The sequence below is a fragment of the Macaca thibetana genome, chromosome 11 (genome assembly GCF_024542745.1).
Source record: "Macaca thibetana thibetana isolate TM-01 chromosome 11, ASM2454274v1, whole genome shotgun sequence".
NCBI classification, from domain to species: Eukaryota; Metazoa; Chordata; class Mammalia; order Primates; family Cercopithecidae; genus Macaca; species Macaca thibetana.
This window is the reverse complement of record NC_065588.1, coordinates 33,958,825-34,030,913: the sequence shown is the minus strand read 5'-3', so window position 1 is coordinate 34,030,913 and position 72,089 is coordinate 33,958,825.

Sequence of the window (72,089 nt, the reverse complement as noted above, 5' to 3'; positions counted from 1 at the left end):
GAGACCAAACTTTGTTTACTTTATTGCTGTCAGAAATCAATTTATAGCATTTCATTAAAGAAAAAAACTCCATGTGAATCTTTGTTATTGACACATAGTCATTCAATAAAATAGGTGATTGATATATTAACTATAGAAGATTTAAACATTTAAAATTTAAAACTTTGTCTGACAAATTTCTAAGAAAATTGATATAACTGAAAAAATACTCATAAACCAGATGCTTTATCCCTAGTGTTAGAGAAAGCTTCACAAAGATGCTCAGGTTTAAAATTTAAGATAATATAACTTAATTAGGTGTCAGAAAAAAAGAGATGTGGGTAGGAGGGGAGAGCATTCCACTTAGAGATATCAGCACAATAAAGAGTAAAAAGGTATGAAAATGTGAAAGATTTGAAGAAGTGCATTCAAATTTATTTTCAGAAGAAAATTAAAAAGTGGGGAAATAGACAATTTTTAAATCCCCATAGCAGCCAGTCATCTGCTCTAAATATATCACTTTGTTCAAGGACATCAATATTACTCCAGGTTCCAAGATAAGTGAAAAGCATACTAGCTCTTTAAGAGTCACTGTTTTTCAAGAATATTTATCTATTACATATTTTATGATCCATAGTCATGCCCGTTAATCCCCTCTTTCAAGGTAATTCACATTAAACTAGGTAGCCAAAATGAATGTGATTAGGTGAAATATTTTTATACACTCTTTTACAAGTACTTGTAGCCTGAATAAGAAAAACTGAATCTTTCCAAAGATGAGGACTGAGACTACTTCTAAATCAACACTTTATTCTGGTTTTGAACATAAAACTATGCTAATGGAAAGCATTGTTTTCCGGCATGAATTAAGTTATTGTGGTCTATATTTCCTGATGGAGAGAGTAGGTTCCTGGCAAAATTATGTTACATTTGCATTTTGATAGCATACAGTTTTAGGCTGTTCCCTTCAAATTCAGAGAAATACAAATATATTATATTAGAATATTCTCAAGAGAAATATAAGTATTCCATTATATTTTACCAGGCACATTAATGGGACTTCCAATACAATCTATAATTTTTGTAAATCAAACAGCCAAGTAATTAAATATGTTATTTTCCAGAAAGTAGGATACATACATCTATTTCATCTTTGATAAGCTTATTTCATTTCTCTAGCATGTAAATCATTAATCTCTTAGAGTTGTGTTCATTATAAGAGGATTTTTAAATACCAACATGTGAAGCTTATATAAGATGAAGGTAAAATATTTAGATTGTTATCAATATAGTCTTAAGAGTAAAAGGTTTAATAAACAAACATGGATTTACAACACAAACAGCATGGGGATAATTTTTCAAATTACATAATGATATCATTGTTTGAAAACAAAACAAGAACTACAACACCAAAAAGAGTAAGGGTTCCTTTCCAGAGCAAATGCCCTAGTTTAGTAAAAGAAAGATTTCATTGTTAAAATTAGAATTTGTACATAAATTTGTAGAAACATATATATTCTCTACAGTGAAGTTAGTAGATATGTAAAGACATTAATTAGTACCAATAATGACATGTATATTGTACCTTTGATGTTGTCTTAGTTTCCATAAAATCTGTTATTTTGACAGTGTTCATTTAGCATGATTAATAAATCAAAATACTTTAACCTAATAATTGATGGTCATTTTTCATAGAACAACAATAATTAAAATTTGATTTGTTTACTTATGATAAACATGGTGAAATAATTAGCTACGTGAAAAGCATTTATTTTAAATTATTTTAATTTATTTTAAATTATTTAAACTATTTAAACGATACATGAATTAAATTCATGTATCTTTTGATAAACAAAAGATCTACACATTTTATCTCTATTGCTAGTACGTTTATTCCATCACAGAACTTCTTAGTTTGAAAACATAATTTATATACACAGTTTGCCTTTTAAACTGGAAATTCAATCTTTCAACAAGTGTGTATTAAGCCCTAAGAACTAGGGATAAAAGCAGTCAATACAGTAGAAATAACTCCTTTTCTCATGGCCAACCATCTACTATAGTGTTTCCTTTTTTTTTTTTTTTTTTTTTTTTAAAGGTCCAAGTTCTTTTTTTTTATTATACTTTAAGTTCTAGGGTACATGTGCATAATGTGCAGGTTTGTAACATATGTATACTTGTGCCATGTTGGTGTGCTGCACCCATCAACTCGTCAGCACCCATCAACTCGTCATTTACATCAGGTATAACTCCCAATGCAATCTGCCCCCCTCCCCCCTCCCCGTGATAGGCCCCGGTGTGTGATGTTCCCCTTCCCGAATCCAAGTGATCTCATTGTTCAGTTCCCACCTATGAATGAGAACATGCGGTGTTTGGTTTTCTGTTCTTGCGAAAGTTTGCTGAGAATGATGGTTTCCAGCTGCATCCATGTCCCTACAAAGGCACAAACTCATCCTTTTTGATGGCTGCATAGTATTCCATGGTGTATATGTTCCACATTTTCTTAATCCAGTCTGTCACTGATGGACATTTGGGTTGATTCCAAGTCTTTGCTATTGTGAATAGTGCCGCAATAAACATATGTGTGCGTCTGTCTTTATAGCAGCATGATTTATAATCCTTTGGGTATATACCCAGTAATGGGATGGCTGGGTCATATGGTACATCGAGTTCTAGATCCTTGAGGAATTGCCATACTGTTTTTCATAATGGTCGAACTAGTTTACAATCCCACCAACAGTGTAAAAGTGTTCCTATTTCTCCATATCCTCTCCAGCACCTGTTGTTTCCTGACTTTTTAATGATTGCCATTCTAACTGGTGTGAGATGGTATCTCATTGTGGTTTTGATTTGCATTTCTCTGATGGCCAGTGATGATGAGCATTTTTTCATGTGTCTGTTGGCTCTATGAATGTCCTCTTTTGAGAAATGTCTATTCATATCATTTGCCCACTTTTTGATGGGGTTGTTTGTTTTTTTCTTGTAAATTTGTTTGAGTTCTTTGTAGGTTCTGGATATTAGCCCTTTGTCAGATGAGTAGATTGCAAAAATTTTCTCCCATTCTGTAGGTTGTCTGTTCACTCTGATGGTACTTTCTTTTGCTGTGCAGAAGGTCTTTAGTTTAATTAGACCCCTCATTTGTCAATTTTGGCTTTTGTTGCCATTGCTTTTGGTGTTTTACACATGAAGTCCTTGCCCATGCCTATGTCCTGAATTGTATTACCTAGGTTTTCTTCTAGGGTTTTTATGGTATTAGGTCTAACATTTAAGTCTCTAATCCATCTTGAATTAATTTTCGTATAAGGAGTAAGGAAAGGATCCAGTTTCAGTTTCTACTTTTGGCTAGCCAATTATCCCAGCACCATTTATTAAATAGGGAATCCTTTCCCCATTTCTTATTTTTCTCAGGTTTATCAAAGATCAGATGACTGTAGATGTGTGGTATTATTTCTGAGGACTCTGTTCTGTTCCATTGGTCTATATCTCTGTTTTGGTACCAGTACCATGCTGTTTTGGTTACTGTAGCCTTGTAATATAGTTTGAAGTCAGGTAGCGTGATGCCTCCAGTTTTGTTCTTTTGACTTAGGATTGTCTTGGAGATGCGGGCTCTTTTTTGGTTCCATAGGAACTTGAAAGCAGTTTTTTTACAATTCTGTGAAGAAACTCATTGGCAGCTTGATGGGATGGCATTGAATCTATAAATTACCTTGGGCAGTATGGCCATTTTCACGATATTGATTCTTCCTATCCATGAGCATGGTATGTTCTTCCATTTGTTTATGTCCTCTTTGATTTCACTGAGCAGTGGTTTGTAGTTCTCCTTGAAGAGGTCCTTTACATCCCTTGTAAGTTGGATTCCTAGGTATTTTATTCTCTTCGAAGCTATTGTGAATGGAAGTTCATTCATGATTTGGCTCTCTGTTTGTCTGTTACTGGTGTATAAGAATACTTGTGATTTTTGCACATTAATTTTGTATCCTGAGACTTTGCTGAAGTTGCTTATCAGCTTAAGGAGATTTTGGGCTGAGACAATGGGGTTTTCTAAATATACAATTCATGTCATCTGCAAACAGGGACAGTTTGACTTCTTCTTTTCCTAACTGAATACCTTTTATTTCTTTCTCTTGCCTGATTGCCCGAGCCAGAATTTCCAACACTATGTTGAATAGGAGTGGGGAGAGAGGGCATCCCTGTCTTGTGCCAGTTTTCAAAGGGAATTTTTCCAGTTTTTGCCCATTCAGTATGATATTGGCTGTGGGTTTGTCGTAAATAGCTCTTATGATTTTGAGATACGTTCCATCAATACCGAATTTATTGAGAGTTTTTAGCGTGAAGGGCTGTTGAATTTGTCAAAGGCCTTTTCTGCATCTATTGAGATAATCATGTGGTTTTTGTCTTTGGTTCTATTTATATGCTGGATTACGTTTATTGATTTGCGTATGTTGAACCAGCCTTGCATCCCAGAGTTGAAGCCCACTTGATCATGGTGGATAAGCTTTTTGATGTGCTGCTGGATCCAGTTTGCTAGTATTTTATTGAGGATTTTTTCATCGATGTTCATCAGGGATATTGGTCTAAAATTCTCTTTTTTTGTCGTATCTCTGCCAGGCTTTGGTATCAGGATGATGTTGGCCTCATAAAATGAGTTAGGGAGGATTCCCTCTTTTTCTATTGATTGGAATAGTTTCAGAAGGAATGGTACCAGCTCCTCCTTGTACCTCTGGTAGAATTCAGCTGTGAATCCATCTGGTCCTGGACTTTTTTTGGTTGGTAGGCTATTAATTATTGCCTCAATTTCAGAGCCTGCTATTGGTCTATTCAGGGACTCAACTTCTTCCTGGTTTAGTCTTGGAAGAGTGTAAGTGTCCAGGAAATTATCCATTTCTTCTAGATTTTCTAGTTTATTTGCGTAGCGGTGTTTATAGTATTCTCTGATGGTAGTTTGTATTTCTGTGGGGTCGGTGGTGATATCCCCTTTATCATTTTTGATTGCGTCTATTTGATTCTTCTCTCTTTTCTTCTTTATTAGTCTTGCTAGCGGTCTGTCAATTTTGTTGATCTTTTCAAAAAACAAACTCCTGGATTCATTGATTTTTTGGAGGGATTTTTGGTCTCTACCTCCTTCAGTTCTGCTCTGATCTTAGTTATTTCTTGCCTTCTGCTAGCTTTTGAATGTGTTTGCTCTTGCTTCTGTGGTTCTTTAATTGCGATGTTAAGAGTGTCAATTGTAGATCTTTCCAGCTTTCTCTTGTAGGCATTTAGTGCTATAAATTTCCCTCTACACACTGCTTTAAATGTGTCCCAGAGTTTCTGGTATGTTATATCTTTGTTCTCATTGGTTTCAAAGAACATCTTTATTTCTGACTTCATTTCGTTGTGTACCCAGTAGTCATTCAGGAGCAGGTTATTCAGTTTCCATGTATTTGAGCTGTTTTGATTGATTTTCTTAGTCCTGAGTTCTAGTTTGTTTGCACTGTGGTCTGAGAGACAGTTTGTTATAATTTCTGTTCTTGTACATTTGCTGAGGAGTGCTTTACTTCCAATTATGTGGTCAATTTTGGAATAAGTGTGATGTGGTGCTGAGAAGAATGTATATTCTGTTGATTTGGCGTGAAGAGTTCTGTAGATGTCTATTAGGTCTGCTTGCTGCAGAGATGAGTTCAATTCCTGTATATCCTTGTTAACTTTCTGTGTCGTTGATCTGTCTAATGTTGACAGTGGGGTATTGAAGTCTCCCATTATTATTGTATGGGAGTCTAAGTCTCTTTGTAAATCTCTAAGGACTTGCTTTATGAATCTGGGTGCTCCTGTATTGGGTGCATATATATTTAGGATAGTTAGTTCTTCCTGTTGAATTGATCCCTTTACCATTATGTAATGGCCTTCTTTGTCTCTTTTGATCTTTGATGGTTTAAAGTCTGTTTTATCAGAGACTAGTATTGCAACCCCTGCTTTTTTTTGTTCTCCATTTGCTTGGTAAATCTTCCTCCATCCCTTTATTTTGAGCCTATGTATATCTCTGCATGTGAGATGGGTCTCCTGAATACAGCAGACTGATAGGTCTTGACTCATTATCCAGTTTGCCAGTCTGTGTCTTTTAATTGGAGCATTTAGTCCATTTACATTTAAGGTTAATATTGTTATGTGTGAACTTGATCCTGCCATTATGATATTAACTGGTTATTTTGCTCATTAGTTGATGCAGTCTTCCTAGCCTCGATGGTCTTTATATTTTGGCATGTTTTTGCAATGGCTGGTACGGTTGTTTCTTTCCATATTTAGTGCTTCCTTCAGGGTCTCTTGTAAGGCAGGCGTAGTGGTGACAAATTCTCTAAGCATTTGCTTATCTGTAAAGGATTTTATTTCTCTTCACTTATAAAACTTAATTTGTCTGGATATGAAATTCTGGGTTGAAAATTCTTTTCTTTAAGAATGCTGAATATTGGCCCCCACTGTCTTCTGGCTTGGAGAGTTTCTGCCGAGAGATCTGCTGTTAGTCTGATGGGCTTCCCTTTGTGGGTAACCCGACCTTTTCTCTCTGGCTGCCCTTAAGATTTTTTCCTTCATTTCAACTTTGGTGAATCTGGCAATTATGTGTCTTGGATTTGCTCTTCTCGAGGAGTATCTTTGTGGCATTCTCTGTATTTCCTGGATTTGAATGTTGGCCTGCCCTACTAGGTTGGGGAAGTTCTCCTGGATGATATCCTGAAGAGTGTTTTCCAACTTGGTTCCATTTTCCCCCTCACTTTCAGGCACCCCAATCAGATGTAGATTTGGTCTTTTTACATAATCCCATACTTCTTGCAGGCTTTGTTCATTTCTTTTTCTTCTTTTTTCTTTTGGTTTCTCTTCTCGCTTCATTTCATTCCTTTGATCCTCAATTGCTGATACTCTTTCTTCCAGTTGATGGAGTCGGTTACTGAAGCCTGTGCATTTGTCACTTATTCCTCATGTCATGGTTTTCTTCTCTGTCCATTCGTTTATGACCTTCTCTGCTTTAATTATTCTGGTTATCAATTCTTCCACTCTTTTTTCAAGCTTTTTAGTTTCCCTGCGCTGGGTAAGTAATTACTCCTTTAGCTCTGAGAAGTTGATGGACTGAAGCCTTCTTCTCTCATCTCGTCAAAGTCATTCTCTGTCCAGCTTTGATCCGTTGCTGGTGATGAGCTGTGTTCCTTTGGAGGGGGAGGTGTGCTCTGATTTTTTGAATTTCCAGCTTTTCTGCCCTGCTTTTTCTTATCTTTGTGGTTTTATCTGCCTCTGTTCTTTGATGATGGTGACGTTTTGATGGGGTTTTGGTGTGGGTGTCCTTTCTGTTTGTTAGTTTTCCTTCTAACAGTCAGGACCCTCAGCTGTAGGTCTGTTGGAGATTGCCTGAGGTCTACTCCAGACCCTGTTTGCCTGGGTGTCAGCAGCAGAGGCTGCTGAAGATAGAACACTGCTGAACAGCGAGTGTACGTGTCTGATTCTTCCTTTGGAAGCTTCCTCTCAGGGGTGTACTCCACCGTGTGAGGTGTGGGGTGTCGGTCTTCCCCTATTGGAGGATGTCTCCCAGTTAGGCTACTCAGGGGTCAGGGTCCCACTTGAGCAGACAGTCTGTCCCTTCTCAGATCTCAACCTCCGTGTTGGGAGATCTGCCGCTCTCTTCAAAGCTGTCAGACAGAGTTGCTTATGTCTGCAGAGGTTTCTGCTGCTGCTGTTGTTGTTGTTGTTGTTTTTGTTGTTTAGCTGTGCCCTGTTCCCAGAGGTGGAGTCTACAGAGACTTGCAGGCCTCCTTGAGCTGATGTGAGCTCCACCCAGTTCGATCTTCCCAGGGCTTTGTTTACCTACTTAAGCCTCAGCAATGGCGGGCGCCCCTCTACCAGCCTCACTGCTGCCTTGTGGTTAGATCACAGACTGCTGTGCTAGCAATGAGGAAGGCTCTGTGGGTGTGGGATCCTCCCGGCCAGGTGTGGGATATAATCTCCTGGTGTGCCCATTTGCTTAAAGCTCAGTATTGGTGTAGGAGTTACCCGATTTTCCTGGTGTTGTGTGTCTCTGTTCCCCTGGCTAGGAAAAGGGATTCCCTTCCCCCTTGCACTTCCCAGGTGAGGCGATGCCTCCCCCTGCTTCAGTTCTTGCTGGTCGGGCTGCAACAGCTGACCAGCACTGATTGTCCGGCACTCCCCAGTGAGATGAACCCAGTACCTCAGTTGATAATGCAGAAATCACCTGTCTTCTGTGTCACTCGCGCTGGGAGCTGGAGACTGGAGCTGTTCCTATTTGGCCATCTTCTACTATAGTGTTTCCTAAGCAGCAGTTTTTTTAGATGTTGTCTAAAGGTACATAATTCTCCATAAAAATTTTAAAACACAACTTTCCACAATAATTATAATGTATTTTATACTGTCTACTATGATAACCACAGTCACACGCAACTAGGGTAGTTGAACAGAGACTTTAATTTAATTAATTTATTTACTTATTTATTTTGAGACGGAAGTCTTGTTCTGTTGCCCAGGCTGGAGTGCAGTGGCTCAATCTCGGCTCACTGCAACCTCTACCTTCCAGGATCAAGTAATTGTTGTCTCAGCCTCCTAAGTAGCTGGCACTACAGGCCCGTGCCACCATGCCTGGCTAATTTTTTGTATTCTTAGTAGAGAAGGATTTCACCATATTGGCCAGGCTGGTAATTTAATTAAATATTAACTTAAATATTAATTTCATATTTTTATATTAACTTCTCTTTAGTGGCTAGTTGCTATTGTGCTAGAAAATGCAGTGCTAGATGTTCTTAGAGTTGATATTGCAATGTGACCTAAGCACTTGTGTTTGATTTTATGTTTATACCCAGGCTGGTGATGTGTGGGGGCCCAATGATAACATGGCTGACCATCCTGTTCCTAAAGGTTTCCCAATGCATAATTTGAACATTGAAAGATGATGAGAGCTTTTGGGTATCATAAAACTATAGCAAATATGAATGCTGGCCTGGTACAGTGGCTCATGGCTGTAAACCCAGCACTCTGGGATGCCGAGGTGGGCAGATCGCTTGAGCTGAGGATTTTGAGACCAGTTTGGACAACATGGCAAAAACCCATATTTACCAAAAATACAAAAAAAATTACCCAGACATGGTGGTGTGCCTATCTACTCGGGAGGCTGATGTGGGAGGATGACTTGAGCCTGGGAGGTGGAAGTTTCAGTGAGCCAAGATTGCGCCACTGCAGTCCAGCCTGGGTGACAGAGTGAGACCCCATCTCATCTCAAAACACACTTACACACACACACACACACACACACACACACACACACACACAGAGTAGATAAGAATGTCAAACTGGAAAAGTACAATGGCATAGTAGCAAGTATGCAATTTCCATTACAAGCATTGCTTAAGTCTATTAATTTGCCTTGTAAATTTGCTTCATATATTTGTTTAAGAGTTGTTAACAAAAGCTAACTCAGTTTTATCTCAGTTGTACTTACAGTTTTAATTCAGCTGTAGTTATTTAAGTAACAAAATAATTTAAATATTTTATCCATGCTGAAGATAACTTTTTTTCTTGAAAAGTATCATTAGTCACTGAAATTTGAGAAATATTAGTATAGCAAATAAGATGTAGTCACTGTGTTGGCATTGTTCAACTAGCTTTGTGGCCTATTTGACTCTCACAACCACTCTATGGGGCAGATATAACTAAGATCACCAATGTATAGCTTTGGAAAGATTTTAGTACTTCAGCAATCTGCTTGAAGTCCTATAGAACAAATAATGATTCAGGGTTTAAATTCACATCCTTTTTATTCCAGAATAGCATATGCAGTATACTAAGAAGAATAATGGCTCCCCAAGGGTGTCTACCTCCTACTCCCTACAACTGGTGAATGTGTTACCTTAAGTGGCAAAAGATACTTTGCAGATATGGTTAGGTTAAGCATCATGAGATGAGAATATTATCCTGGCCTGTTCAGTAGGTCCAACATAATCACAAGGAATCTTAGAAAATGGAGGAAGGAAGGTCAGAATGAGAGAAGGAGACATGATGATGGAAGCAGAGGTCAGAGTGATTTGAGAAAGGGACCATAGGCCAAGGAAGGCAGGAGGCCTCTAGGAACTGGGAAGGTTAAGGAAATGGATTCTGCTCTAAAGCCTCCAGAAGGAATACAATCCCGCTGACACCTTGATGACATCCTTACAGGGTAGTTTAGGGTCCATTTCATACCCCTTTGTGAGGAGAGATTTTTAGGAGGGTATAGGGAGGGATGTTGTGCTTCATGAAAAACCCCTTTCTTCCAGCATACACTGCAATAAAGGAGCACTCGATTCAATAACATGTAGAATACTCTCCAAGAGGATTTCTGATAAATACATTCTTCTCCCTCATTTAATTTCCAGTGAAGTTTTATGGGCAATTAATTACAGATTGAATATATACACTTTAAAGTGTTTAGTTTATTGACCCCATAATCTGGCTCAAAAATAACTTAGGTTTTTACTAGAAAACAGAAGAAAAAAATGAAATAGACATGTTTGGTCCTGAAAAGAAGCTGCAGAATCCAGGATGTTTGTATAGAGACACACTTTCAGAATTATTCACCAATACTGCCACCCTCCTATGCCAGCACTGAAAATGGTTGCCATTTTTCAGAAATGAATCATCTCTACTTTGCAAAATAATACAAAATTCTAGACTGGAAAGTGAAAGAAGATAAAGGTAAGAGGTGAATTTCTGTCTTTTAAAAATAATGCTTTGTAAGACAAATTTGCTTATTTATGTTTTATTGAGGGCCAGGAGGGCATCTTCATCATATCACATAGAATTAGTTCTGCAAATAGTTTAATTACTATGCTTGTCTCATTATGCTGCTATTTTCTGGTTTTCCAGCATAAGGAGAGAAAAATATTGGCTGCCTTTTCACAGATTCCAGGTTTTAATTTCTCTCTAGGGTATAGTTTGTAAGAATAGAAAATAAATCTGTTACACATTGTAAATATATAGAATCATAAACTAGTTTTACTTAAGTTGAATGTAGTCATATATACCAATAAGATAAATGATACTATTAATTGTATTTATGAAAGACCCAAATTTACAAAGCCAAAGAGTATAAGTTTTTTCATCTTTACATAAAACCCACAAACATTTGTAAAGCAACTATAGATTACCACTTTACAGCTGAAAAATTTTGAGTCTAGAAAGATCAACATGCCTAAAGTCATACAGATGGTAAAGTAGTTGAATCTAGGGCTTGAACCCAATACTTGGCATTTTCTTTTGGTTTTGTGTTGCTTTTTTGATTCATTGGTGAGTGAGTTGGTAAATGAGATAGGTGCTCCTAACGCCTAGGAAGTTAAAATTGTCCATTAGGATTAACAGCTGATTTTATTATAGAAACTTGGATAGGATATTAGGAAAAGTTAAGAAAGGAAGCCACCATTTATTGTGCTGGAACATAGAGGCCATAGATGTAAAATTTTAAACGTGAGTGAAACAATCAATTCATTACCTAGACTTTATCTCCATAATTACAATCTTCTTTATATTTGAGCACTCTTATGTAACTTGTAATTGGGTATTCAATTTTATATTATGGTGATGGGTATATTGTCTAGGTAATGTTTGGTGATAGGTGCTAGGCACTTCTATATTATCTGATTGAATCCTCATAGCAACACTGAGGTATATGTTATTTTACCACTAAAATATGAGACTCACAGGTTGAATGCCCTTCCTGAAGTTATACAACTAGAGAGTGGCAATCTCATAATCATTCTTTCCATCATTCTATTCCCTACTACTAAGTTTGAAGGCAGTTACTAACTGTCTTTCTCCATGACAAATTCCTGCAAATCAAGTAAAAAAAAAAAAAAAAAAGATTCTTTGGAGCGGGCATGTATCATTTCTTTTCCATAAAAGTTGCCCTTCCTAAGTGATAGTTAGTTACATGTGAATGATTTCTTTAAAAGAGAGTGAGCATCTTTGCCTTGTTGCAGTTCTCAAGGGAATGGTTCCAGCCTTTACCCATTCAGTATATTAGTTATGGGTTTGTCATAGATTGCTCTTACTATGTTGTGGTATGTTTCTTTGACGCCTGATCTGTTGAGGGTTTTTATCATGAAATGAAGTTAAATTTTACTGCATCTATTGGGGTGATCATATGGCTTTTGCTTTTCATCCTGTTTATGTGGGGAATCACCTTTATTGATTTTCCTATCTCGAACCCACCTTACACTGCAGGAAGGAAGCCTACTTGATCATGGTGAATTAACTTTTTGATGTGCTGCTATATTCAATTTGCTAGTATTTTATTGAGATTTTTGCATTTATATTCACCAGGGATATTAGCCTGAAGTTTTCTTTCTTTGTTGTGTCTCTGTATAAATTGACCCTTCTCTCTAGCTGCCTTTAAGATTGTTTTCTTTTTCATTGACTCTCCAACATTGGAGAACCTAGAGTTATAAAATAAGTTCTTCCTAGTCTACAAAAAGACTTAGAAAACCACACAATAATAGTGGGGAACTTTAACACCATACTGAAAGCAGTTTTTCTATTAATACTTCCTAGTGTATTATGAAGTTTTTGTAGTGAGTTTTTCAGCTCTAGAAGTTCAGTTAGATTCTTTCTTAAAATCGCTATTTCATCTTTCAACTCTTAGATCATTTTACTGGATTCTTTGGTTTTCTTGGATCAGGTTTCTGCTTTCTCCTAAATCAATGAGCTTCCTTACCATCCAGATTCTGAATTCTATATCTGTCATTTCAGTTGTTTCAGAATGGTTATGAACTATTGCTGGGGAGCTACTATACTTGTTTGGAGATAAGGGGACTGATAGGCTTTGACTGTGTCCCCACCCAAATCTCATCTTGAATTGTAGCTCTTATAATTCCCAGGTATTGTGGGAGGGACCTAGTGGGAGATAATTGAATTGTGGGGGCAGTTTCCTCCACACTATTATCATGATAGTGAATAAGTATCATGAGATCTGATGTTTTTATAAGGGGGAACCCCTTTTGCCTGGTTCTCATTTCTCTCTTTGCTTGCTTCCATGTAAAATGTGCCTTTGTTCTTCCCTTGCCTTCCACCATGAATGTGAGACCTCTCCAGCAACATGGAACTATGAGTCCATTAAACCTCCTTTTCTTTATAAAGTACCCAGTCTTGGGTATGTCTTTATCAGCAGCATGAGAACAGACTAATACATTAAATTGGTACCAGGAGTAGGGTGCACTTCCACAGATATGGAAGTGACTTTGGAACTGGGTAACAGGCAGAGATTGGAACACTTAGAGGCTCAGAAGAAGATAGAAAAATGTGAGAAAGTTTGGAACTTCCTAGAGAGTTGGAGGGCTCAAATGACGGGAAAATTTGGGAAAGTTTGGAACTTCCTAGAAACTTGTTGAATGACTTTCACCAAAATGTTGATAATGATATGGACAATGAAATCCAGGCTAAGATGATCTCAGATGGAGATGAGGAACTTGTAGGGAACTGGAGTAAAGGTGACTCTTGCTATGATTTAGCAAAGAGATTGGTGGCATTATGCCCCTGCCCTAGAGATCTTTGAAAATTTAAACTTGAGGGAGATGATTTAGGGTATCTGGTGGAAGAAATTTCTAAGCAACAAAACATTCAAGAGGTAACTTGGATGCTATTAAAAACATTCAGTTTTAAAAGGAAATCAGAGCCTAAAAGTTCAGAAAATTTGCAGCTTGATGATAGGATAGAAAAGAAAAACCCATTTTCTGAGGAGAAATTCAAGCTAGCTGCAGAAATTTGCATAAGTAATGAGGAGCCAAATATTAATCCCCAAAAATGTCCCCAGGGCATATCAGAGGTCTTCAGGGAAGCCCTGCCCATCACAGTTCCAGAGGTCTAGGAGGAAAAACTGGTTTCATGGGCCAGGCCCAGAGTCACCCTGTTCTCTGAAGTCTAGGGAGTTAGTGCCCTGGATTCCAGTTGCTCCAGCCATTGCTTAAAGGGGCCAAGGTACAGTTTGGGCTGCTGCTTCAGAGGGTGCAAGCCCCAAGCCTTGGCAGCTTCCACATGGTGCTGAGCCTGCAGGTGCATGGAAGTCAGGAATTGAGGTTTGGGAACTTCTGCCTGAATTTCAGAGGATGTATGGAAATGCCTGGATGTGCAGACAGAAGTTTGCTGCACGGACAGGGCCCTCATGAAGAACCTCTGTTAGGGCAGTGTGGAAGAGTGGGGTCAGAGCCCCAACACAGAGTCCCTACTGGGACACCACCTAGTGGAGCTGTGGGAAGTGGGCCACTGTTCTCCGGACCCCAGAATGGTAGATCCACCGACTACTTGTATCATGTACCTGGAAAAGACACAGACACTCAACGCCAGGCTGTGAAAGCAGTCAGGAGGTAGGCTGTACCCTGCAAAGCCACAGGGCAGAGCTGCCCAGACCATGGGAACCCACCTTTTGCATCAGCATGACTTGGATGTGAGACATGGAGTAAAGGAGATCATTTTGGAGCTTTAAGATTTGACTGCCCTGCTGGATTTCAGACTTCCCTGGGGCTGGTAGCCCCTTTGTTTTGGTCAATTTATCCCATTTGAAACAACTCTAATTACTCAATGCCTATACCCCCATTGTATTTAGGAAGTAACTAACTTGGTTTTTATTTTACAGTCTCATAGGTGAAAGGGACTTGTCTCAGAAGAGACTTTGGACTGTGAACTTTTGAGTTAATGCTGAAATGAGTTAAGACTTTGGGAGACCATTGGAAAGGCATGATTGGTTTTGAAATGTAAGGACATGATATTTGAGAGGGGCCAGAGGCAGTATGATATGGTTTGGCTGTGTCCCCACCCAAATCTCATCCTGAATTGTAGCTCCCATAATTCCTATGTGTTGTGGGAGGGACTTGGTGGGAGATAACTGGATCATGGGGGCAGTTTTCTCCATACTGTTCTTGTGGTAGTGAATAAGTCTCAGAAGATCTGATGGTTTTATAAGGGAAAAACCCCTTTTGCTTGATTCTCATTTCTCTCTTTGCCTGCTGCAGTGAAAGACATGCCTTTGTTCTTCCCTCACCTTCTGCCATTATTGTGAGGCCTTTCCATCCACGTGGAACTGTGAGTCCATTAAACCTCCTTTTCTTTATAAAGTACCCAGTCTTGGGTATGTCTTTATCAGCAGCATGAGTACAGACTAATACAGGGGCTCTGGCTTTTTGGACTGACAGAATTCTTGTGTTAATTATTTCTCACTGGGGAGAGTTGGTATTCTTTTAACTGTGGTCTAAGTATAGTCCGTTGGCTTTGCTTCTCGATGCTTTCAGAGGGTCAGTGCTCTGTATAAGATTTTTATGTGTGAGTGAATTAGTGTGCTTGGTTTCACCGGTGTCTATATAATCAGAATAAATTTTTGGTGTTGTAGTTTGAACTGTAAGCCAATAGATGACACTTAGGAGTAATTACCCATAGCTAGATCAATGCCCAGCCTGTGGGTTCTTTTGTACTTCCTCATATTAGCAAGCATCCTTGACAGTGGGATGGTAGGGGAGAGAGAGAGCCCCCTCACCAGGTTTGCTTCTGGGCCTGGGGGAGCCCCCTCCAGATAGCTGGTGCTGCTCCTGCATTCTTTTGTCAGATGTTCTGAGCTATGGTGGCAACTTGGGCAGAGACTGTGGCACGGAGATAAGCCACACTCTCTTTGGATCAGCCTTATGGAGGGAGGCATGCACTGCGCCCACCCTACCCGGAAGCCCATGCATCTTGTTTCTCTCATTGCTCTGAGGGATAGGTCTTCTCCCCTGCTTAAGTATCAGTCACAGATCTTGGTTCTGTACTCCTGAGTTGTGCACTGCAGCCTGGGGGCAGTGGGACATCTTGGGGTTCAGGTTCCAGTTCCAACTCTCCTGGGGGATCTTATATGCTCCTGGGTCACCAGAAAGGCACTCAGGTGCAGCAACATACTCAGGCTGTGCTGTGGGGGCTGCACTGTGCACCCACTCCTGTACCGCTCCTGCAGGATGACTAGGCATAGACCCTGGGAGGGACCAGCAGGCATGAAGCCTTGTAGAGCAGATATGCCTCAGTCTCATAGGGAAGCTAGCCCCACTGTCTCCTGGCTTGGAGATCAGCTGGAACTCTGCCTCCTGGAGGAAAATGGGGATCTCTGAGGAATTGGGGTCTATGGCCATTGTCTGCTGGACTTGCCTGGCACACAAAAGCTCCCAGGTCTCTTGCTGTCCAAAGGGCTGTCTCTGCCTGTTCCCCAGGGAGATCCCCTGCCAGCTCACACATCCATGGGAGATGCAGGGTCCTCTGTAACTAGGACCTTAGAGGTCTGCTGCAAGCATAATGCATCCCTCAGTTCCCTCACTCACCCCTTTCCCAGGAGCCATTTGGGGCCAGGAACTAACCCTGACATGTGGACACCCCATACAGGGTTCTCACCTTCCTCCCTCTTCAACCTAGTCTTCAGCATTGCCTCTCCATCCACTCTTAGTGTTTCTCTCCAAATATCTGCCCAAATTATGAAGTTTTACTCAATAATTTGGTCTCTCTTAGTGGGAGTGGTGCTTCCTGACTGCATCTAGTTGGCCATCCTGTGCCCTATCCCCTAACGTGAATGATGTTTTTTCCTGTGATACAAATTGGTAATAACAGAACATTTTAAGGGAGCACTGCTAAAGTTTCAGGAAAACCTTTGCAACAGTGGGAAAATGAAGGACATATGGTGACTCTGGTAGAGATAACCCCAGGGCCAGCCAGTGAACAAGGAAGCCATTACAAACAAGGCAATGGGTGCCAGTTATGCTGACAAATACTACTGACATAGTATTTGGAGTTGGAAAACAAAGTTTTGTTACTGAGAAAGGTACACATTACAGCATAACACTCTTATTATAGCATTAAAGAAGGTTGAGGAGCAGTATACTTAAAAGCACTGTGCCAAAAAAGAATGTTCCAGACTCTTTGGGTTGCATCTCATTTTGACTCCTCTAAAGTAGTGCACATGGATTTTTTTTCTGTGAATTGCTTGAAAGTAAAGGCAGCAGTCACATGAAGTGAAGTATAACTTGTCTGTTTTGTTCTTTCAAGTATTCTAACATATATATCAGTTTCTGGCACACAGTAGGCTCTCAATAAGTATTTGCTGAATGAATGAATCAATCAATCAATGACTCAATAGATCACTGCATGTAAGCGGTCTTCAGTAATCACACACTTAGCAGTGCACTTATTTGACACATAAAGGTAGCATCTACTTTTAGTACAAATGGAAAAGACTTCAGAAACAATTTGGTCTAACCTCCTCATTTTGTAAATGAAAATGAGGTCCTAAGAAAAGACACGGTTTAACCAAGGTTACACAGAAGCTGGAAATCTAGGCAAAAACAGAGAAAAGGATTATCAGCTACCAATTCAGGTTTTGTCCTCCTCCTCCCTTCCTTTTGTATCTAAAATGTAACCAAGCAACATCTATAATTTGATCAAAGGAGACATCTAGAAAAGAAGCAGCAACTGATTGTTGTATAAATATTTAAAACTTAAGCCAACCTTGGGTTGTCCATTTTTCTTCTAAAGCTTCGGCTCAATGACTGCTACTGTCCCTTCTGTCTCTGTGCTTATTCATTTAAATGCCACATCAATGTATGGGGATGGGCTTTGATTACACATATATGTGTTTATCCTTTCCTCTTTGTAACAGAGTGGAATGATGTAGATTGTCTTGATTTTTGAAACAAAATTGGGATTTACAGAAGGTAAAATGTATAATTTAAGATTACACTTGCACAGTACAAGACTTACTGCTAGAGACCGAAAGCTCACTTCTTTCTCTCAGAGGTAGCCAGATGCTGTTGAGCAGAGTTTTGGGCTGTGCATATTCCTGTATGGTATTTAGCATGTTTGATCTAATTTGTATGAAACTAGTGTACTGAGTAGAAGGGGTGACTACCTCCCCAGAACACAGAATACCAATGAGTTTATTTGTTATGTCACTCCATATACATTCAGGCTGATTTTCAAGTTTTATTAGATCATACACTTTTAGAGAACGTATCAAAAGGTAGTTAAGAAGGTGGGTTTTGGACTTAGACAAGCCTGGACTTGAACCATATCTCTAACACATCTTCAGCATACCTATGTAAAATGAGGAAAATAATATGAACAAGCAAATAATAGTAAATAAACAAGTGTTTATTACTTTTAAATAAAGTAATGCCCACCAAGTGCTTAGCATAATACCTCTTCCATATGCTGCCTTGTGTTTGAATTATTAGTGTTCAAACTTTCTATTTGATAAGTGAAAAAATTGGAAAATCAGGGAGTCACCTCATGTACATGACTAGAGACTGTAGGACTCGGAACTAGTTTTCTAGTTCCATAGATTTCAGCCCGTTGTGCCTTATCATTGTTCCAAGTTGCTTCAACTTAAGGTGGGTGAAGAACAGGTGGAAGTGTATTGTCAAAGTCTTTCCTTTCCTTTTACTTCTGTGCACCTAATTCTTTAGGGAAAGAGAAAACCTTACTGACTCCGGCCCTTCAGTATAACCCATGTCTCCCATCCTGCCTATGCTGAGTTAATGACTGTGAGTGGGATATTACTATGGACTCCTACAATTGAGGAATTAGTATGTGGCCAATTTCTCTGTCATCCCATAATTGATAGAATAGAAAAATCATACAGCATTGAATAAGAGAGGAGAAGTCTTTTCCATAATGAATATATCCTTGGGTTTATGAATTTGACCACTTTAAGTGAAACGGAGGCATAGTGTACAATAGAATGTTCCATGGCATAATTTATTCAAGATAAAACTAAAATTATTGTTACCACCTTCTTGTCACGTGGCGAAAACATAGACATAATGGAATTATGCTTATTGCTTACATAAGGAAAGATACTATAATAGCACCAAATCCATGAAAATGTGTGGCATGATATCAGACAGGTTCATACAAGATGGTCCAGCATTTGTTTTACATGTTCAAAAAGTACTTGTGAACTGGGCACAGTGGTTCACGCCTGCAATCGCAACACTTTGAGAGGCTGAGGAGAGAGACATTTGAGGCCAGGAGCTTGAGACCAGCCTGGTCAACATAGTGAAACCCGATCTCTATAAGAAATAAACATATTAGCCAGATGTGGCAGTGTGTGCCTGTAGATCTGGTTACCTGGGAGGCTGAGGCAGGCAGATCACTTCAGCCCAGGAGTTAGAGAATGCAGTGAACTATGATCATGCTGCTGTACTCCAGCTTGGGAAATAGAATGAGATCTCATCTCTGAAACAAACAAACAAAGAAAGAAACAAAAAGAAAGAAAAACAACTTGTGGCAACACTGGGATGGCCTAGAACCAAATTATAATTCAGGCTATGCCATTAACCAGTTGTGAGTTTTAGCAGAGTCAACAAACCTCCCCAGGCTTTCGTTTTCATATCTGTATAATTTGACCCCTGAACTACATGATTGTTAAAATATCTTTCCATTCTAAAACTTTCCATTCTAAACTAGATTCCATTCCAAACTAGATTCTAGTTCCATTCTAAACTAGATTCTACTGCAGTTTCTTCTAGGTTCTTCAATTTAATTTCAATTTCACAAGCATTTTTTCATACTGTATTAGGTACTAAAGTTATAAAGATGAAAAGAAATAAATTACCCATAGTTGTAGAGGAGACAGACATATAAACAAATAGCTATAATACGTTGTGTAATAAGTATAATAAGAAATGAACATACAAAGTATAGCACCATGATCAAATATGGATTGATTCAGGAAAAGAAGCAGATGGCCAGGAGGAAGTGATATTTAACCTGGGCTTAGAAGGATGAATAGGAGTTTACTACAAAAAAAAAAAAAAGAATATATATATATATGGAGAAAGGCAGAAGGAATAGGTCACGCAAAAACGACAAAGGTATAAAATTGCCTGAAACACTCATAAAACAACAGATAGTTCAATATTACAGGAGTTTAGCATTATAAGAGGGGCCAGTATGCATGTCAGGAGATGAGTTGTGACAGGGAAGCCAGAATAAAATGGTGAAGAGCCTTGTAACACAGACTTCAAAGGCTAGTTTTTATCTTGTAGTTTTTGGAGAATCCAATTTTAATGACTATTTTTATGCCTTTTAATACAAAATGTACTATGTAGAAAATTTGATATGTCATATATTGTTGCATATGTAGCCTTCGTGATTATACATGTGTAAATGAGTATGCAGATATAGATTCAGTGTCTTGTTCAGCCTCAGATCCTGTTAAATATTTGTTTAGTAGCTGAAGGGACAGGAAACACATTTGGAAGATACTCTGGCCACTAGGTTAGTTTATTGCCTTCTCCTAGGGCTCTATAACTGCCACTGACTTTGAATTTCTAAGAAGTTTTCTGGAAACTGTTAACAAAGATATTGGGCATGTCACACATATATATATATATATGAAACATACTATATATTATATATATAACATACTATATATTATATACTATATTTTTATATATATTATATATATATATATATTAGCATGGACAGGATTGTATTCATCTCTAAGACAATCTTTGTTAGATTGGGGCACAAACATCTCAGTTAATCTGTTTCACTGGAAATGAGGAATGCAGCACAGCATCCCTAGGGGACTCAGCTTCAGGCCAGTCAGAGCACAAATAAAATGCCTTAAGTGCATGTTTTCTTGGGATCAAAGTCTCCTAACCCTTGGGCAAAAATAGCCAACCCATCTGCTCCAGGAAGACATGAACCAGCAAGTTGGAGAAGCAGCATTTCATGCTTAGACTCAGGTCAGTGGATGAAGGTCATTTCTGAAACAAAACAATATTTAGGCCTATGTCTCAGCTTCAAAAGACAAAGAAAAATTTTTGTTCATGACATATACTACAACATACTAAATATTTTCTGTGCCAAAATAGAAGAAGAAAAGGAAAATGATTCATATATGTTTTAGTCAAAGCCTATCTTAAAAGTGCATGCCTGGGCATATAACAGATACTCACAAAATGATAGTTATGATGACCATGAAGTTGTTTGTCACTGGTGTTTCTCATCCTTTTTTCCTTGCATTCTTCAGACTGCCACCAAGAGGCATCTGTAGCCTCCTTACTTTCTCTATGGGCAAAATTTGCCATCCTATCACCTCATTTCCTTCAATCTAAGTGTTTGTATCCCATTCATGGCTGCTGTAGTCCCTATGGGGTGCCTGAATAGGTAGTATATGTCTAAACACACGTAGTATGCCACCAGCTGCAGACCAACTTTTGCTCAGGGTATTACAAAGAAATAATAATTGTGGGGATTTCAAGTCCAATGCCATGTCAGCAGGATGTGTTGTAACAGACTAGAGCCTTGCTACTGAAATTGTGCTCTGTGGACAGACACCAATAATATCACTTTTAAGTGCAGTAAAATTCAGAACTTCAGCCCTACCCTAGAAAGACTGAAGGCGATTCCTATGCACATGAAACTTTGGTAAGTACTCCTTTAGATTTTAGGCATTAAGAGTGTCTGGCCCAAAGTAGGCACTTGGTTTGTGTTTATTTTTTACCCTGACAGGTTTGGAGGACCTTTTGAGCTATTGAAACCCTGCTACCCCTTCCAGCACTGATGGCACGCTGTAGATAACCTTTCTGATTAGGTATTCTGATTAGGTGAAAGAAAAATTAAAAGGAACACTCAGAGAACGTCTGCTTGGATTCGTGACTGTAGTTTGTGGCATTCAAGAGTCTAAAAGTTTTCTTAAGAAATCTGTCAAGTAAGTTTGACATTGCATCTGATTAATTTTTTTTTTTTTATTCCAGAGGATAACAGGCTGTTTATCTAGGACCTATAAACTACATTTTGTGCTCCTTCAGACAGGTTGGCCATGACAAAAATGTGTGAAATAGCATTTTGTGTTCAGGAAACTAATATAATTCAGTGAACTTGGTGGACAGTAGAGAATCAAGGCTGAAGAAAAGGAACGGGACCATGGTAGGGTGAATATATTATGTAGGGTGTTTGTTTGGAGGATCCTGGGTGGAAGGGCCGGGGGGTGGGCAGATCATGTGACTTTCAGGAAAATATTTTGATACCACAGAAGGTCAGTTAGGAAAATATTCTCATAGTGAAGATAAAAGGTAGTTAATTACTTTTAAATTCTGGTGAGGGAAGTAAGATGGAGAGGAATAGATGTTTTAAGATATCGTGAGAAGGTAGAGTTGAAAGGTATTAGTGACAGATGTGGATGTAGTGGTTTTGGAAAAGGAAGAGTCAAGATGACTCCCAGGGCTCAGCATTCCTTAAAATGATGTTGCCATTTTCTAAAATAAGGCCTACAAGTGAAGAAATCAGTTTTCGAGGAAAGATAATTTCAGCTTTGTCCATTTCTGGTACAGCATTTCTAGGGTACATCCTTATAAAACAATTTAGTGATGGAATATATGTGTCTAGGTGCAATATAGGGGTGGGGCTGATTTTGCATATGTCCTGTAGAGGAAATGGACTCAATCAATCTTTAGTCTTTCTTCTAAATCACTGGACTACTTCTCTACCCAGGGGCCATTTCATTACCTCCTCCAATGTTCTGCTTGCCAAGAGCATGGCACATTGGGTCCTATTCCTTAGAGATGGAATAAATAACACTTCTTTTTCTTAGGTGTTTGACTTTGGAATAGTGACTTTAATTTTGAGGTCCAAGGTCTTCATCCTGAAACTGTGTTATGAGGATCAAACATAAATATGTTGGAGAGAGTATGTAGCACAGGGTCTGAAAATTATAGCTGCTCAATAAAAGCCAGTTTCCTGCCCCTCATTTTTTTTTCTGTTATTAGAGGTGTATTAAATACCTTGGCAGTAAATAATTCCTGATCTTCTGCCTAATTACTTTCAGAAAAGAATTGAGTGAATTCTCCTCCCCAAACGTATAGTGTAACCTGACACTTCAAGGAACATCTGCTTTAAGGAGAAAAGATTTGGGTGGAATCACCATGTACTGTGGAATATTTCATTTTACACAATCGTAGTAGAGGACTTGCTGATTTTAATTGTGCCACGGGCTGTGTGATCTCAAGCAACATCTCTGGCCCTCCTTTTCTGTAAAAATGACTACCAGTTGGTTATAAGTTTTTTGTACATATGAAATAATACCAATAGAGTTATGTTTAATTCCTGAACTTCAAACCTTTTTTCTGACTAGGCTCAGGAAGCTAATGTTCCCAGCATATCAATGGAATGTTTGCTATCCCTAGAGCTAATTAGTAGTCGAGATATCTGGCAGAACTTATTAGCCCAGGCTCCTTGTGGTACTTTCGCCAGTGAAGCTTGATTGGCCTGAGCCTTGGATGATGAACAAAGCTATTTCGTTCTGTGTTATTGGCATTTTCTATTGCCTAATTCAAATCCTATACAACAAATTGGTGGATCTCAAAATCCAGCACCTGGACCAGCAGTATTAGCATTACCAGGGATTTATTTATTTATTTATTTATTTATTTATTTATTTATTTATTTTTAGAAATGAGAAAACTCAGGCTCCAACTTAGAGCCACTGAATGAAAAACTCTGTGGGTGGGGACCAGAAATGTAATTCATAAGCCTCCAGGTGATTCTAATGAAGACTAAAGGTGAAGAACCATTGCTTGTTAGTCAAAATCACCAGTATCAGCGTCACCTGAAGCTTGTTAGAAAATGTAGACTCTCAGGCTTACCCCAGACCTAATGAATTAGAATCTGTAGTTTAACAAGATACACAGGTGATTCATATACACATTAAAGTATAAGAAAGACTGGGCGCGTGGTTCACACCTGTAATCTCAGCACTTTGAGAGGCCAATGTTGGGGGATTGCATAAGGAAGAATTCAAGACCAGCCTGGGAAACATGGTGAGACCTCCATCTCTACAAATAATAAAAAAATTTGGCCAAGCGTGGTGGTGCACACTGTGGTCCCAGGTACTCAGGAGGCTAAGACAGGAGGGTCAATTGAGCTTTGGAGGCTAAGGTTGCAGTGAGCCATGATCATGCCACTGTACTCCATCCTGAGTGTCAGAGTGGGATCCTGTCTCAAAGTTTAAGAATCATGACTCTAGACAGAATTATCATTACATGTAGACAGATCCATTGTCTAATTAGAGGGTCTCTACATGCTTAATTAAGGTTGTGTTATATTTATTCCAAAATTATCCCTATATCTATCTATAGTTCCCACTTAAGCACTTTTTAAAGGTGAGCCTTAGAAAATTCAACAAGGTAGCCTTAGAAAATGATTGCTAGAATTTTGACTTTAAGCAATAAATGTCTGACCAATTATCAATCTTTATTAATAGAAATTTAGATCATTCTTTCATTCTCACTGCTATATATACTCAATTGTATAGACATCTTGTCAACAACCCTCCCATATCACAAGTAAAACCTGTTGATTTTAAAGCTTTTTTTTCCTAATTAATTTGTCTAAAGATATTGTGTCAGTATTTGTCCAGGAATAGGATTGCATTTTAAATCATTGTAATGCACATATATTAACACATACTACTTTATATATTTTAGGAATAATTAATTTCTTTTTGATTTATTTTTTTCCTTGCAACTTAAATTTGTTAAAAGAGCTCTCATAATAGTTATGTATTAATTAAAATTTGAAGACTTCCAAACAAATACATTCATTTCTTTATATGCATTGTTGCTTTATCATCTGCATTTGATAATTCTAGTTTTTCAAGTCTCTTTGGTTCTAATTCTCTTTCATTTTTGTTCTCGTTTGAACTTACAGAATCCAGTTTCCTGTTTTTCCTATTGTTGAATATATGTTCAATATTGCATGTGAAAAATTGCAAGATTGACTTGTGACGTATTATTTAGACAGCTTCCTCCAAAGGAGATATCATTTGGTTCTGTCAAGCACCGGAGCGCATTACTAGTCAGTAACTACTTAAACCAAGTTTAAGTTTTGAAATTCCCTGATCCAAGAAAGTTAAGCCTGGGATCAAATTCCCCATGTAATAACTGCCTTACTTTCTGTTCTCCTTAACCTTGATGGCACAACCTTTAGGGAATCCCAGCTTGGAGTAGAGATGCTCAAATCTCAATCTGCTAAAATATATCTTATGTTGGTTCTGAATTCTAAGTTATGTTGCTCTCACCTCACAAAATGGAGAAAACTAGGAGTTTAATTTTAGATTATCAGCAAATGCTCTCAGGGCAAAAGTGGCTTTAATGTTTGCCTCTCAGTCTGGGTTCTTGTTTTCACTTTTGGCTTGGCTCTTACTTACTACCTTTCTATGATGCTTTTATGAAAATATTTAAAATATTTTTAACTAAAAATGTTTGTCTAGCTATATATTTCTGTGACGTGGCATAAGTGATGTGAATAGCTTCACTGACCCTTATAGGAACAGGTGGGCTCCCTCTCTGCTTTTTAACTATGTCCAAAAATAATGGGCTTTTGATATTAGGAACTTTAGCATCTAGGTGAAATTTGCTTGTCTCATAAATATCTATTTTGATAACCTCTTAACAAGAGGGCCTGGCAGGTCATAGCTACCTTGTATTTCAAGTATTTGCAGAGAAGTTGCACAAAGGAGGAGAGTTACTGTGACCAAAGGAGTGAGATGCTCTAAAATGAGCTCATGGATTGGCTTCCATCTGGGTGTTCTGCTGCTTTTTTCAACTCAGTCTCCTCTCTCTAGCATTAATTGTCACCTGTTTTTTTCCTCCAGTGTCCTTACTTTCTATTACTCATTATACTATCATGCCTCTTTGGCTTGCTTTTTTCCTCTCAGAATTCTTTCTTTCTGTGCAACTAAACTCATTGTTTTTCTCTTATGTGCTGCTTGCAATGGCTTTCTGATGGTTAGTTTCTGTGTCATTTACTCAGTTATTTTTCCTCTTCACCTGTGATATTTGGAGTATTTTTACACTCATCTAAATATTATTTCTTTCCTCTAGAAATACTTTTTTGTGTGTGTGTGTGGGCAGGGGGTAGAGAAGGTAAAGAGAAAAAGACTAAAAAGATGTCCCTCTACGGGAAAATAATTCATACCCCTTTCTATGAGCTGATTCTACTTTCTTTTACTTCAAGATATCCCCATTTATATCAACTCATCCACAACAAAATCCGTTAAAAGGTTTAGTTGATTTGCTAGCACATCATTAAAAAACATCCATTTCAGTTATGTGTGTACTATCACTACATGTATATAATTATTGCTAGCTACAGTGCTAGCTAGCTGGATTCATTCTTCCTAACAAAACTCCTTATTCTGTTTCCTATAATGTCAGTAGCGGCTACAAACCCAATCCTCATAGCTGCAAACAGCAACCATATCTGACTTCCAGACCCTCCCTTACAAACAGCAACAACAAAAAAGAACAGGATCCAGTAAAAACATCTTGATTTAAAAGCATCGTGATTTGTTGGAACAAGTCTGTTCTAATCATCAAAACAGATTATCCATGTTTCCTTATTTCAATACATAAACACTTTCTTCTTCAGAATGACCCCCCCCCCACTGGTGTCACCAGCTGCATGAGGTTGTCAGTGAGTTAACTGATGATTCTAACTCTAAAGTTAAATTGTCTGATTAAACGCATGGAGCAATGTCAGAAACTTCAGACTAAGGAGTCATAGCTATGGAAAGAATACATCTCTGAAATTTAGAAACATGGTTTTTAGTTTTGGCTGTTACTAACTAGTTGTAATCTGGCCAAATTATTTAATCCTCTATGTCTGTTTCCTTTCTCATAGGATGAAATGGCTTGGTGAACTGTTAGTCAAGTTAGTCAACATTCATGATAATGATAGAAAATTCTTATGTATATAACATGTGAAACAAACTATGCAAAGTGCCATATATTCCTTATTTATTATTTCATTTATCATCTTAAGAACTCAGTAAAGTAAGTGTACTTACTATCTACTAATCAGGAAATTAAAACTCAGATTATGCAGTTTTCAAAATGAAATATAGTTAATACGTGTCAGGGCCAGGTTTCAAATCAAATTGTTCAACTCTTTGCCTTTGCATTACACTCCTCTTCTATTCTTAGCATGATTACAGGTCACCTCCTTTTGGCTACCCATTATAATTTAATAGTGTTCCCTAAAATGTCATCTAAAAATAAAATGATACATAGAGCCAAATGCTAATTATATAGCAATAGCAGACATATTCAGGAAATTCATCAGTTTTCTTTTTCTTCCCAGTTCCCGTGAGTCACTGCTCTTTGTGTGAAATAAGATGCCTTCAAGGTGAATAGCTAACTTTGTTAGAGCACAAGTATACATATGTAACAAACCTGCACGTTGTGCTCATGTACCCTAGAACTTAAAGGATAATAAAAAAGGAAAAAAAAAAAAAAAAACACCATCAACCTTGAGCAATTGGGACAATAAGGATTTTCCTTCTGAATTAGACACAAGACCATTGTTAAGTAGTGGGGAGTCCAGCTGCCTGGCTTCTTTCCTTAAATACTTAACTATGCACACTCACTGTTACCACTGAAAGCCAATTAGTATTTGCAACCTGAGGAGTCATCTTTGGGGAACAAATTTCTAACTGGATAACTGACCAAAATAACTCAGTATCATTTATAAATTTCTTGATACTTGTTTGACTAGGGAAGCTTAAAAGAATAACTATAATTAATGACAAACTATTTTTCTTACATATATATTAAGCTTTATAATCCAAGAACTTCTTAGAAAATGACACTTTAGTGTTCTTTCTTATCAAGGAATATCTATTCTTTTGGCAGCTGCGTGATAAATACAGAATGTTTCTCAGTGCATACATTTTCTGGTAAAAGATCTGTGACCGTCAGTGAGGGGAATGGGGAATTAGAAAAAGAAATAACACTTTAAGAGAGACGTGGACTGTGACTAAGGAATAGAAAGGGAAAGCCAAAAATGGATGAGGATTCATTACTAATAATGTCAGCAGGATAGTGAATAAAAGCTGGGTGGTCTACAGTGTAGTCTTTAAGATCATATTTTAAGCCTAAAAACAAACATTTTTAGAAACTTTTATTACTTGATTGGTGGCTCAGTTGGGAATAAAATGCACGATTATACCTATAGTAAGACAAAACTAAAACAATTCACTGGAGACAGGAAATGATTTATCAGTTGGAAAAGGACCAACAAAATGAAGGCACATTCAACTCTGTACTTTTTAAAAACCACCAGCTGATCCTCGAACAATATATCCTGCTAATTCAGATGACCTTAAATCTCATTGCCCAAATATATTAAAAGTTAATTTTCCCCTTCTTCTCAAAGTGCTCCTTACCCCAAGAAGAAGTTGGTGATTACTGGAGAGGGTATCAAGACTATTTTCTCTTAGACTGATGACGTTTGTCATATTTTATCCCCAGGGAAAGTAAAAAAAAATTCTGTTGATTCCTTTACAATTCTCTAAAGGAGTAAATCTATGCAACTGAGCAGCATTTGATAGAATTAGAAAGCAATGGGTATTTTTCTCTCACTACCTCAAACTTATTAATATTATACCGTAGTCAAAAACTTCTAGTAGATATGGTTGTTGTAAGAAGTCAGGATAGCAAAAGCATTTTATGCCATTTTGGAATTGTGATTGTTACCTATGTTTTTGTATAGAAAGTTCTTTTTCATGGCGTTGAGCCACTAATAGTTACTTCCATGAACAGCAGCTCATAAATATTCAAAATGTGCTGGGAACAAGTTCCTGATTTTTGCTTTCTTTTAGAGTTCTTGCCTGTGCTGCCAAAAGTCATTAGTGACTAGGTAAGTGAATTGGGCAAGAGTAGATTCTCATCAGAGCTCCTGAGGATCAGATACCATAGTCATTGTCTTTGTTGCAAAGCACTGAAGGAAAATTAAAAAGAAATAAAGATATGCACAATTTGTCTTGTTCATTTATTTTAGTGATCTCAGGAATCTTAAGAGCAGCTATAGAAACAAAGTTATAGGGTGAATTTTGATGACCATCTTGTAAGGTCAAGAATACCATGTTGTCATTCTAAAGAGCAGCTGGTAACTCATTTATTTTATAAATATTTACTGAATACCACTCTATCATGCATTGTTTTATGTTCTGGGGTTAAAGCATCAATCAAGACAGTCAAGGTCAAAATTCTCATGTAATGCATAGAGAGAAAAAATAAAAATAAGAAAATACTAGACAACTGTAAGCACTGTACAGAAAATTAAAATAGGGTAATAGAGAGTGATTTGGAGGCCACTTGAGACTAGAATAAGAAAAAGACTTCTTGGAGGAGGTGATGTTTCAGCTATATCCAGATTAAATAGAATAAGTTTCTAATCAGAGAAAACAGTTAGTAGACCTGTTCTATCTGTTAGAAACTAAGACTCTAAGGCAAACCCTACATAGTAGGTAATAGAAAGAACAATATGATTGGAGCATATGGTGGAAGGGGAAGTCCTACGAGGTAGGCAGAGGCCAGGTCATGACATTCTTTTTTAGTGCGTATGGATTTAATTCTAAGACACTAGGAAGCTTTACATAGGAGAGTTATGTTATCTGATTAATATTTAGCCAGATTACCTTGGTTCCTGAGTGAAGAAGGCATTTAGAGGTGGGGAGAGATATTAGAGTAATGCATGTGATAAAAGATGGTGGCCTGGACAAGAGTGGTAGAAATAAGAGACAGTAAAGTAAACGTTAGTGAATTGATTTGGGATACATTTTGGAAGTGGAACTGGTGAAACTTGCTAATAAAATGAATGTGGGTGTTTTGTGAATGATAGGATTCAGGGACAACTCAGGTTTTTGGTTTAATAAAAGCGGTGGATCTGTTTTCTAAGGGGAAGATAGAAGTAAGGCCAAATTTTGGAGAAAGGGGAGATTAACAATTTTGTTTTGGCTTATACGTTTAATATAATTAATTTAGTTTTGGGTGTAAATTCAATATAGCTGAGATAATGATGATTACAATTATTATTCTATGTTTCATCTTGCTTTATAACTTCACAAATTCTCCAAGTTTGTTAGCAATCCAATGAGGGAGAAATTCACAAACTTTAACAAAAATATTAAATACTTACTGAAAGAAATAAAATCATTCATCAAATTTGTTGAGTTCTTCATTCAATATTTACTATGTACTACTTGTTAGTAGTATGTACTATGTGTACTATTTATAAAACTTGGAGTGAAGCATAGCTGAATAGCCTAAAACACTCGTGTGTGTGTGTGTGTGGGGGGGGGGGGTAGAGACAGGATGGGGTATCACACTGAATGATGCTGTGAGCGGAATAGTGTCTCCCCTTAGTCCATTCTTATGCTCCTATAAAGGACTGCCTGAGATTGGGCAACTTGTAAAGGAAAGTTTAATTGAGTCACAGTTCTGCGGTGCTATGGAGACCTCAGGAAACTTACAATCATGGTGGAAGGGGAAACAGATATGTCTTCCTTCACATGATGGCAGGAAGGAGAAGTGCAGAGTGAAAGGTGGGGAAAAAGCCCTTTATGGAACTACAGTTCAAGATGAAACAGTCAAACCATATTTATCCCTCAAATTCATATGTTGAAGCCCTAACTCTCAGTACTAATGTGACTGTATTTGGAGACAGAGCCTTTAAAGAGATAATTAAGGTAAAATTAGGGTACACTGTAATCCAATGTGACTGTTGTCCTTAGAAGAAAAGGTTGGCTGTGGTGGCTCACACCTGTATTCCGAACACTTTGCAAAGCTGAGGAAAGTGGATTGCTTAAGTCTAGAAGTTTAAGACCAGCCTGGGCAACATGATGAAACCCTATCTCAACAAAAAAAATACACATCCACACACAGAGAGAGAAAATTAGCTGTGCATGGTGGTGCATGCCTGTAATCCTAGCAAGGAGCCTAAGATGGGAGGATCACTTGAGCTCAGGTGGTCAAGGCTGCAGTGAGCTGTGATCATGCCACTGCACTCCTGCACTGCAACCGGGGTGAGTAATGTGTCTGGAATTGGTGGGTTATTGGTCTGACTTCAAGAATGAAGCCACGGACCCTCAAGGTGAGTGTTGTCTGGAGATGGTGTATCCGGAGGTTTTTCCTTCTGATGTTCAGACATGCCCGGAGTTTCTTCCTTCTGGTGGGTTCGTGGTCTCTCTGGCTTCAGGAGTGAAGCTGCAGACCTTTGCGTGTAAATGTTTCAGCTCTTAAGGCAGTGCATCTGGAGTTGTTCATTCCTCTAATCTGGAGTTGTTTGTTCCTCCAGTGGGTTTGCGGTCTGGCTGGTCTCAGGAGTTAAGCTGCAGACCTTCCCCGTCATGAGTGTTCCAGCTCATAAAAGCAGTGCAGACCCAAAGAGTGAGCAGCAGCAACATTTATTGCAAAGAGGGAAAGAACAAAGCTTCCCCTAACTGGACCCCAGCAGGTTGCCACTGCTGGTTTGGGCAGCCTGCTTTTATTCCCTTATCAGGCCCCATCCATATCCTGCTGATTGGTCCATTTTACAGAGAGCAGATTGGCCCATTTTACAGAGAGCTGATTGGTCCATTTTAATAGGGTGCTAATTGGTACATTTACAAACCTTGGGCTAGACACAGGGTGCTGGTTGGTGCATTTACAATCCTTTAGCTAGACATAAAAGTTCTCCAAGTCCCCACTAGATTAGCTAGACACAGACCACTGATTGGTGCATTTACAAACCTTTAGCTAGACACAGAGTGCTGATTGGTGAGTTTACAATCCTTTAACTAGACAGAGTGCTAGACAGAATAGTTCTCCAAGTCCCCACTAGATTAGCTAGACACAGCCCTGATTGGTGCATTTACAAACCGTTAGCTAGGCACAGAATGCTGATTGGTGCATTAACAATCCTTTAGCTAGACAGAAAATTTCTCCAAGTCCCCACCAGATTAGCTAGATACAGATTGCTGATTGGTGCATCCACAAACCCGGAGCTAGACACAGTGCTGATTGGTGCCTATACAATCCTCCAGCTAGACATAAAAGTTTTCTAAGTCCCCGCCAGACTCAGAAGCCCAGCTGGCTTTGCCTAGTGGATTCCCTGCTGGGGCAGGGGGCAAAGCTGCCCGCCAGTCCTCTGCGGCACCGCCGCACTCCTCAGCCCTTGGGCAATCAATGGGACTGGGCGACTCGGATCAGGGGGCGGCACCCGTCAGGGAGGCTCCAGCCGGGGAGCCCGCCAGTGGCAGGGGCTCGGGCATGGAGGGCTGCAGGTCCGGAGCCCTGCCTCACAGGGAAGCGGCTGAGGCGCGGTGAGAATTTGAGCCCGCCCTGGGCGGGCCAGTAGTGGTGGGGGACCTGGCAGCACCCTCCGCAGCTGCTGGCCAGGGTGCTAAGCCCCTCACTCCCCGGGGCGGTGGCGGCGGCCCGCTGCTCCCAGTGCGGGGCCTGCCGAGCCCGTGCCCACCCAGAACTCCTGCTGGCCCACGAGGGCTGTGTGCAGCGCCTCTCCCTCCACACCTCCCTGCAAGCAGAGGGAACTGGCTCCGTCCTCGGCCAGCCCAGTAAGGGGCTCCCACAGTGCAGCGGTGGGCTGAAGGGCTCCTCAAACCTCGCCAGAGAGAATGCAGAGGCCGAGAAGGCGCCAAAGCGAGTGAGGGCTGCCGGCACATTGTCACCTCTCAGTAAGGCACTGTCTCAAAAGAAAAAAAAAAAAAAAGAAGGAAATTAAAGGGACCCATAGAAGATCGTATGAACACACAGATGAAAGGTGGTTGCCCACAAGTTGAGGGGTAAGGCCTTGGAAGAAATCAACCGAGTTGACACCTTGTCAGATTCCTACTCTCCAGAAAGGTGAAAAAATAAATCTGTTGTTTAAGCCACCAGGTCTGCAGCATTTTCTTAAGGCAACCCTAACAAATGAATACAAACAGCGATTGAATCTGTTCTACATACTTAGACTGAGTAAAGAAAGCTCAGTCAGGAAGTAGATCACAGGTTGCAGCTTGGAATTCTTTTTTTTTTTTTCCTCTCTAAGAATGCTCTCCTTTACAGGATACCTAACCATACCCTTAGGATCTCCTGGGATGTCTATTGTGTTTATAAGGTGCTTTGTTATTCCTGCCTACCCATTATAATGTTGCAGGAGGTAGACCAGTTGGCACATTATTCTTATTCTCCTTAGATTTTGATATTAGCCTAATATGTTTACAAATAATTCTTTGTCTTATTGTTTTTCTGCTAAAATACTTGAAGATAGATTTTTTTTTTTTTTTTTTTGCATTATATGTAGATGGTGGGTTTCAAATTGTCTGACTTAAATTTTAAGAAGCAATGTAGTGGATTCACCCTGAGGGACATGCACCTCAAATTGTTGAAATATCTTTCAAAACAGTAAGAAACAGGTGTGACCGTTGAAGGACACACAACATGTACTAAGTCTCCATGTACAGAACAAACAGTGAGTTACAATATTAGGTAAACTATGAGATAAAAATACTATGGACAAACATTCTGAATTGTAAGCATTGATTTTTTCTATCAATCTGCTTTTTATATAGGCAAAAGAATTTAGCAAATCAAAGTATTGCATGAACAGAGTGTTATATGTATTTCCTATTAGCTTGCAAATATTAATGCTTTATACATCATCATAAATATTACATTTTATTTCAATATTTGCAAAATTACCAAAGTTCTCTTTTCTCTCTCTTTTTTTTTTTTTGCCATTCATGTATACATTTTATTTTATTTTATTTTATTTTATTATACTTCTAGGATACGTGTGCAAGTTTGTTACATATGTATACATGTGCCACGTTGGTGTGCTGCCCCCATTAACTGGTCATTTACATTAGATATATCTCCTAATGCTATCCCTCCCCGCTACCCCCTCCCCACAATAGGACCCAGTGTGTGATGTTCCCCTTCCTGTGTCCAAGTGATGTCATTGTTCAGTTCCCACCTGTGAGTGAGAACATTCGGTATTTGGTTTTCTGTTCTTGTGATAGTTTGCTGAGAATGATGGTTTCCAGCTGCATCCATGTCCCTACAAAGGACATGAACTCATCCTTTTTTATGGCTGCATAGTATTCCATGGTGTATATGTGCCACATTTTCTTAATCCAGTCTGTCACTGACGGATATTTGGGTTGATTCCAAAACTTTGCTATTGTGAATAGTGCCACAATAAACATATGTGTGCATGTGTCTTTATAGCAGCATGACTTATAATCCTTTGGGTATATCCCCAGTAATGGGATGGCTGGGTCAAATGATATTTCTAGTTCTAGATCCATGAGGAATCTCCACAATGTTTTCCACGATGATTGAACTAGTTTGCAATCCCACCAACAGTGTAAAAGTGTTCCTATTTCTCCACATCCTCTCCAGCATCTGTTGTTTCCTGACTTTTTAATGATTGCCATTCTAACTGGTGTGAGATGGTATCTCATTGTGGTATTGATTTGCATTTCTCTGATGGCCAGTGATGATGAGCATTTTTTCATGTGTCTGTTGGCTGTATGAATGTCTTCTTTTGAGAAGTGTCCATTCATATCCTTTACCCACTTTTTGATGGGGTTGTTTTTTTTCTTGTAAACTTGATTGAGTTCTTTATAGGTTCTGGATATTAGCCCTTTGTCAGATGAGTAGATTGCAAAAATTTTCTCCCATTCTGTAGGTTGCCTGTTTACTCTAATGGTAGTTTCTTTTGCTGTGCAGAAGCTGTTTCATTTAATTAGATCCCATTTGTCAATATTGGCTTTTGTTGCTGTCGCTTGTGGTGTTTTAGACATGAAGTCCTTGCCCATTCCTATGTCCTGAATGGTATTACCTATTTTTTCTTCTAGGGTTGTTATGGTTTAGGTCTAACATCTAAGTCTCTACTCCATCTTGAATTAATTTTCGTATAAGGAGTAAGGAAAGGATCCAGTTTCAGCTTTCTATTTATGGCTAGCCAATTTTCCCAGCACCATTTATCAAATAGGGAATCCTTTGCCATTTCCTGTTTTTGTCAGGTTTGTCAAAGATCAGATGTCTGTAGATGTGCGGTATTATTTCTGAGGTCTCTGTTCTGTTCCATTGGTCTATATCTCTGTTTTGGTACAAGCACCATGCTGTTTTGGTTACTGTAGCCTTGTAGTATAGTTTGAAGTCAGGTAGCGAGATGCCTCCAGCTTTGTTCTTTTGACTTAGGATTGTCTTGGAGATGCGGGCTCTTTTTTGGTTCCATATGAACTTTAAAGCAGTTTTTTCCAATTCTGTGAAGAAACTCATTGGTAGCTTGATGGGGATGGCATTGACTCTATAAATTACCTTGGGCAGTATGGCCATTTTCACGATATTGATTCTTCCTATCCATGAGCATGGTATGTTCTTCCATTTGTTTGTGTCCTCTTTGATCTCACTGAGCAGTGGTTTGTAGTTCTCCTTGAAGAGGTCCTTTACATCCCTTGTAAGTTGGATTCCTATGTATTTTATTCTCTTCGAAGCTATTGTGAATGGAAGTTCATTCATGATTTGGCTCTCTGTTTGTTACTGGTGTATAAGAATGCTTGTGATTTTTGCACATTAATTTTGTATCCTGAGACTTTGCTGAAGTTGCTTATCAGCTTAAGGAGATTTTGGGCTGAGACAATGGGGTTTTCTAAATATACAATCATGTCATCTGCAAAGAGGGACAATTTGACTTCTTCTTTTCCTAACTGAATACCCTTGATTTCTTTCTCTTGCCTGATTGCCCTAGCCAGAACTTCCAACACTATGTTGAATAGGAGTGGTGAGAGAGGGCATCCCTGTCTTGTGCCAGTTTTCAAAGGGAATTTTTCCAGTTTTTGCCCATTCAGTGTGATATTGGCTGTGGGTTTGTCATAAATAACTCTTATTATTTTGAGATACGTTCCATCAATACTGAATTTATTGAGTGTTTTTAGCATGAAGGGCTGTTGAATTTTGTCAAAGGCTTTTTCTGCATCTATTGAGATAATCATGTGATTTTTGTCTTTGGTTCTGTTTATGTGCTGGATTATGTTTATTGATTTGCATATGTTGAACCAGCCTTGCATCCCAGAGATGAAGCCCACTTGATCATGGTGGATAAGCTTTTAGATGTGCTGCTGGATTCAGTTTGCCAGTATTTTATTGAGGATTTTTGCATTGATATTCATCAGGGATATTGGTCTAAAATTCTCTCTTTTTTGTATTCTCTGATAGTAGTTTGTATTTCTGTGGGGTTGGTGGTGATATCCCCTTTATCATTTTTTTATTGCATGTATTTGATTCTTCTCTCTTTTCTTCTTTATTAGTCTTGCTAGCGGTCTATCAATTTTGTTAATCTTTTCAAAAAATCAGCTCCTGGATTCATTGATTTTTTGGAGGTTGTTTTGTGTCTCTATCTCCTTCAGTTCTGATCTGACCTTAGTTATTTCTTGCCTGCTGCTAGCTTTTGAGTGTGTTTGCTCTTGCTTCTCTAGTTCTTTTAATTGTGCTGTTAGGCTGTCAATTTTAGATCTTTCCAGCTTTCTCTTGTGGGCATTTAGTGCTATAAATTTCCCTCTACATACTGCTTTAAATGTGTCCCAGAGATTCTGGTATGTTGTATCTTTGTTCTCATTGGTTTCAAAGAACATCCTTATTTCTACCTTCATTTCATTATGTACCCAGTAGTCATTCAGGAGCAGGTTCTTCAGTTTCCATGTAGTTGAGTGGTTTTGACTGATTTTCTTAGTCCTGAGTTCTAGTTTGATTGCACTGTGATCTGAGAGACAGTTTGTTATAATTTCTGTTCTTTTACATTTGCTGAGAAGTGCTTTACTTCCAACTATGTGGTCAATTTTGGAATAAGTGCGATGTGGTGCTGAGAAGAATGTATATTCTGTTGATTTGGGGTGAAGAGTTCTGTAGATGTCTATTAGGTCCGCTTGGTACAGAGTTGAGTTCAATTCCTGGATATCCTTATTAACTTTCTGTCTCGTTCATCTGTCTAATGTTGACAATGGGGTGTTGAAGTCTCCCATTATTATTGTATGGGAGTCTAAGTCTCTTAGTAAGTCTCTAAGGACATGCTTTATGAATCTGGGTGCTTCTGTATTGGGTGCATATATATTTAGGATAGTTAGCTCTTCCTGATGAATTGATCCCTTTACCATTATGTAATGGCCTTCTTTGTCTCTTTTGATCGTTGGTGGTTTAAAGTCTGTTTTATCAGAGACTAAGATTGCAACCCCTGTTTTTCTTTGTTTGTTTGTTTGTTTGTTTCCATTTAGTTGGTAGATCTTCCTCCATCACTTTATTTTATTTTATTTTATTTTATTTTATTTTATTTTATTTTATTTTGAGACGGAGTCTTGCTCTGTCACCCAGGCTGGAGTGCAGTGGTGCGATCTCTGCTCACTGCAAGCTCTGCCTCCCAGTTTCACACCATTCTCCTGCCTCAGCCTCCTGAGTAGCTGGGACTACAGGTGCCCGCTACCACGCCCGGCTAATTTTTTTCTGTATTTTAGCAGAGATGGGGTTTCACCATGTTAGCCAGGATGGTCTTGATCTCCTGACCTCGTGATCTGCCCGTCTCGGCCTTCCAAAGTGCTGGGATTACAGGCCTGAGCCACTGTGCCCGGCCCATCCCCTTTTTTTGAGCCTATGTGTGTCTCTGCAAGTGAGATGGTCTCCTGAATACAGCAAACTGATGTGTCTTGACTCTTTATCCAATTTGCCAGTCTGTGTCTTTTTATTGGACCATTTAGTCCATTTACGTTTAAGGTTAATATTGTTATGTGTGAACTTGATCCTGTCATTGTGATATTAGCTAGTTATTTTGCTCATTAGCTGATGCAGTTTCTTCCTAGCATTGATGGTCTTTACATTTTGGCATAATTTTGCAATGGCTGAATCCACTTGTTCCTTTCCATGTTTAGTGCTTCCTTCAGGGTCTCTTGTAAGACAGGCCTGGTGGTGACAAAATCTCTAAGCATTTGCTTGACTGTAAAGGATTTTATTTCTCCTTCACTTATGAAACTTAGTTTGACTGGATATGAAATTCTGGGTTGAAAATTATTTTCTTTAAGAATGTTGAATATTGGCCCCCACTATCTTCTGGCTTAGAGAGTTTCTGCCTAGAGATCTGCTGTTAGGTGATGGGCTTCCCTTTGTGGGTAACCCGACCTTTCTCTCTGGCTGCCCTTAACATTTTTTCCTTCATTTCAACTTTGGTGAATCTGACAATTATGTGTCTTGGAGTTGTTCTTCTCAAGGAGTATCTTTGTAGTGTTCTCTATATTTCCTAAATTTGAATGTTGGCCTGCCTTACTAGGTTTGGGGATGTTCTCCTGGATGATATCCTGAAGAGTGTTTTCCAACTTGGTTCCATTTTCCCCATCACTTTCAGGCACACCAATCAGATGTAGATCTGGTCTTTTCACATAATCCCACATTTCTTGGAGGTTTTGTTCATTTCTTTTTATTCTTTTATCTCTACACTTCTTGCTTTATTTCATTCATTTGATCTTCCATCTCTGATACTCTTTCTTCCAGTTGATCGAGTCAGTTACTGAAGCTTGTGTATTTGTCACATAGTTCTCGTGTTATGGTTTTCATCTCTATCAGTTCTTTTAAGGACTTCTCTACATTGGTTATTCTAGTTAGCCATTCATCAAATCTTTTTTCACGGTTTTTAGTTTCTTTGTGCTGGTTACATAGTTCCTCCTTTAGCTCTGAGAAATTTGATAGACTGCAGCCTTCTTCTCTCAATTCGTCAAAGTCATTCTCTGTCCAGCTTTGTTCCATTGCTGGAGATGAGCTGCATTCCTTTGGAGGGGGAGATGCGCTCTGATTTTTTGAATTTCCAGCTTTTCTGCACTGCTTTTTCCCCTTCTTTGTGGTTTTATCTGCCTTTGGTCTTTGATGATGGTGATGTACTGATGGGGTTTTAGTGTGGGTGTCCTTTCTGTTTGTTAGTTTTCCTTCTAACAGTCAGGACCCTCAGCTACTGGTCTGTTGGAGTTTGCTTGAGGTCCGCTCCAGACCTTGTTTGCCTGGGTATCAGCAGCAGAGGCTGCAGAAGAGAGAACATTGCTGAACAGCGAGTGTTGCTGTCTGATTCTTGCTCTGGAAGCTTCGTCTCAGGGGTGTACCCAGCTGTGTGAGGTGTGAGGTGTCAGTCTGCACCTAATGGGGGATGTCTCCCAGTTAGGCTACTCAGCGGTCAGGGACCCACTTGAGCAGGCAGTGTGTCTGTTCTCAGATCTCAACCTCCGTGCTGGGAGATCCACTGCTCTCTTCAAAGCTTTCAGACAGGGACATTTACCTCTGCTGAGGTTTCTCCTGCTTTTTGTTTAGCTATGCCCTGTCCCCAGAGGTGGAGTCTACAGAGGCAGGCAGGCCTCCTTGAGCTGTGGTGGGCTCCACCCAATTTGAGCTTCCCAGCGGCTTTGTTTACGTACTTAAGCCTCAGCAATGGCAGACGCCCCTCCCCCAGCCTAGCTGCTGCCTTGCAGTTAGATCTCAGACTGCTGTGCTAACAATGAGGGAGCCTCCATGAGCATGGGACTCTCTGGGTCAGGTGTGGGATATAATCTCCTGGTGTGCCGTGTGCTAAGACCCTAGGTAAATAAAGTGCAGTATTAGGGTGGGAGTTACCTGATTTTCCAGGCGTTGTGTGTCTCACTTTCCTTTGGCTAGGAAAAGGAATTCCCTTCCCCCTTGTGCATCCCAGGCAACGTGATGTCTTGCCCCGCTTCGGCTCTCGCTGGTCAGGCTGCACCCGCAAACTAGCACCAACTGTCCGACACACCCCAGTGAGATGAAGCTGGTACCTCAGTTGAAAATGCAGAAATCACCTGTCTCTGTGTTGCTGATACTGGGAGCTGGAGGCTGGAGCTGTTCCTATTCGGCCATCTTGGGCATGCCCCCCACAAAGTCCTCTTTTTCTATGTACTTTATTTAACAATGTGACCTATCTTTTCCAAAGTTTCTTCTTTAGCAGGGTGTGATCCTCTATGCCTTGCAGGATAAGTGGAGTTCACATCGTTTTGTACTGTGATTGTGATCACAGCAGATAATTGTATAGTAGATAGAATTGTATAGAATAGTGTAAAAAGGACCAGATGGAAGAATAGGGCAGGAAACACAAGATCAGCATGGAAACAGCACAGTATAATTCTCAATGGTATTATAGCCATGAATTTCTTTATTCCAAAATTAATAATTTATTTTGATACTAAATCTATTCAACTCCTTTCAAAAGGTCCAGCGTTAAGTATGCTGACGTTTTCCTTAATTGATGCTAAGATATGACAAACTTAAAATCCTTTTGTTATTTTTGTGTTTATTTTCTTAGATTCTAGGTGTCTAAGAGGGGTCAGTCCAAGAAATTGTTAATTAAGTGTTTGAAGTTGACAAGCCAGTGTAATCAGCTCTCTTGGGAATAGCTGGTTAATTTGCATCTCAGTAGGCTTCAGAAGATGATGTAAGTGATTTCCCTGTGATAGAGTGTCCAGGATCAATTACAACCTGGTCAATTCCAAGTCCAAAGATAGATATGAAAAACTTTGATTTCCATTCAATTTAACTTGACCTTTCTAGATATAAACAAGAGAAACTATTTCAGAAAAGTTTTTTACAGAAAGAAAGGAGTCTAATGGAGACATTTTCTAAAATCAAAATATATGAAAATCAGTGAAACTACCTTGAAAATAGCAATTACAAAATAGCAACTGAGCCTTTTCTGTTATTCATGATCAAATTGCAGTTGAAATTGATTTCACCAGGACATATTTGAGGTTAATGTCTCTTATTTAAAAAAAAAAAAACAGTTTTATGGGATTTAACTAATATATAACAAGCTCCACATATATTAAATGTAAAATTTAAAAAATTTGATAAGTTTTGATATATCATATAACCCATTAAAGTATCACCACAGTCGCGATGATGAACATATCCATCTCCTTCCAAATGTTTCCTGGTGCCCCCTTTTTAGTCCCTTCTCACTCCCATTCTTACCCTACTGTCTCCAGAATACCATTAATCTGCTTTCTGTCACTGTGGATCAGTTTGCATTTTCTTGAATTTTATATAAATGGAACCATACAGTATGTCCTCCTTTCTCTTTGGCTTCTTTAACTCAGTGAAATTATTTTGAGATTCATCCATTTTGTTGTGTGCCAATAGTTCATTCCTTTGTATTATGCAGTACTGATGCACTGTATCAATGTACCACGATTGTTTATATATTCACTTCTGGATGAACATTTTGACTTTTGGATATTTTAATAAAGTTGCTGTAAACATTTGTGTGCAAGTCTGTGTGGATATACATTCTGATTTTGAGGGGAGAGGAAGTAAATATCTAGGAGTAGAATGCCTGGATTATATGGCAAGTGTATATTTATCATTTCAGAAATTTTTCTTTGAATTTAACATTTTAAGTAATGGTTTTCCAAAGTTTTTGTACTATTTTACATTGAAACTAGCAGTGCATGGAAATTTTAGTTCCTTTACATTCTTACCACTACTTGGTATAGACAGTCTTTCACATTTTAGCCATCCTAAAGCATGTATTGGTGTATCATTATGCTTTTAATATGCATTTATCTAATAAGTAAATACGTTTAGTGTCATTTTATGTGCTTATGTAGCATCCATATATTCTCTTTGCTGAAATGTCTTTTCAAATATTTGCATATTTCCTATTCTGTTTGTTTTATTATTGAGTATGAGTTATTTGTATATTCTGGATACAATTCTTTATCAGATATATGCTTCCAAATATTTTCTCCTATAACAGTGTCTTTAAAAAGTAGAAACTTTTGCTTGTCTGAATGCAGTGGTGTTTAGAATTGATTGACAACTACCAGTTACAGATTTCTTTGTTCCTTCTCCCCCTCCACAGCTTCAATTGACTAGCCAAAAAAAAAAAAAAAGTAGAAGCTTTTAATTTTGACAAAGTCAGTTTGTTTACTTTTTCTTTTAGGGTTTATGTTTTATACATTATATTTAAGAAATGTTTCTGTAATGCAAGTTAATAAATATTTTCTCATGTTTTCCTTTAGCAGTTTATTTTGGATTTTACATTTAATTACATAATTCATTTTTAGTTAATTTTTAATATGAAGTATTAAAGGATATTCATATTCATATGAATACTTCATATTCATATTTAATATGAAGTATGTATTGAAGGATATTTTTCTACATACGAATATTGTCCAAGCATCATCTCTTTAACAGACTATCCTTTCTTCAGTTGATTGCATGTCTAGCTTTGTGAACAATCAGTCATTTATATGTGTTGGGTTGTTCGTGAAATCTCTATTCTGTTCCATTGATATATGTGTCTACCTATATTCCAGTGCCACACTGTCTGGATTACTATAACTTGAAGTGTTGAAATCCTGTATGGTTAGTCTTTCCTGTTTGTTCCTTTTCAACATTGTTCTGTTGCTGACAGGCCTTGAACTTTATTATGCATTTTTTTGAGTCTGGCTTTTTCCTTCTCCCTGGTCTTGGCTATGTTGGCATCTGCCTGGGCTCCCCACCCTGTGTGGTGTCTTTCATGGCAGTAAGCTGCGGCAATCATAGACTCACCTGATTTGTTTCCACCTCTCAAGAATCCCGGTGGTTAATTGTCTAGGTGTCCAGTGCCTTGAAGCTATTTCACATATTCATTTTTTGGCTGTGTTAAGCAGAAAGATAAATCCAGTTCCTGTTATTCAATCTTTTGGACAGAAGTGGAGGTCCAAAATAAATCCCTTGGGCCTGTTTTAAACAAATTTCTTTCTGTAGTTCTTTTGGACTTGAGGAAGGACTCACCTTCTCCTGGATGTCTCATCCTGTCTCTTCCTTAGGCTTTCTCGGATGTCTTCTCTGAGCAACTGTAGTATAAGTGCACAGATTGTAGTCACAGAGGTCTGCACCTGAATGTTTGTCTGTTAGTGAGAAGCTGTTGCTTAACTAACTAGCTATCTGTTTAACCTTTTCAGTTTTAGTTTATATTTAATACTGTATTTCTAAAACTGAAGTTGAGAATTGAGAATTAAAGTAGAAATTAAGTGAGTCAGCTTTATGCATAAAAACTTTTTATTACATTGCTTAACACAGGGTAAACCCTTGACAATGTTGACTGTTACAGTAATTGCTAATACTATTAATGTCACTAGCTGTACCATCATTACTTCTTACTACTGTGACCCTCAAACCTGAGTTAATATGTTTATGAAGTAGGTCTCTTATCATAGGTTGCAACTCGACTTAACCCATGTTTTAATAGGGCCAGATTTAGTCATACTACCATGACTTCTATTTTTTTTGGCATGTATTACAAGGCCTACTAAAGGGCTTATCCTGAAGAGATGTGTTCAATACATATGGCAATCCTGGATTTTTCTTGTTCCACATGTTGCCTCTATAGATGTGTAACCATAACTACAGTAAATATAAATGCTACTTTTCTCAATAAATTCCTAAACTGATAAATAAAGATGACTTTGAGAAATTCCTAAACTGATACATAAAGATGACTTTGGGCTAAATGGTCCATGCACATACTTATAGATGATTCCTTTTTCAAAATTCTGTCTTCTAACCAATCTTTAGGAACACTAGTGAAAATTTCAAATATATAGTGGGTAAATGTTTTTGGCCTATTGAGGTACTGAAGTTTGACATGGGAGCATCTTCACCTTTTCGATTTTAAGTAGATACAGCATGGTGAAGCTTAGTGGTTTATTTTTCTTTCTTTCCAAAATCTACCAAAACAAAAAGTTCTTAAATGTCTACTTAGCTACCGGCCGGGCGCGGTGGCTCAAGCCTGTAATCCCAGCACTTTGGGAGGCCGAGACGGGCGGATCACGAGGTCAGGAGATCGAGACCATCCTGGCTAACACAGTGAAACCCCGTCTCTACTAAAAATACAAAAACTTAGCCGGGCGAGGTGGCAGGCGCCTGTAGTCCCAGCTACTCGGGAGGCTGAGGCAGGAGAATGGCGTAAACCCGGGAGGCGGAGCTTGCAGTGAGCTGAGATCTGGCCACTGCACTCCAGCCTGGGTGACAGAGCGAGACTCCGTCTCAAAAAAAAAAAAAAAAAAAAAAAATGTCTACTTAGCTGCCTTGTAGTTACTTAGCTTACTTAATGTGTCTAGTTCTTAAAACACCTTTTCAAACAAAATGTTCTTCAGAATCTATCTATCCACCTATCTATTATCTATCTATCATCAAGGAGGAGGTGCTCTAGTTCAAACAGGGGTGGACAGTTTAAAATGTGCTCTTTACACCTTTTTGTAATCAGCTGCTACTACTTCACTCTTTTCTTCTGCACCTAATCCACTCTATGGAGGAGCTTAGAGATTTTTGAAGTCTGATGTACACCACGTTTGGGTACAGTCAAAACTAAGTTCATACTGGGACCACCTGCTACCTATACATCTTTGGAAAACTCACTAAACCTTCCTGAACTTCAATTTCATCATAATACAGCTGGTGTAATAGTGCAGGATTGTTTACAACATTAGAGATAAATTATAAAGAGCAATGGCATGTACTAGGGCTAATCTCGCCAGGCTTTTTTTTTTTTTTTTAATTAGGTTATGATTTGAACAAAAAGGATGAAGAATGGTTTAATTAGGAACACTGTAAATTTCAGGATTTCCCTGTGAGTATTCCCCTTGGCAGGATGATGTGACTGTCTTTCTCCTAAAGGTGACCCCACATCAACCTGGCTGAAAAGGGGGCTTAGGAGATTGGGACTTAAATATGTTTAGATTGCATGAAAAAGTTTCTGTGAAACTCCTTTTGTTTTTTCTTTTGCATCGACTTTTTGGATGAAAAGTTCAGTAGGGAATGACAGAAAAAAATGTAGTTATAGTTAATGAAAGCAGACATGAAGACTTTGTAACAAAGGAGAATAGCAAAATCCAGGGCACCCAAGGAGGAAACACATTAGGCTCCTGGGGCAGTAGAGGCAGGGGATTTAATGATACTTGTCTTCCAGAAATGGTTCCTGGAGCCTTCCTCCCAGGAGGAAACCACCTGTACAGCTCTTTAGATTGCTGTTGTGGGCCATTTATCCAACGCTACTTTCCAAGCTGCTGCAAACACCTTGAATTCAAACAAACCATTCCTTTCCTAAAGTCTTTTATAGCGAGAGACCAGGGCATGGACCCAGCTCCTGCTTTTTCCTCAAAGGACATTTCCTGATGCCTATGCCTTGTGGAACAGATGAATTGGCATCAGCAAGCAGGACTACTTGAACCTGACTGCCTTGAGGCAGTCCCTTTGACAGGGGTTGAGCTTAACTTGAATTATTGGGACTAAACTGGGAGACCACATTGTGTGTGTATGTGTGAGGTGTGGCAACCACTGAGATGTAAGGGACTCTAAAAATTCTAAATTCTGTTTCCAACAGTTCCATGTGTGTCCTCTGGAATTGTAGTGCATGTGTGTGTGTGCGTGCGTGTGTGTTGCGTGTGTGTATGTGTGTGTAAACAAGGCCTGTCTCATGAAAACCCCACGATTTCCACCTTGGGGTTGTTGTCAGGGACATCCCAGTGCTTATGGAAAACACCTGATAGAGCACTAAATCCTCAGGCATGTGTTCTGCAGGAAGCTTACCTATAGGGAATATTATTCCCTTAGAAAGGTTACATGAAATGTGTCCCTGACTTTTGCTGAGGTAACAATGACCCCCATCTCAGTCTGAAGGTCATTCAGGGCAGCTCCAGCTTATGGATCAAAAATGTATGGATGATAGTGTTTGCCGTAGTTTTTTTGTTTTTGTTTTTGTTTTTGTTTTCATTACAAGCCAAGGCAAAATATGTGCAAATTTTTAATACATCCTGCTGTACCAGGGTATATGCTTTGGATTAGGTAGACAAGAAACTGAAAGAGGAAGCTAAAATCACTAACTCAAGCTAAGTATTTTTTGGTGACTTATGCTAAAGAAAGCTTAATGAAGCAAAAGTATACTGATGGGAAATCAGAAGACAGCCTGTAGTCCTATATCTATTATTATTTGTGTGGTTAGTTGACTTTAGCCAAATAATTGAATATCTCTGACACTTAATTTCCCTATTTGTTGAATAAGGAAATTGAGTTAAAGTAGTTACGTTTTTTCTTCAGAAATTATTTTCTGATTCGGATTCTAATATGCCCAGGAATACAGTACAATATTAGTGAAATTATCAGTGGTATGTTTTGTAGGAAGGGAAGATGTTTTTGAAAGGGATTTGTTGCCTTATCACTTCTCCAATAAGCTATGGTCAATATCCTACCACTTTACCTCTCTGCATGACTGGAGTTGCCTGCCAAAATAAATAGAATATTTCTTAGAGTAAGAGGTAGAGAACATAATGGAATAGAGAAGAGTTTATATGAGGTTTTTGTTCAAAGCCTTTCGAAATGAGATTTGTTTTCTTGCAATGAATAAAATGAACACAGCAGCAAAGAAGGATGCTGTTTTTTTTGGGATTTTTTTCTCCATCTCTGAAGTGGATTTTATTAGAACAGTAACAAGTATATAGTTAAAGAAGTCTGTACCTCATAATTTATGGTATAAAGTTAATGGGTTTTTTACACCTTTAAGATCCATTTAACGGTTAACTCTGAAATTATTATTATTTTGTTAAGGTTAAGATTAGAGCTATGAAAGTAAACTCTACGTATAGAATGTTCAATTCAAAACAATTTGTTATTGGGCAACTTCTTGCTCTGTCGTAGTACTCAATATGCATAGTACATTTAGAAAGAAGTGTCATAAAGATAGATCCAGTGAGTCATAGTGAGTTCTGTCTGGATGACTATATATTGTTACCTTAAATTGGAAATGCAAGAAGCAATGTAATCATTGTTCTATTAAATTTTTTTAAAAATAATTTTGATTCAGCTTGGACTCATAAGGTTACTGTGACATTGTTTGAAGTGACATTTAAAAAACAAAATTTATGTGTTTAGGGTTGAAGTAATGGTTTTAGTTTTGACAGAAAGGAAAAAATGTTTTTCATAGAAAGAAAGAATTAAATTATAAACAACCACTTACATGACAGCTAATCCATAAAAATATATTTTATTCAAACATCATTATCTCATATTAAGAACGGATGGTTTGCCATAAGAAGTCATGTTGCAGGCTAAGAAGTTAGCTTATCAGAGGGGTAAGCCAAATTTACTTTCCTGTAACTTCTGTTTAGTTTTGCATTGCTTTATGTTCAATTTCTCAGTGGCAGGCCACTCACTAATCGGCACTGTTAGTCCCTTTCCTTAACAATCCTTCGTTGACATTGCGATAAAGTCTACATTAATTTCAGCCATTAAAATGAAACAAAAATGTTGCTTAACCAGACTGTATTTCAGAAACTTATTTTAATCATCTTTAGGTGTTTGTAAAAATGAGAGTAAAATATCAACCCAACCATCGAGCCTGCCTGGTAGTGTTCCATCAGTTTCCACTTTAATTTTCCAATCACTTTTACATAATGTGCTTACTGTTACTGCTGTTCTTTAGAAAGCAATAATAAACACAATTTAAAATAATCCTTGTGACTTTCATTATATATGACTTTTGTTTACAGGCACACAAAAATTAGAAATTGGTTTTAAAAGTGAATATTGAGTCTCCTATTACCACCCTTGGTGAAAGGGTGGGTGGGTGGATGGATGCGTGGATGGATAGAGCCTTGGGTCAAAATGGTAAAACCTCTGGCTGCCAAAACGAAGATTCTATTTTATCTGAGAGTTAGCATAAAGTGAACTGGTCAGGGCTGTGCATGCCATCACACCTCCGAGTCTGAAGTTTGCATGTGAGCTTCAAGAAAATTTAAATTCACACCATGTTCTGACTTCGGAACAAAATGCTCAAAATGAGTAATGGTTACTACTGTGGAGCATGTTCTCTGGAGTTATTGCATCATTTAACAAAAGCTAAGCTCCCTATATATTCATATCCATTCTCATTATCCCTCTCTCTCTTTTATTCTCTTATTTTCTCTCTCTTATTCTCTCTCTCTCTCATATTCTCTGGTAAAAATAAGGCACTAGATCTCCTGCTTTGACTTTCTTATACCCCTCTGGCTTACAATATTTTTAAATAGAGCATGATTCCTCCTAATTTTTCTTTTTTTTAAATTATTTTTTATTATTATACTTTAAGTTCTAGGGTACATGTGCATAACGTGCAGGTTTGTTACATATGTATACTTGTGCCATGTTGCTGTGCTGCACCCATCAACTCGTCAGCACCCATCAACTCGTCATTTACGTCAGGTATAACTCCCAATGCAATCCCTCCCCACTCCCCCCTCCCCATGATAGGCCCCGGTGTGTGATGTTCCCCTTCCCGAGTCCAAGTGATCTCATTGTTCAGTTCCCACCTATGAGTGAGAACATGCGGTGTTTGGTTTCCTGTTCTTGTGATAGTTTGCTAAGAATGATGGTTTCCAGCTGCATCCATGTCCCTACAAAGGACACAAACTCATCCTTTTTGATGGCTGCATAGTATTCCATGGTGTATATGTGCCACATTTTCTTAATCCAGTCTGTCACTGATGGACATCTGGGTTGATTCCAAGTCTTTGCTATTGTGAATAGTGCCGCAATAAACATATGTGTGCATGTGTCTTTATAGCAGCATGATTTATAATCCTTTGGGTATATACCCAGTAATGGGATGGCTATCTCTTTGAGATGTCAACAAATGCTGAGAATTATGCTAGACAAATAGTTAAATGTTTTTAGAGGTCAATTTTTGTGTAACCTTGAACAATTCATCTAATAATGGGAACTCCAAGTTTTTTATTTATTTCTTTCCTTTTTTTTTTTTTTTTTTTTTTTGAGATGGGGTCTTGCTCTGTGGCCCAGGGTGGAGTTCTGTGGCACGTCTCGGCTCACTGCAAGCTTCGTGTCCCAGTTTCATGCCATTGTCCTGCCTCAGCCTCCCAAGTAGCTGGGACTACAGGTGCCTGCCACCACGCCTGGCTAATATTTTGTATTTTTTAGTAGAGACAGGGTTTCACCGTGTTAGTAGAGACAGGATTTTACCATGAGATGGTCTTGATCTCATGACCTCGTGATCCGCCCACCTAGGCCTCCCAAAGTGCTGGGATTACAGGTGTGAGCCACCATGCCTGACCTTAATTTCTTAATGAATTTCTTGATTTTTAAATTCAGTTCTTTTCCAGATCTTTTGTAAAGTTTTCATCAGAGGAGCTGCGTGTGTATATCTGCCCCCAACAACATGTTTGTCTACACATATCACACCCCTCACTTCTTTGATCCATACCTCAGAGACTTGGCCTATATGTACCACAAGTACACCAAGGTTCCCTTGCCCTTTGACTTCTAGTTGGGTTCTGCAAATCACAGTAATAAGCAGATCATAATCTTGGAGAAAGAAGACGTCCTCCATGTATATTCCCCTGGCTCTGCTCCTCTCTTGCTTATACTGGGATTGGAAGAGGCTATGTTCCTCTTTCAAAGACCAAACAAGTCTTGTTAAGAGGTCCAGCTCCTAGAGTTAGTTATCTTGCTAGCTGTGTTCTTGTCAGCTCTCCTGGACTTCTCAGGCCTAGCAGTATTAACGAATGATGTCACTTGTCTCAGGAAATTTCACAATCCTTTAATGGATTCCTACAAACCTGAGCACACATTTAGGAACACTTTCTCCATTAAACTCTTTGCAATAATTAGTTTGTGCATTCTATTTCCTGCCATGACTACCACCGATGGACTGGGTAAATTGTCTTTTCTTTTAGTTATTTTGTTAGATTTTCTAATTAGGATAGAATTAAAGTTAAGACACAAATCAACTTGCTAAAAAAATAAATAAATAAGCTTTGAACATTGAGGCAACATACATAAATATTGGGGGCACTTATAGTCTAATAGCTTTTTTTTAAAGCAATACCTTACCAAATCAATACATAAATAATAAAGATAATAAATTTTAATTTGCTTTTCCCTGATGACATATGATGGGGAGCATCTTTTTATATGCTTATTTGCCATCTGTATATCTTCTTTTTTAAAACTATACTTTAAGTTCTAGGATACATGTGTAGAATGTACAGGTTTGTTATATAGGTATACTGTGCTATGGTGGTTTGCTGCACCCATGAACCCGTCATCTACATTAGGTATTTCTCCTAATGTTATACCTCCCCTAACTCCTCACCTGCTGACAGGCCCCGGTGTGTGATGTTCCAATCCTGTGTCCATGTCCATGTGTTCTCATTGTTCAACTCCCACTTATGAGTGAGAACATGTGGTGCTTGGTTTTCTGTTTCTGTGTTAGTTTGCTGAGAATGATGGTTTCCAGTTTCATTCATATCCCTGCGAAGGACATGAACTCATCCTTTCTTATGGCTGCATAGTATTCCATGGTGTATATGTCACATTTTTTAATATAGTCTATCACTGATGGGTATTTGGGTTGGTTCCAAGTCTTTGCTATTGTGAATAGTGTTGCAATAAACATACGTGTGCATGTATCTTTATAGTAGAATAATTTGTAATCCTTTGGGTATATACTCAGTAATGGGATTACTGGGTCAAATGGTATTTCTGGTTCTAGGTCCTTGAGGAATTCCCACACTGTCTTCCACAATGGTTGAAATAATTTACACTCCCACCAACAGTATAAAATTGTTTCTATTTCTCCACGTCCTTGCCAGCATTTGTTCTTTCCTGACTTTTTAATGATCGCCATTCTAACTTGTGTGAGATGGTATCTCACTGTGGTTTTAAATTGCATTTCTCTAATGACCAGTGATGATGAGCATTTTTTCATGTTTTTTTGGCCACATAAATGTCTTCATTTGAGAAGTGTCTGTTGATATCCTTCGCCCACTTTTTGATGATTTTTTTTTTCTTGTAAATTTGTTTAGGTTCTTTGTAGATTCTGGATATTAGACCTTTGTCAGATGAGTAGATTGCAAAATTTTTCTCCCATTCTTTAGGTTGCCTGTTCACTCTGATGATAGTTTCTTTTGCTGTGCATAAGCTCTTTAGCTTAATTAGATCCCATTTGTCAATTTTAGTTTTTGTTGCCATTGCTTTTCGTGTTTTAGTCATGAAATCTTTGCTCATGCCTATGTCCTGAAAGGCATTGCCTAGGTTTTCTTCAGACCACTCCTATTCAACATAGTATTGGAAGTTTTGGCCAGGGCATATTTCTCAGCATTAATACTTTTTTTTTTTTTTTTTTTTTTTTTGCTATGAGAGTGGCAACCTTGAAAGATGCCGTATAAACTAGGCTCTTTTCTGTGTTTAATGATAAACTTTATCAACTTTATAATGAAAATAATTACTTTGTGCTCATTGTGGTGGTTCTATTTTTAGTTTTTGAGAAAATTCCATACTGTTTTCCACAATGGCTGTAATAATTTACATTCCCACCAACAGTGTGTAAGAGTTCCCTTTTCTCTGTTACCTTGCCATCATCTGTTTTTTTGTCTTTTTGATAGCAGTCACGCCAACTGGGGTAAGATAATATCTTATTGTAGTTTTGATTTTCATTTCCCTGATTAGTGATGTTGTGCATTTTTTTCATAGAGCATTTTTTTCATATACCCATTGGCCATTTGTATGTCTTTTGAGAAATGTCTATTCACGTCCTTTGCTCACTTTCAATGAGATTGTTTATTGTTGTTGTTGGGTTTTTTGCTGATGAGTTGTTTGATTTCCTTGTATATTCTGGATATCAGTTTCCTGTCAGATGTGTAGTTCACAAATATCTTCTCCCATTTAACAGGTTGTCTCTCCATTCTACTGGTTGTTTCTTTGCTGTCCAGAAGGTTTTTACTTCTTGTAAAGAGCGAAAGAACAAAGCTTCCACAGTGTGGTATAAGACCCCAGCACGTTACCGCTGCTGGATCCTGTGGCCAGCTTTATTCCCTTATTTGGCCCTGCCAATGTCCTGCTGATTGGTCCATTTTAGGGTGCTGATTGGTCCATTTTACAGAGTGCTGATTGGTGCGTTTTTACAGAGTGCCGATTGGTCCCTTTACAAACTTTTAGACACATAGCACTGATTGGTGCGTTTTTAGAGTGCTGATTTGTACATTTACAAACCTTTAGCTAGACACAGAGCGTTGATTGATGTGTTTACAATCCTTTAGTTAGACAGAAAAGTTCTCCAAGTCCCCACCGGACCAAGAAGCCCAGTGGGCTTCACCTCTCAATACCAGGCTTAGCACACTTCTAGCGAGGTTACACAGAAATTTCATGTTAGTTATTAATCTGGTAGCTGGAGAGGATGTGAGAGCAGCTCCTGGGGATGGAGAGACCTATTGCCGTTTGGGAAAGTGGGAGTACTAGCAATTACTAGGGAAGAGTGAGGTACTTCTGCAAGCCCAAAAGATCCAGGGGAGTTAGAGTCAGTGTACTCAGGACATTTAACCAGATATACTTGTCCCATGTTTCAAGATCTCTGACTTTCTCTGGGAGGTAGATAAATTTTGCATAACAGACCTGATTTAGTGAGCATTTAAACATCTCAGAAGCTCCAGAATTAATTGTTAATGAGGCCTTGAGCCTGCTGCTCAACTATATATTCTTCTACTGTTGGAAATAATGACCTCCTTATAAACCACCACAGGGACTTTCTGGCTTTCTTAATTAGCCATAAACTGCTTGCTAAAAGCCCTCAGAATCCCATTATCCTTCTGTAGGGTGTCAACATAATTTAACAGTAACCAGTCAACTCCATTATTTTTGTATGCATTGTTTCTTACCTCCCCGCAGCCCTCCATTTTTCAAGTACCTGCATCATTACCCTTGCCACAGCATTCCCATACACTGGGACATTTTCCCAGGTTGTCATTGGTTGTGATAGTTTTAGCAATTGAGCCATCACTTTGCTCCAGGGATTAGCCATGCCCCACTTAAGAATCCACTTCACCTGGCAGGCAGTGGGTTAAGTCAGGTCAGCCAACTGTTACGCTACTACTGCTACCTGAATTAGTTTGGATCTTCCAAGAAGCAGATGCCAAGAAGATATTAAATGTGCAAGGATATTATTAACAAAGATGTCTGTGAGATAACATGGGAGGGAGTTGGAGAAGGCTGGGAAAGTTTCACACCTGCAATAAAAGCCAGCCTGTTAGTGAAAAAGAGAGTAAGAAAGCCAAGTGGGAAGGGTCCTAGACTGCAGTGCTGTCTAAGGAAAGCTCAGCAAAGGCTCTTGGAGGAACTTGTAAGCCAAAGCTGGTCATCAGAGAAGTCCCATATTTATCTGTAATGGGTTGGCCACAGTATTCTTCTAATTCTAGGCTACTGTGTGAGAGTAACATAATAGATTTCAGTATACAGAAACTGGGGCTCTTAGTTTAGAAGTTTACAATGCACATCCTCACGGTCTCCACACCAGCCTTGGATGAAGAAAAGGAAACCCAATCCTAGTCCTTCATCTTGACAAGGAGCAGACTGAAGCTTCCCACACAGCAGTAACCACTTCCAAATACCCTCTTTATAAATTTTCTACGAATCTTTTTATCCTCAATGTAAATGATGGAGTGAGGAATTATTTTTTCTTTTATCCACTTTAAAACTGCAGGAAAATGGTGTCATTTTGGAAGGTATATGTATTGTTTTTATGCTTCAGCTAAAACGGAGACAAGAAAAATACCATTTTAACATCTTGTGAGGTTTGCATTGGTTAATATGATAAAAGGATTGTTGGTTACTATGTGAAACAAATTTATTTTTGTGGTGGGGGTGGGTGGGAGGGAAAATTGAATGGAAGAGGACTATACAGATATTATGGAGTCTCCCCAGTCCAGTAATGCAAATGAAGTCATCTGGTTAAAGGAAATAACTTTTTTTTTTTTTTCATGAGACATTTGGTGAGATCCTTGGAAGGAAATCATTTCTAGAGAATGAGTTCATGAGAGTGTTCAGAGAGATTTGTAAAACTCTGGGTATAAGAAGAACTCCAGTGGAAAAGCATGTCTCAGACCTAAGGAGGAGGCTCTTCTACCTTCCTCTGGGTGAAAATGACATATGTGGTGAGAGCATACATGAAAATCTTCAGGAGGGATAATATTCCTTGTCTTCATGGGCAGTGACAGTGCTTAAACTTTTCCAAGTGTCTTTACAAGGTGTAAAAATGGGATTATGTGTGTCATACATGATACAATGCAGTGACTGTATCTATTATATGCTCTTAAGATCCAATTTTAGCTATTCCCAGAAATAACAGATCCAAATTTTGCACGGGACTAACTTTTGGTAGGGAAAATATTGAGTCTTGTCTATACATATCAATCATGCTTCAGTCAAGAAAACGGAAAATATTCTATATTCTAATTACAAAGAATTGTAACACATGAAATTAGAGGCATATATAACTGCTGTCTAGGATGAGGAATCAGAATTCAGAGAAGATAATCTCAATTTGAACTCTGAAGTGAATTTCACCTAGAAATTGCTGGGAATTTAAGAACCTCTGGGAGCCTCCCACTGACTATCTTAATTTGCAGAACCAACTCAAGTGATTAACAAAAATTTACTATCATGTGTTTCAGCTAAACTACAGTGAGTGATTCACAGGAGACTGTCAGAAAATCATATAACTGCCATCTGCCTACTTGTCTGCCAGCAACTGTCTCTTTCAGTCACATCTAAACAGCATGAGATGGTTTCTCATTGACAGATGTTAACATAGAACCACATAGGGGAGAAGATGTGGGGAAATTAATTTAGCGGGATTCCTAGCAGGAGTGAAGATGATGTTGAGTTAATAAAAGACTATCCAATGCTCTATCATAATTGAGGAATACACAGAAATACAAAACATCCTCAGAGACTATTACAAAAGACCTCTATACACACAAACTAGAAAATATAGAGGAAATGGGTAAATTCTTAGAAACACACAATCTCCACAGATCGAATCGGGAATACATTGAAACTCTAAATGGGCCAATATCAAGTTCCAAAATTGAATCCGTTATAATAATAAAAAAACCTATGAACCAAAAAAAGGCCCTGGATTCACAGCCGAATTCTACCAGATGTACGAAAAAGAGCTGGTACCAATTATACTGAAACTATTCCTAAGGAGGAAGAACTCCTCCCTAGTTCCTTCTGTGAAGCAATCATCATCCAAAGATGATGCTGGCCAATATCCTTATTGGCCAAAGATTCAGTTGATGAATCCGATTTTTTCCCAATATATGTGATTCTAATGATTCAGATGATTCTGATATTAGTTCTGTTTAGAAATAACTCCAAGAACAGTTTTTACATTTTATTTTCACATTGAAAATCAGTCAGATTTTCTTCAGTCTCAAAGAGCGTGTTTATGTAAAATTAAATGAACTCTGGCAGCAAGCTGCGCTTTTTTTTTTTTTTTCTAAATGGGAAAAGCATTAAATATGTCATCTCGTTATCACTAGTTTTAAAAAATGTATTTTTGTTCTTCAAATATACCTGATGATGATGATACAGGCCTATATCCTTGATGGATGTAAATGCAAAAATCCTCAACAAAATACTGGCAAACTGAGTCCAGCAGCATATCACAAAGTTAATTTACCACAGACAAGTAGGCTTCATTCATAAACTGCAAAGTTGATTTAGCATATGCAGATCAATAAATGTGATTCACAAATAATCAGAATTAAAAACAAAAACCATATGATCATCCCAATAGATGCAGGAAAAGCTTTCAATAACATCTAACACCTTTTCATGATTAAAAAAAAAAACCCTCAAGAAACTAGGCATTGAAGGAACATACCTCAAAACAATAAGAGCCTTCTGTGACAAACCCACAGCCAACATACTGAACAGGCAAAAACTGAAAGCATTCCCCTTTCAGAGATCTGGAATAGATAAGGTTGCTCACTCTCATCACTCCTATTCAACATAGCACTGGAAATGCTAGCCAGAGCAATCTGGAAAGAGAAAGAAATAAAATCATCCAAATAGGAAAATAAGTCATACTATCTCTCTTCACTAATGATATGATTCTATACCTAGAAAACCCTAAACAATCCACCAAAAGGCTCCTAGAACTGACAAATGACTTCAGTAAAGGTTCAGAATATAAAATCAATGTTCGAAAATCACAAGCATTTCTTTTTTCTTAATATTGTTTGGACAGAATCTCACTATCTTTACCAGGCTAGAAGGCTGTGATGTGACGTTGGCTCACTACAGCCTCAACTTCCTAGGTTCAAGCAAACCTCCCATATCAGCCTTGCAAATAGCTAGGACCTCAGGCACATGCCACCTTGCCTGGCTCATTTTTTATTTGGGGTTAATTTTTTTTTTTTTTTTTTGGTAGACTTAGTCTCACTTTATTGTTCAGGCTCGTCTCAAACTCCTGAGCTCCAGTGATCCTCCTGTCTCAGCCTCCCGAAATACTGGGATTATGGTTGTGAGCCACCACACTGGGCCTTCAGTAACATTTCTATACATCAACAATGTTCATGCAGTGAGTCAAATTAAGAAGGCTATTCCATTTTTAATAGCCACAAAAAGATAAAATACCCAGGAATACATCTAATCAAGGAGGTGAAAGATCTTTGTAAGAAATATAAAATATTGTTGAAAGAAAGAATAGATGAAACAAACAGAAAAACATCCCATGCATCATGGATTGGAAGAACCAATATCATTAAAATATCCATATTGCTCAAAGCAATCTATAGATTCAACATTATCCCATTAAACTACCAATATTGTTTTTTGCAGAACTAGAAAAAACTGTTCTAAAATTCATATGGAACCAAAAATGAGCCGGAATAACCAAAGCAATCATAAGCAAAAGCTAGAGGCATCACATTACCTGGCTTAAAACTATAAGACTACCGTAACCAAAGCAGTATAGTACTGGTACAAAAACAGATACATGGACTGATGGAACAGAATAGAGAACCCAGAAATAAGACTGCACACTTACAGTCATCTGATCTTCAACAAAGTCGACAAAAATACGGAATGGGAAAGGACTCTATTCAATAAATAGTGCGGGGGTACTTGGCTAGCCATATGCAGAAAAGTGAAATTGGATGCCTACTTTTTACATATACAAAAGTTAACTCAAGGTGGATTAACTGTTTGAATGTAAGTCCTACAACTACAAGAATTCTAGAAGAAAATCTAGGAAACACTATCCTGGACATCAGCCTTGGGAAAAAAATTAAGTCCTCAAAAGCAATTGCAACAAAAAAATTGACAAGTAGGGTAATTAAAGAGCTTCTGCACAGCAAGGAAACTATCAACAGAGTAAACAGACAACCTACAGAATGGGGAAAAATAGTCACAAACCATGTATCCAACAAAGATCTAACATCCAGAACCTGTAAGGAACTTGATTCAACAAGGAAGAAACAAATACCTCCATTAAAAATGGGCAAAGGGCATGAAAGTATACTTCTAAAAAGCAGAAATACAAGCAGCCAACAAACATGAAAACATACCCTTCTACATCACTAATCATCAGAACAATGCAAATAGAAACCACAATAAGAGACTATCTCACGTCAGTCAGAATGTATGTGATTAAAAAGTCAAACACAACACATGCTGGTGAGGATGTGCAGAAAAGAGAGCACTTATACATTGTTGGTGGGAGTGTTAACTAGTTTAGCCACTGTGAAAAGCAGTTGGGAGCTTTCTCAAGGAATTTGAAATACAACTATCATTTGATGCTGCAATCTCATTACTGGGTACATACATAAAGGAATATAGAACATTATACCAAAAAGACACATGCACTCACTTGTTTATCACAGCACTGCTCATAATAGCAGATACATCAAATCAACCTAGGTACCCATCAATGGTTGACTGGATACAAAAATGTAGTACACATATACTGTGAAATTCTATGCAGTCATTAAATGAACAAAATCATGCCCTTTGCAGCAACATGGGTACAGCTGGAGGCCATAATCTTAAGCAAATTAATGCAGGAACAGAAAATGAAATACTGTATATTCTTACTTATAAGTGGGAGCTAAACATTGCTTATTCTTGGACATAATGTTGGCCACATTAGAAACTGGGAGCTTCTAGAAGAGGGGAGGGAGAGTGTGGGCCAAGTGTTGAAAAACAAACTATTGGTTATTTTGTTCACTTCCTGAGTGGCACCACCAATTGTACTCCAAACCTCAGCATCACACAATAGTCCCAGTTAACAAACCTGCATTGACCAGATGTGGTGGCTCATACCTGTAATCCCATCACTTTGGGAGGCTGAGGTGGAGGGAATCACTTAAACCCAGAACTTTGAGACCAGCCTGGGTAACGCAGTCAAACCTCATCTCTACAAAAAGTGAAAAAAACAAAAAATTGCTGGGTGTGGTGGTGTGCACCTGTAGTCCCAGTTACTCAGCATGCTGAGGCTGGAAGATTGCTTGAGCTCAGGAGGTGGAAGTTGCAGTGAGCTGAGATCTTGCCATACCATTCCAGTGGGGGTGACAGAGAAAGACCTTATATAAAAAACAAAACAACAAAATGTGCATGTGTACCCTCTAAATCTAAAATAAAAGTTGAAATTATTTGAAAAAATTGGGGGATAGGAAAGCATGCCATTTTATTGTTATAGTCATATGAGTTTTAGGACATTTACCTTAAATATCCTCAAAAAATTAAAGGACAGGTATATTGGGTCGTCTTTGACTCAGTTTGAATTTTCTCTGGCTCTTCCATTTTCTAATTTGGGATCATAGGTTAGTAACTGAATTTATCTGTATAATGAAGGGTTAGACTAAGTATTCACTAAGATATCTTCCAGTTCTAAAGTTCTAAGTTAATGTTTGTGTAACCTTCAACTCTTTATGACCACTCATTTTGAGATTTTTAAATGGCTAGTCACAGATACTACTAATCTTTTACAAATGGCACTATGAAGTTTGAAGTAACATTAACCCTTGTCCTGTTTGCCACAAGAATACTAGCCAGCAGTGTTTGCAGCTGCAACATTTACCCCAAGAAAACTTTGTCATGAAATATCTCACTTTTATTGTTATATTCACATTGGTCTAGCATAGCCCACTTTGGAAATGAAAGACGTCATACTATTTACAGCATTCTGCTTTTAGTAGTCGTGTTTCCATTTACAAAATATAATCATTCCTGATTCCTGAAAATGTAAAATCCTAGAAACTGTAGCATTCCTATGTATGATAACATTGTTTTCAAACAATTGTTGGCCAAAGATTCACTTGATAAATCTGATTTTTTTCGCAAAATAGATGATTCTGATGATTCAGATGATTCTGATGTTAGTTCTGTTTAGAAATTACTTGGATAACAGTTTTTACATTTTATTTTCACATTGAAAATCAGTCATATTTGCTTCAGCCTCAAAGATCATGTTTACATAAAACTAAATGAACTCTGGCAGCAAGCTGCATTTTTTTTTCCTCAATGGGAAAAGCATTAAAGATGTCATCCTGTTATGAGTTTTAAAAATGTGTGTTTATTCTTCAAATATACCAAATTCTTAATTTCCCATTAACTTTGCCTTCTAATTCCTCTTTATTTTTTGTGCTAATTAAATATTGATATATATTCTTTACTGGGCAATAAAAGGAAAACTTTATGGTGGTTTGAAGTATTTGTGACTCTATCATCTCTACACTATCATCTCTATCCTATTTGACAACTGGTTTATGGGTCAAAACTGTTGGACAACGCACAACTTAGATTGTGATAAACAAGTTTTACCAGAGTAAACTACATATATTACAAAGCACATTCCATGTAGACTACTGTACTTCAGCAGTCATAGGAGCTCTTTTTATATGTGATGCACAAATACCGTCTCAGAGTGTGGTATGCAGTCTGAGAGAATATAAGGTAGGAACGTTCAATTATACCCAGAGCATGTGTGTTTGGGTATATATTTGTGTATATAAAATTTATCTACACATCTACATATCAAGTATACTGGAAGATAGAGTTGAGAGTAAGAGCAGGAGAGACAAAGATGTGAAAAAATAGCATTGTAGTAAGTGATCACTGCGTAGCATAGTATTCAATGGGCTACCCAACAGAGCTACCCTACAGAGCCTGCCTCATTCTTTCACATCCTTTATGTCTTCTATAGCTTCTCCTACCAGCGTATCCCTCTTTCATTCAATATCCTCAATATCACTGACTCATCTTTCAATTTAGAATTATTTTTTAAAAACACCAAATAATTTCTCAACTTTTTTCTTTCAATAATTCTTCCCTTTTCCTCACTTAGAGTCCTAACTTGTCAAATTATCTCTCTTCTGTCATTTAAATAACATCTGAGAGTACTATGATGCTGTGAAACCACCCCTGACACTGCCCCACCCACCACTGTTGTCTCTCTCGGGAGTGTATGCCTCCTGTGTTATGGCAGCTACTGTTTCAATTTCTTATCGTCTAATTTTATACCTCTATTTTTCATCATTCTCTCATTTAACACTGAAAGGAGGAAAAGTAGTTCATTTACTTCTCATATGAAACAGAAGCTGCCGTTTCCACTCAGGCTCTCCCATTCTTTCCTTATTTTGAATTTTTGAATATTTTCTATTATATTTTAACTTCTCAATTGTATTTTTATTATTTCTTTAGCATTTTTGGTATTTTGACTTTCAAAGTCTATTTAGAATCAATATTTTACCAATTCAAGTAGAATGCATAACTCTTGGCACTTGTTCCTTTGTATTATGTCTACACACATTGAACTTCTTTCCAGGCAATGTTATAAATTTTGCTTTTAACTATAAACATATTTTAAAGAGCTCAAAAGGAGAAGATAGTCCATTATATTTACCCAGATATTTACCATTTCTTTGCTCTTCCTTCTTCCAGAGAGTTCAAGTTTTCTGTTGGCATTATTTCTCTTCTAATTGAAGAATTTCTTTTAGAATAGGTCTCCGATTCTCTTAGTTTTCCTTCATCTGGGAATGTCTTTAACTTTCATTACTGAAATACATTTTGTCTGTATATAGAATTCTGGAATTACCATTCTTTTCCTTCAATACTTGGAAAATATTGTTCTGCTTTCTTCTGGTCTCCATGGTTTTTGATCAGAAACCAATGGAAATTCAAGTCATTTTTTTTTCCCCTATAAGTGACCTGCTATTTTTCTATAAGAGTTTAAGAGTTTCTTTTCTTTGTCATTAGTCTTTAGGAGGTTAATTGTTGTATATCTGGACATAATATTTTGGAATTTAGTTTATCCACTTTGGGTTTTGCTGAACTTCTTGAATCTGTATGTTTATGCCTTTTGCCAAATTTAGAAAGTTTCCAGCCATTATTTCTTTAAACTTTTTTGCACTACATATTTTTCCTCTTCTTAAACTCTGATGTCCAGAGTGTTTGATCTTTCGGTTTTGTCCCACAGGCTTCTTGGGCTCTATATACTTTTTGAAACCTTTTTTTTCCCCTCTCTGTTGTTCAATTTGCATAAATCCCTAGTGCTCCTTTCTTTGCTCCAGAAATCTGGGGTTTTGGTGACTAATCTCTGCCTTGTCTGTGACTATGCCCACATCTGGGGACAACTATTTGGAGAACAGAAAGAGAGAGAAAAAAAAGGTAAGGGCAGGGGTATTCACCTATCCTTCTAAGACCATAACTCCTTTGATGAGAAAAGAAGAAATTCTGCCATCTCCCATTTTTAAGGGCCTGCTGCCCTCACTGCCACCTCTGTCACTTCTATAACCATTGCCTTTGTTGGCTTGTCTGGAGGCTCGGGTTTTAGGAAACAGAAAACAAAAGAGGATCCTAGAAATCTATCCAAGATATCACATATTGGCTTCTTTTCTGCTTGGCCATCTTGCTCTGAGATGTTTCTCTAACCTTGCCTAAATACATTGAAGAATTACAGGACTGAGCCCAAGAGAACATACGTTTGTAAGGTCGTTTTCCCAGGCTCCTTTTACTTCATAATTTCCCCAGCTATTTCTTCTTCTCTACCATGATCTTCTTTCTGGTCTTCCAAACAGAAAACTGGAACTTTAGCTACCCTTCTCTGTGGCACACTTCCTACAGCGGCACCAGCCAACTGTCTATGGCCAACTGATGGGAGGATAGGAAGCATAAAAATGCCCCATTTTCTTGGAACCACAGCGTCGTCTTAGGTTATCCTAATTTCAGCATACTGGCTATTTTCATTTGTGGTCTTGAATGGTTAAACTGCTTTACTTTTATTCAGAGCATGTATTTCCCCTGATATATTACGTGTTTATTAGATTACTGGTTTGAAATCTTACTCCCCTTCCCAAACTAGAAAGTAATCTTTACAATGACATAAAATTTATGCATTTCTGTGTTTTCAGCATGAAGAACAGTGCACAAATCTTAAGATGCTCAATAAATATTGTAAAAGAAATGAGCTAATTCCTCAGAGGAAACTGAAGAATTGGCCTGAGCTTTTTGCTCATTGCCCAATCATGCTATATAACTCCTCTCCTGACTCTTATCAAGTAATATCAAAGGATATAGGAGGCCAGAGAAGCCTCCTCAAGGAAATAACTAGTAATTTTCAATTTAAAAATTAATTAAAACCTGTTTTTACTATGGAAAGGGAAGGTCTGAGAAATCTTTACCTTACATTATGCAACTTTCTATACATGTATTAGTTATTCATTGCTGCTATATAAAAAAAACACCACAAACTTAGCAGTGTGTAAAACAGTACAGATTTATTATCTTAATGTTCTTTAGGTAACGAGTCTGGCATGAATCTCACTGGGGTAAAATCAAAGTATTGGTAGAGCTGTGTTCCTTTCTGGAGAATCTACAGGATGGTCTATTTCTTGTTCACATGGATTGTGGGCAGGATTCAGTTCCTGTGGTTGTGGGACTTAGGTTACTGTTTTCTTGCTGGCTGTCAGCTGAAGGCTGGTCTCCTTTCTAGAGGCTACCCATGTTTCTAGGGGCTTCCTTGGCTTGTGGTCCCCTTCCTCCACCTTCAGTGTCAGCAACGGCGGGTCAAGTTTCTCTCACATTTTCAATCTCTTCTTTTTCTTCTGTCTCATCTTTCTGATCCAGGCAGTAAAGGCTCTCTGCTTTTAAGGACTCATGTGATTTCACTGGGTCCACCTGAGTAATCAAGCATAAAGTCTCAAGATCCAGTAACCTCAATAACATCTGCAAAGTCATGCCATGTAGTATAAAATATTCACTGATTCTGGAAATTAGGGCATGACTATCTTTGGAGGACCATTATTCTGTCCACCACACTATAGGAATGGCCTTTTAAAAGATGCAGGATGACAAAGGTAATAATTAACTGTAAATGTTAAGATCATATGATATTCTGAATAACTTTTAAATGTAAAATTAAAATATTTATTCTTAACAATAAGAAATGTAGTATTATGAAAAGAACTGTGTCTTGGAGCTTTGTGATTTGTGAAAATCTAACATAAGCTAATTGAGGGTTTTTTTTTTTAATGATTCTCAGAGGGGACAGTCACATAAATAATTTTCTACTATTTCTAGTAGGAGAATATCAATTTCAAGTACAAATTAAACACATTTAATTGACATATATAAAGCTTATATTGGTGTAATATTTTATGTTTCAGAAATCATTTTATTTAAAATAGACTATCTTGTTGGTTTAAACTCGTTGAAATAAAATTGGAGAGTGATAACAGGCCTGAAAAAATAATTATTAAAACATTCTCTCCCAAGATGGGTATCTTGAAAAAGAATTTATATCTAGTTATATTTATATTTTTCTTTTAATCTTTGCTTGAGGTTATGGCTACACTGGCTCCTGAGATGAGTATACCCCTAGAGAGTCTTCCACTGACATTCTCTAAATATAAAGAAAAGTACTTTTTTCCCAAATCCTGTACAGAAAGAGATACAATGCAGAATGGAGGACATAGCCTTAGGTAGAAAACTGTCCATAAAGCTGAGAACCTGAAACAGATGCTTAAAGAGTTTCATTCTAAAGCAGATTGAGAATGCAGCCAAGGTTTCCTGACCTCCACCTGGGAGAGATCACAGGGCCTTTCTCAGATAAGGCAGAACAATGACCTCATGCTTAATGGTATGGAGCCTTCCATAAGGTTGAGGTAATTTTGTCTCCATTAACTGAATATGTCACTAGTACATAAGTGTTTCATGTATGGCCATGGCTCCAACCACTAAAATACCAAGTGAACAACCAAATAATGCAGATTCTCATGATATAGGCAGAATGAAAATCTTTCATATTACCTACTAATTTAGGCTAACTTTGTGTGAAGACCTGAGTGACCAGGGCCATTCCCACTGATTTGACTGTACCTCGAATGACTCATAAGCTCCCATGAGCCTTGTGTTAACTACCATGATAATATACCCTGACTGGAGGTATGACAGACGCCGTGAGAATGGTATAGCACTCATATGTAGATTCTGACTAGTCCACCTCCATTTGAACAACAATGCTTGTTATATTATTGAGTATCAGTTGCTTACTCTGCACCTAGAAATTCCATTTGTTTCCTAAGTTATACTAGAGCAATATTTATGTAAAAACATGTGGCTGAGCAGAGTTTGCTTTCTCATTAGATAATAGTGTTATATCCAAGAATGTGCCAAAGGTTGAGGTAGAGGCAGAGGATATCAGGACCATGAACATGTAGCAGTAGAAGCTACAGTGTGGATAGTCCCAGTGTCTTCTGGTGAACTTCTATCAGATAAAGCACAAAGGTTTCACCATTTTCTTCCCTTCTACTTGAAAACATTAAAGATTGTGCAGAAAAGTGCACATCTTGTAATATACAGCTCAGTAAGTTTTCATGAATGTATCACACCCATGTAACAGCACCAAAATCAAGAAACAGAATATTACTACTATTTCAGAAGTTTTTCTTAGCCCCATACCAGACCCAACTGCAACTACTATCATAGCTTCTCACCATAGTTTGATTCTACTTGTGACTGAACTGTACATAACTAGGATAATATAGGATGTATTATTGTCTTTGGCTTCTTGAATTCCACATTAGCTTTATGATATTGATTTATGCCATTAGGTATAATTGCAATGTATTTTCAAGGTTGTATTTTTTGTGAAAGACTATAATTTATTTCAGAGTTAATACACATTCACATTGTTTTTAGTTTTTGTCTATTATTCATAGTTCTGCTAAACTTTCTTCTACATCTTTTTGTACATACACACAACTCTGTCAGATATAACTACATGTGGCACTCTGGGTCATAGGACGTACATGTGGTTAACTTTAGTAGGTTCTGACAAACCTAATTTCCCAAATTTGTTGCACAAACTTATACTCCCACCAACAGAGTAGGAACATTTTAATTGTTCCACATCCCCCAATACATGGTATCCTTAGCTTTTAAAAAGAATTGTAGTCATTCTGGTGCATGTGAAGTGAGATTGCTTTATAGCATTTCCTTGGTGAGTAAGAAAGTATATCATATTTTCATGTGTTTTAGCTATTTAGATTTTTTTTCATTTTTTTGCTCATTTTAGGATTAGATTGTCTGCAATCTCACTGTTCTAACAAAGTTGTTAAAGAATAAAACAACAGAGCTTGATGTACTGGTGATAATGCCAAGTATTTTGGTGGCTACCACTGAAAAGATGCTCTACTGTAGCTGACCAAAACTGGTAACAGAGTGAAACAATATAAGAATGGTCATGGTAAGAGGCTGAAATGCATGTAGTTTGCCTAGCTATGACTGATGAGCATCACACAGATACTGTTTGCTTGGGGTACACCAACACAAGAGTTGTAACCAGTGACTCATACTGTGGTAAAGCAAGTGGACATGACTGGTTGTTGTATGTCTATTTGGGGGTAATTAATTATAGACAAATGTTCCAATCATGTCTGATTTCAAAATGAGCATGAGAAATCCCATCAATGTGATCCTCAGATGTGGAATTGGCAGCTTGATATTTTTATATATTCCTCATAGATGAACTCATAGATGGCTGAATGAATTTAAGAGGTATGGGGCAAACCATTTATATATCAATCATATTTCAAACCATATATACATACTCTTACATATATATGTGTGTGTGTGTATATACACATATACACACACATATATACACATATACACATACACACATACCTTATGAAGAGCTTATACTTTGTGATGGTTAATTTTAGGTGTAAACTTGACTATATTAAGGCATACCTAGAGAACGGGTAAAGCATTATTTTTTAGTATGCTTATGAGAGTGTTTCCAGATGAAATAATCTTAAGAGTTTGAGTGGACCAAGTGTGGAAGATCTTTCCTCAATGTAGGCAGGCACCATCCAATGGCTGGAGGCTTAGATAGAACAAAAACAAAGGAAAAGTAAATTGGTCCCGGTCTCTCTCTCTCTCTCTCTCTTTCTCTCTCTCTCTCTCTTCCCCCTCCCCCCCTTGGATCTGGGATACACTCTTCTTCTCCTACCTTTAGATATCAAAACTTCAGACTCTTTGACCTTTGGACTCTGGAACTTACAACAGTGTCCTCCTGAGTTCTTAGCCTTTGGACTTGGGCTGAGCCATGCTACTGACTTCCCAGGGTCTCCAGCTTGCAGACAGCCTGTCATGGGACTTCTTAGCCTCCATAATCATGTGAGCCAATTTTCCTAATAAATCCCCTCTTAAAAAAATATATATAAAAAAAACTAATATGTATATTACATATATATTACTAATATATTTATCATCTATATATAATAAATGCATATACGCATATGTAAATATGTATGAGCCATTTCTACTGGTTCTGTCTCTCTGGGGAACCCTGATTAATACATACCTAATTACCACTCAGGCAACCAGCACCAATAATCAACCATTTTCTTCTTAATATTCCTGAATCCTTAAGTGCATTAAACTGTGCTTTATTTGTTAACAGAAATAGGGACCAGTGTAAATTTAACCAGTATGAAACTCATAGGGCCAGGAGAAGAGTAGCCCAAGGGAACAGTGGTGTCATTTATGAAGCTATTGTCTCTGAGCTTCAAACACACTGTTCCATACTCTATTTTATTAGGGCTCAATCTCTATACACCACAATTCTACTTTTGTAGCTGGTATTCTTTAGGCTTTGTTGATGGAGTGTGCTAGAGAGACATTGAAAGCCTAGAAGGAGAAACTTGCTCCTCTCTGTCCATTTGTCTGCTTCATGACTGCTTTCTTTTCCTGTGTGTTTCATTTTAGTAACGATTTTTCACTCCAGGAGTACAATTCCTTCTCATAGCAGCAGAGGCATCTAATTTGCAAATCTTCTTTTATTTGAAGAACTACCTTCGGAGTAAGTTTACAGGCACTCCTTCTTCAGAGGTCTGAGTCAAAGTTGCTTGGGCCCCCTCCTCTAAATACCTTCTGGTGTTTAGAGAAACCAGCACCAGGTGAGCACACCATCCTCAAAGCTCTGTGTTTTAAATCTGCAGGTCTCCTCATCCTCACTTTTAAGTTTTATTAATCTTAAACTTCTGCCTTTGTTTCTTCAGCCTTAGGGATGATTGCTGCTTCCTACCACTGCTATCCCCCCGATAATTCACTGTTATTTTTCCTTTTCAGTTACTCTGTTGAAAATGAATCCTAATTATTGCATTTTTATATATTAAATTTTTTCTATACAAATACCTAGTGTAGTTTGTTTCCTCACTGGGCTCTGACTGATGCAGAAGACAGAAGGTCTTCTCCATTTAGGATTCAGACTAGGTCATGCCACCCCAGTTATCACCACAAAGGATTACAGAAAAAGAAGATATAGAAATGGGGAATATTGTTGAGAACAATTAAAACAATAAAGATGTAGAACTCACACTTCTTCCAAACAGAATATTCATTTCACTAGTAAGGCAGTATAAAACTGGGTGTAAAAGAAGTACCTTAAATTTTCATGACATATAACCCAACACCTATGGCTAAATGTGTTAATAAAATGGGCTATTCAATTGTTCCTTCTATAAACTAGCACTGCCATAGTACATAGGGATTATCTGACAATATAGTTAAGTATTCAATGTATTTCAATGGGTGAGACTTTTAGGCAGGGTCTGGGTGGACTCATTTATTAGGGAGACAGAAATAAGTAGGTTAATATAGGATTGAACCTTGAGATAAGTTTTATAAATACTATATAGAACCATTTTGTTCCCATTGATTACATCTATTGATTATAGGCATGGGCTTTTGGGTGGAGGTGCCAGAAAGAGCCTTTCTCAGACTTAGGTTCCTTTGATGATCTATACTACAATTAGGCAATGGATACTATTAGTAGCTTCATGGATTGAATTCAAAATTCCTGCAATCCTGTATGTTACATTGAAAGGGATGATGAAGCTAGTAAAGGCTACTGATGTGATAACTTCACATTAATTCTGAATGTCCACCTATTCTATATCACAGTTGAACTGAATAGTCTAGGGATCACCAAGGAAGACCTAGAGAAGGAGTCAACTTGGTAACATGAAACCAGTTTTGCAAGAAATACAATTTGGTAACAAAATAACCTTTCTTCTGTTTAAGCTCTGATATTTAGTACAGGACTATATTCTAGGCAATACTAACCACAATTGGTGCAAAGGATCAACTTCTACTGTTGTTTCTTTTTTTTTTTTTTTTTTTTTTTTGAGACGGAGTCTCGCTCTGTCGCCCAGGCTGGAGTGCAGTGGCTAGATCTCAGCTCACTGCAAGCTCCGCCTCCCGGGTTCACGCCATTCTCCTGCCTCAGCCTCCCGAGTAGCTGGGACCACAGGCGCCGCCACCTCGCCCGGCTAATTTTTTGTGTTTTTAGTAGAGACGGGGTTTCGCCGTGTTAGCCAGGATGGTCTCGATCTCCTGACCTTGTGATCCGCCCATCTCGGCCTCCCAAAGTGCTGGGATTACAGGCTTGAGCCACCGCGCCCGGCCTCTACTGTTGTTTCTATAAGTTGCAGCCTAGCTATGAATGTAAGACTCTACTGGGTGCAATGCCCTATCTACTACTCAATTGGTTGTGAGGATTTTTTTGTCAATTATATATGCAGGTCAAGAGGGGTCAGAGGAATAAAATTTATGACTAGCAGCAAGTTTTTTAAAAATGTTTTACAGCTATTATTGTTGGAGAAAATGAATATATAATTGTAGTCATCAGACCACTCACTGTCAAAACCATCCAGGTCATAAAAGAGTACTAAATGCAAGACAATAGACTTTTTAGGGCCTTGGAAACTGGATACAGATATATTTCTCAGAAATGCTTAGAAACTGCTCAAAACTGGTTCTAGTTTTGCAAAATGAGGATGTGGCTTTGATGATACAAAATTTGGTTAAAAGAAAAGAGAGCCTGACATTTGTAAACATTATCTTGCATGAAAGGATTATTTGCAGAGATTACATGTATAAATCCCTATTAGAGACTAAAGTGTGTGTGTGTGTGTGTGTGTGTGTGTGGGGGGGGGGGGGGGGGTGTTTGTTCCTCTGTGTGTGTGTGTTTGTGTGTGGCTTCCTGTCACCAGTTATCTCTAGGTAAATACTGCAGCTAAAAACACCACTGGCAAGTATTCAATACAGATGTTCTCAGTACAGATTAAGACTTTTAATCAACAATTTAAGTAGAGCTTTTGATATTTAATGTTTTTGGTTTAATTTTATAATAACAGTGAAAAACAAGGAATATATAAAAGGAAGAAACAAGGTTGGATAAAAACACAAAACCTGAAACTAAACCAAAGTTTTATCTTGGATACACTCTAAATACGAACTTCCTGCTAGTTGCATAAGACAAGTTATTTAATTTCTCTGTATTTCATTGTTCTTAACTGTACAATGAGGATAATAATAGTCTCTAGCTCAGGGCTCCTATAAGAAAATCAGATAGTACATATAAAATAATTACTAGGTTGTCTGGCACAAAGTAAGTACTAAATAAATATTAGCTACCAGTATTGCCTATTATTACTATCATTAATTGGAGGAAGAAAATAAAGAGGAAGAAAGTCATCTGAGGCCGCAGAGTGACTGTCAGGGAGCCTAATCTATTTTAATTGCAGCCTTTTTTATTAACATTTGTGTTGAAATGTTTCCACATTCTCTTTTTCACTGCCATTGGGATAATGTCCAAGTTCGTTAGTAAGATGTTTAAGTGTATTTTTAATGAGGCTTCAACAATGCTGTCAGTCATCACATGTTTTAACTATTTTGATCTACTTGATAATTCTCAAACATAAACTTCACATTTCCATATCTTTGGTCATTTTTCCTTTTGTTGGAGTGTCCTGCCCTTTCCCTTTATATATCTGTCAAATTGTTATTTACCCTTTATTACATAGCTGTCTTAGTCAGAGATTGTTTGGATGCAGTACCAGAGATCACCTTAAGCTAAATTTTATAAAAACTGTGAGTTTAATGGAAGGACACACAAGGCTATCAAACAGAACCTAAGGGCGAGAACTACAGTCAAGCCTCAGGAGGACTAGAGTCAGGAATTGGAAAATAGCCTGGAATCAAAACTCTTTTTCTCACTCTCCTTGTCTCTTTCTGTGAAGCTAAATGTCATTATATTATCTTTCCTTCAGTGTAGTCTTCATTCTTCTCTCTCTCTGAAACTGGGTTCTTTTTTTTTTCATGTACATGATGGAAAATAGCTACCACAGGATTTGTATTCTTTCAATTTAGTTAATAACAGAATGGTTTAGAATTTTTATTTTCAAAGTGCTTTTTAAAAAAATTGTCTAATTACTCTAGCTTGGGCCAAGCTTCTCCTGTAGGATCAGCCTTGGCTAGGAGAAGCATAGATATTTACTCAAACATATCTTCAGGGCCACCTCTTGATGGGAAGGAAAGGATGCAGAGCTAGGAAGAGTGTACACAGGGCAGGATGCCTACATTTATCTTCTCTTTAAAGCATATTCAAACTCCTGCCAGGTAGGATTCGTTATTCCTCTCTGTGAGCCTTTAGAACTCATCATATCATAATATTGTTAATTATACAGAACACACATACATATCCTCATTAGAGTGTGAGTGCCTCAAAGACTAGTGGGTTGCCTAATTTATCTTTACATTTTAGGCACTTAATAGCGATACAGCCCTCAAAGAGCTCCAAGTAATAGGTGAAAGCCAAGAATAATACTTTCAAGAGAAGGAAATATTTTATAAGAGAAACCAGCATTATAGAAGTTCAGGAAAACTATAAATCTTTTTTTTTTTTTTTGTTAGTGACCGTGAAGTTTTCATGAACAAGGTGGTATGTGAATTGCACCTTGAAGGACATGTCGTTTTTGCCAGGTAAAGAAGTTAAAGTCAATTTCATCCCTAAAAAGGAGAAAAAAGAAAAAGAAAAATAATTGTGAAAATAGAGAAATAGTAAGATGTGCACATGGAAATGTAATGTGAGATTCAATAAAATTGTCTGGTCATTTGGAACCCATAAAAGGGATAAATGCAAGGTAAGATGATAAATACAATTTGTCTAAATTTAAAAGGATTTCACTGAAACAATATTTGCTTTTTGTACTATATTTTGCAAGATAATAATTAAAAATAGATATGTTATAATTTAGCCACTTTCCCATTTAGAAAAAAAAAAGTACAGCTTGCTGCCAGCACTCATTTAATTTTACATAAACCTACTCTTCAAGGCCGAGGCAAATATGACTGATTTTCAATGTGAAAATAAAATATAAAAAGTGTTCTTGGAGTTATTTCTAAACAGAACTAACATCAGAATCATCTAAATCATCACAATTGTTTATTTTGGAAAAATTAGATTTATCAAATGAATCTTCAGCCAACAACTGAGAATGATGTTGATATGTAGGCATGCTACATTTTTTAGGATTTGACACTTTCAGCAACTGAGAATTATTATATTTTTGTAAATGGACAGACCACTAATAAACACAGAATGCTATAAACAGAATGATGTCTTTTGTTTCCAAAGTTTATATACCAGAGGAACGTGAAAATAATAATAAAAGCAAGATATTTCATGGCAAACTTATCTCTAGGTAAATGCTGCAACTGCAAGCACCTCTGGCCAGTATTCTTGTTGCACTCAGGACAAGGCTTAAATGGTTGCTTGCGGAATAAAAGCGCTGTCTGAGGATAAAAGAAAATAATAAGTGTATAGTGAGGAGGCTAAATTGTATACGTTTGTTTGCCTAGAAAAACTGATTTAACAACAGCCCCTTTATTGGAAAAGTTTACTAATAAATGGCATTCAATAAATCATCAGATCAAAGATTTATATTTTAGTCTTACCAGAGTGGGAGCAAATGAGAACAAGCAAAGGCTATTCTGAGCTTGCTATAGCAATGGAGTCAGCCACCATCACTAGTGTTTGGTACAGACTCAAAGGCAGACAAAGGAATAGGAATGCTTTATAGT